Source organism: Bos grunniens, chromosome 13 (assembly GCF_055505025.1).
Source record: "Bos grunniens cultivar Pamir isolate PY7600 chromosome 13, Bosgru_T2T1.0, whole genome shotgun sequence".
In the NCBI taxonomy this organism is placed as follows: domain Eukaryota; kingdom Metazoa; phylum Chordata; class Mammalia; order Artiodactyla; family Bovidae; genus Bos; species Bos grunniens.
The window spans coordinates 21,063,417-21,125,368 of NC_141177.1; the positions used below are offsets into that span (position 1 = coordinate 21,063,417).

General features: G+C 47.1%; 1 protein-coding gene and 1 long non-coding RNA gene across 2 annotated transcripts; one reads left to right on the forward strand and one right to left on the reverse strand.

Annotated features, from left to right (window-relative positions):
- Window positions 1–30,612: 30,612 nt before the first annotated feature.
- LOC147360399 (uncharacterized) lies at window positions 30,613–51,381 on the reverse strand. Its single transcript, XM_086335178.1, has 7 exons — window positions 51,351–51,381; window positions 51,109–51,241; window positions 41,925–42,029; window positions 39,911–40,051; window positions 38,195–38,279; window positions 36,245–36,336; window positions 30,613–33,519 (listed from the first exon to the last, which is right to left on the reverse strand). The coding sequence occupies exons 1-7, from the start codon at window positions 51,379–51,381 to the stop codon at window positions 33,315–33,317; spliced, it is 792 nt and encodes a 263-aa protein (XP_086191304.1). The 3' UTR covers window positions 30,613–33,314.
- LOC147360400 (uncharacterized) lies at window positions 43,166–45,644 on the forward strand. Its single transcript, XR_015138652.1, has 2 exons — window positions 43,166–44,477; window positions 44,667–45,644. It is a non-coding gene; the product is annotated as an uncharacterized LOC147360400 (long non-coding RNA).
- Window positions 51,382–61,952: the final 10,571 nt, after the last annotated feature.

The following is a 61,952-nucleotide window of genomic DNA, read 5'->3' on the forward strand; positions in this document are numbered from 1 at the left end:
ACGATCTGATTGAATATAGGGATTGGATGGGGCTTTATGTTAAGAAGCCTGCAGGGTGGGAGACCTGGGTTCGATCCCTAGGTCGGGAAGATCTGCTGGAGAAGGAAATGGCAACCCACTCCGGTATTCTTGCCTGGAGAATCCCATGGACGGAGGAGCTTGGTGGGCTACAGTCCACAGGTCGCGAAGAGTCAGACACGACTGAGCGACTTCACTTTCACTTTATGTTAAGAAGCCCTCGTTGGCAGCTCCTGAACTTGGAGGGAAGGATTGATTAGTGATGTCTGCCACAAGTTCAGGAGGGGAGAGTGGAGGCATTGTGTGTCTGCCACTGTCATATGACCTGTGTTGGCCCAGGTCATATCCAAGAGGCCCTTTAGCCAGCAATGGGCACACAAACACCACACGTTCATGGAGGGTGGGACTCTGGGACCTGCCTGGTGCTGGGAGAAGGAGATGAAGACCCTTATCTAGGTTCCAGTCTTGGCCAGTAAATAACCTGCTTTGTGACTTTGAGTAACATGTTCATTTTCTCCAAAGGTCTTAGTTGCTTCTAACTACAAAATGAACAGAGGTTCCCTGCTACATGGCTGACTCCTTGGGGCTCTGAGAGGTGGTCAGGAACATCTAAGGGATACTTGCTACATACCCACTTGCCTGGGCACCCCACACTCTTGTTTTGAGCATGAATTCCACCAACTCCTTGGGCACAGTGATAACCGCCCCCTCTCTGAAGCCATAAGGGCCAAAACCACTGGCTTCATGCCCAGGCTCTGACACAGAGTGGATTTGCAATAAATATTTATTAGAGCTTGCATAAGCATTTTTAATGCTGATTAATTAAAATGTCCCCACCCAGTAATCCGTGCTTTTTATTTGTAATAGTACAATAAGCTTGCTCTTAGGTCATCCTTGGGTGTGCATCCCAGAAGTTTTCCTTGTTGGTGGTGTGACAGCAGATAAATGTCATAACCTCTCTGAGCCCTGTTTTTTTCCTTTCAACCATGAAAACGAGCACTAGAATATCCTCTACCTTAGAAGAGCTGCTGGGGGCACTAAATGAGGAAATGTCAGTGGAGAGCCCAACCCAGCCCTGGCTGAGGAAGTTGGTCCATGAATAACAGAGGTCATCGTAATTACTATTTCTGCAGTACATAGTAGTGAGTGGTGACCTAAGGCAGCATTCAGGAGCCCTGGAAAATAGGGAGGGAGACAAGGGGGAGTGTGCACAGTTCTTGAAAGTATGATGAGGCTGTAAGCAAAGCAGAGTGCTGCCACTTACTAGCCTTATGATCTTTCCCTCTTAGAGACTCAGTTTACTCACCTGTGAATAGGGCAAATGGGTGTACTACACCACTGAACTGGTCTGAAGGGTACACAGTTAACATGCATAAATCTGGACCGCGGTCCCTAAAGATTAGCTCTCTTCCTCATCCACCGGAGAGGGAGCCCCACTAGGCAGGGATCTCATCTGTTTTGTTCCCTGACATGTCCCCTGTGTCATAACAATGCCTTGTGATTGTAGCTGATGAACACATGCTCCCTGACGTGTGGTTGTCACTGTTATTATAACACACAGATCAGGGACTCTGCCCATGGGTGACCCTGAGGGAGAGCACGTTGCTCTGTTTCCAAGTACTTTCTATGCACGTCTGCCTCTCCCCAGATACGGGGCACTTCTGCTGCATTAGAACCACTCCCCCCTTCTCTCTGGCCCCACAGGTGACCACAGGTATGTGTATTGGCTAATGGTGTGGGCGGGCTGGCCCAAGATTTCTCTCCTACGTATGTTGCTCCAGCTGGTGGGAATGTAGCAAGTAGCCCCCAGACATTCCTGACCACCTCTCAGAACACCAAGGGGTCAGCTGTGTAGCAGGAGGCCTCTATTCATTTTGTAGTTAGAGGAAATGGAGACCCTAGAGAAAATGAATGTCTTTCTCAGAGTCACAAAACAGGTTATAAACTGAGCCAAGCCTGGAACCCAGATCAGGGTCCCTCCTTCAACCCACAGCACTAGGCAGGTCCCAGAGTCCCAACCTCCATGAACATGTGGTGTCCATGCCCCCATCACCGGCTGGAGGGGCCATTAGAGATGACCTGGTCCTGATCTGGCAAACATGCAGTTGTTCCACTCTCCCCTCTGAACTCGGGGCAGACATCACTAATAAACCCAGCCCTCCAAGCCCAGGAGTGCCTGGCAGGGCTTCTCTGCAGAAAGCTCCATCCAGTCCCTACAATTAATGAGGTGTACTTGATACCATAGTTCTTGGAATCTCTAACATGGTCCTGACAGGAAGCTGAGGCTTAGTGAGGAACTGCGCCTCCCAAAGCTTATACACCAGTCACCAGGGAGCCAGAATTTATAGACACAGGTGTACCGGAGTCTGAGCCCATCTAGGTCATGTGGTCTTTATAGTGCACAAAATAAGAAATCTGGTTTCCATTGATTGAGGATAAAGCATATTGGATGCTTGATCTCCTCCCTTCGTCCTCTCCATAACCCTGTGCAGTGGGGTCATGTACAGATGGGACACCTGAGGTGGAGGGGAGCGAAGTGACCGGACACCAGCAATAATTATAATATCATCATCACTGTTGTAACCATGGATTAGGAGCCTACACACATCATCCCTCCACATCCTGAAGGCACACCTGGGAGGAGAATCCTATACTTAGTCTCATTTTGTACACTAGGGACCTGAGGTTCAGGGAGATGAAGCCTCTTGTCCAGGCCATAAGCCAGCAACAGGAAAAGAGAGGATTAGAAAGCAGTCTGCCCGAATCCAGAACTGAGATCTGACCACCATCCCCTTCAGTTCAGTTCAGTGGCTCAGTCGTGTCCGACTCTTTGCGACCCCATGAATTGAAGCACGCCAGGCCTCCCTGTCCATCACCAACTCCCGGAGTTCAATCAAACTCATGTCCATCAAGTAGGTAATGCCATCCAGCCATCTCATCCTCTGTCGTCCCCTTCTCCTCCTGCCCCCAATCCCTCCCAGTATCAGAGTCTTTTTCAATGAGTCAACTCTTCGCACGAGGTGGCCAAAATATTGGAGTTTCAGCTTTAGCTTCAGTCCTTCCAATGAACATCCAGGACTGATCTCCTTTAGAATGGACTGGTTGGATCTCCCTGTAGTCCAAGGGACTCTCAAGAGTCTTCTCCAACACCACAGTTTAAAAGCATCAATTCTTCGGCACTCAGCCTTCTTCGCAGTCCAACTCTCACATCCATACATGACCACTGGAAAAACCATAGCCTTGACTAGATGGACCCTTGTTGGCAAAATAATGTCTCTGCTTTTGAATGTGCTATCTAAGTTGGTCATAACTTTCCTTCCAAGGAGTAAGCATCTTTTAATTTCATGGCTGCAATCACCATCTGCAGTGATTTTGGAGCCCAAAAAAATAAAGTCTGACACTGTTTACCCATCTATTTGCCATGAAATGATGGGACCAGATGCCATGATCTTCGTCTTCTGAATGTTGAGCTTTAAGCCAACTTTTTCACTCTCCTCTTTCATTTTCATCAAGAGGCTTTGTAATTCCTCTTCACTTTCTGCCATAGGGTGGTGTCATCTGCATATCTGAGGTTATTGATATTTCTCCCGGCAATCTTGATTCCAGCTTGTGCTTCTTCCAGCCCAGCGTTTCTCATGATGTACTCTGCATATAAGTTAAGTAAGCAGGGTGACCATATACAGCCTTGACGAACTCCTTTTCCTATTTGGAACCAGTCTGTTGTTCCATGTCCAGTTCTACCTGTTGCTTCCTGACCTGCATACAAATTTCTCAAGAGGCAGGTCAGGTGATCTGGTATTCCTATCTCTTTTAGAATTTTCCACAGTTTATTGTGATCCACACAGTCAAAGGCTTTGGCATAGTCAATAAAGCAGAAATAGATGTTTTTCTGGAACTCTCTTGCTTTTTCGATGATCCAGTGGATGTTGGCAATTTGATCTCTGGTTCCTCTGCCTTTTCTATAACCAGCTTGAACATCAGGAAGTTCACGGTTCACGTATTGCTGAAGCCTGGCTTGGAGAATTTTGAGCATCACTTTACTAGCGTGTGAGATGCGTGCAATTGTGAGGTAGTTTGAGCATTCTTTGGTATTGCCTTTCTTTGGGACTGGAATGAAAACTGACTTTTCTAGTCCTGTAGCCACTGCTGAGTTTTCCAAATTTGCTGGCATATTGAGTGCAGCACTTTCACAGCATAATCCTCAGAATTTGGAACAGCTCAACTGGAATTCCATCACCTCCACTAGCTTTGTTCATAGTGATGCTTTCTAAGGCCCACTTGACTTCACATTCCAGGATGTCTGGCTCTAGGTCAGTGATCACACCATCGTGATTATCTGGGTCATGAAGATCTTTTTTGTACAGTTCTTCTGTGTATTCTTGCCACCTCTTCTTAATATCTTCTGCTTCTGTTAGGTCCCTACCATTTCTGTCCTTTATCAAGCCCATCTTTGCATGAAATGTTCCATTGGTATCTCTTATTTTCTTGGAAAGATCTCTAGTCTTTCCCATTCTGTTGTTTTTCTCTATTTCTTTGCATTAATTGCTGAGGAAGGTTTTCTTATCTCTCCTTGCTATTCTTTGGAACTCTGCATTCAGATGCTTATATCTTTCCTTTTCTCCTTTGCTTTTCACTTCTTTTCACAGCTATTTGTAAGGCCTGCACAGACAGCCATTTTGCTTTTTTGCATTTCTTTTCCATGGGGATGGTCTTGATCCCTGCCTCCTGTACAATGTCACGAACCTCCATCCATAGTTCATCAGGCATTGTATCTAACAGATCTAGTCCCTTAAATCTATTTCTCACTTCCACTGTATAATCATAAGTGATTTGATTCAGGTCATACCTGAATGTTCTAGTGGTTTTCCCTACTTTCTTTGATTTAAATTTGAAGTTGGCAATAAGGAGTTCATGATCTGAGCCACAGTCAGCTCCTGGTCTTGTTTTTGCTGACTGTATAGAGCTTCTCCATCTTTGGCTGCAAATAATATAATCAATCTGATTTTGGTGTTGACCATCTGGTGATGTCCATGTGTAGAGTCTTCTCTTGTGTTGTTGGGAGACAGTGTTTGCTATGACCAGTGCATTTTCTTGGCAAAACTCTATTAGACTTTGCCCTGCTTCCTTCTGTATTCCCTTGGTACCCTTTTAATTTCCATTTTGCCACAGGGATCCAGGTACCAGGTCATTTATCCATTTTGCAATGAGGCAGCAGAAGCCTGGGGCCAACTCCAGGTCTGAGTTCATTACATCACTCTCCACCCCCTGGGTTGTAGTCTTGAGGTGAGAACAAGTCTCTCCACAAGATTTTCCTCACATCCCTCAGCTCTGTGCCCACAACCAGGGGAAGAGGGACCTCAGGTGTGTATAAACCAGGCTCAGATAGTGTAGAGGGTGGTCTGCTGATGGATCCAAGGCTCTGCTGGATGTGGTCCTCCATGTCCCAGCACCAGGCTTGGGCACCTGGGCTGCTACCTTCTCCCTACTCTGTGCTCTGATGGTGGGACCATAGTTACGGTGAGGAAGGCTAGCTCCTCAAGCCTCTAGCCCTACTTGTACTTTGTCCTAGCTGAGTTCATCAGGTTCCTACTGAGATGCAGGAGGGAGAACAGAGGATATGGCACAGGTGACCCAGAGGACTCTGCTGGTGCTATAAGCCTGTAGCCAAGTGGGCACCCATCTGGGCTTCCTGGACCAAGTGTTCCGGGTTGACATGGGCCCAATGCACCAGGCATAACAACCAACTCAAACAGCAGCAGTCGAGGAATAAGTAGATATTCAAGTCCAAGGTCTTACCCGCCGCACCAGCTGGCCTCAGTGTGACCTGACCTTCCCTGAGGATGCAAATACTGGGTTCCTGTCCTCATAAAGCCTAGGCTAGTCACCTCTCTTCCCTGAACCTCAGTATGCTCAACTGGAAAACGAGGTTTTCCATACCTACTAAGTGTGTTGTCATGAGCACCAATGCTGAAGTGCACCTGCAGCGCCAAGCCATTCGCGCGGGCCACAGTCTCCCTAGACTTTCCAGCAAAGAGGTGAAAATGACAACCTCTAAGCTCTCCTGTGGCTTTGATGTCTGTTATGTTTCCAATGTGGTTGTGTGATCCTCGAGTAGGCATCAGATTGGAGCAGGAAGACTTGAGTCTACAAATGTGTTTTCAGGACTTCTGGAGGATTTGAATGGCAGGAGCTGACTCACACTGGCTTCAATAAACATAAAAAATAAGAAGCGAGACACATATTTGAACTGGAATTTTTGTGGCAAGGAGGACTTCAGGCATACTTGGATCAAGGCACTATAACGATACATTGTTTTATCCCCTTTGTACAGCTTCTTTTTCTAGTGAGCTTTGCCAAAATATTTGTATATAAATAGTATCTTGAGGACAAAGCAGACCCAGGCAACATATGAAGACCTAAAGCCCCCTTGTGAGTCATGAGATCTAGCTAAGGGTTTTTCATTTCTTTTACATCATCAAAGCACCAATATTAGTTTGGTTAATATTTTCAATTATTTTTCTCTTCTTATTTAATTTATTCCTGCTGTAATCTTTATTGTAGTCCTTCAGTGGTTACTTAGGGCTTAGTTATTCTTCTTTTGCTAATCCTTTAAGGTGCAGAGGTAGATTGTTTATTGGGTTTTTCTTGTTTCTCTATGTAGGCATTTATTGCTATTCTTCCTCACATCTTAGTACTAGGGATATAATGTACAACATGGTAACTATAGCTAGCAGTGATGTATGATATACGGAAACTTTGTTAAGAGAGAAAATTCTAAGAGTTCTGATCACAAGGAAAAACTGTTGTTTTTTTTTATTGTTTCTATATGAGAACTTGAATGTTAACTTAACCTATTGCACAGAATCAAACTGCTGTCTTCAACTTATATAGTGATGAATGTCAAATTTTTCTGACCAAAAAATGGGGAAAAGATTACTAAAAAAAATGTAAACTGTTCTTACGAGAGCTGAAGCTTCCTAAACCCTCTGTCTGTATGGGACAATGATGACAAGATAGCTTGGGTAGAGCTACCAGTTGGAAAACATGGTCTCATTGTTGGGTCAACATTGAGGAGTGGCCCCCACTTACCAGGAGACAGGTCCTGAGCAGAATGTTAGGGCTGAGGAGGCTTGAGAAGCTGGAGGGAGAGAAGGAATAATGACCAGGTAGATGGAACAGCCTGGACAAAGGCTCAGCACTGACCCAAGTGGGCTACTGCTCAAAAGAAGTCCTGAATTGTGAGACCTCCTTGTGTACTATTGTGGGAGTTGGTATTGTCACAAAATATAGACAGAGAGGAAAATTTTCATCCCTTTGCTATGCGAGGAGGGAAAGCGCCAGCTCCGACTTTAAATGGAATCCAGCTTTGCCTCTGACAAGCTATGTGGTCCTAGAGAAGTCACTTCACCTCTCTGAGACTCAGTTGCCACACCTCCTCCAAGAACCATTCACTGCATCACTCAGTAGAAATCAGAATTGAGTGAGATACAGTGTATAAAGATTTAATACAGAATTTTTCAACACTGTTTGACAGTAATTCCAGTGTGTGGAGGCTGACATACATCTTGTGCTCACCAGAGTCAGACTCTGGTAAATCACTTTCCACTCATTGACTCATTTAATTCTCACGTCAACACAATGAGGGAGGCTTTACTGTTAACTCCGCTGGGCTGGATTGAGGACTGTGGTTCTGAGAGGGTAAGTAAATTGGCTGAGATCACACAGCTGGCAACAACAGAGGCCAGGTCATGCTCAGCTCTGTCCAACCTCTCACCTCACGTGTATCAGCAACCCCGGCACAGCCTAAACTGATGTCTCTTGGGAGAGCTGGTCCAAGGGTCCCCCAAGTTGCCCCAGGGGCTCAAGGGCCCCCTGTGGTGACTTGACCTTGTGGGGCATCCTTCAGACAGAAGGCCCTTGAGTGAAGCAGCGCTGGTTCAGGACTCCGTGTGTTCACGACTCTCCCTTGAGGACGACAGTGGTTCTTCCCTCACAGAATTGCACACAGCACTGAGATGGTTCACGGTAATATGGGCAAATGTTCCCCGGCCATCTTGGCAGGAAAATCAGATGGCCTCCTGGACAGGAGAGGCGGGGGTCCCTGAGGTGATAGCCTGGGTCAGTCCTCTGCAGAGGTGACACAGCTGTGAGTAAAGGGCTCTGTGCTCCAGATTCCAGGGCAAAGGGGAAACTGAGGGCTTGCAGTTGAGAAGGGCCACAAGAGAATCCTCATCAGTCCTTGGTGGGAGAGATCAAGGCCAGGAGAGCGGGACCTACTGGGGGCTGGGGAGAGGTGGCTGAATACTGGGAGATGGGACGTCTCCTCTCTGAGCAAGGGATCCCATACCTGTGGGTTTAAAACCTGGTCCTGCCAGTTGTTACCTTGTAACCTCAATATGTCACTTGTCCTTATGAGCCTCAGTTTCCTCATCTGTCCAATGGGGACGACATTGGTGTCTCCTGCAGAAGGGTCCTATGAGGAGGTCATGAGGTCAGGTGTGCTGGTGAAGGCAGCCCTCCAAGATGGCAGCGGTGTTAGCAGAAGCAGAGTGAGGCTGTCTCCACGTGACCTCGAGTCACCTTCTTGCCCATCCTGGGCCTCAGTGTTCCTATTTCTAAGACACGGAAGTGGGGCTGGATAATCCCAAAATTTCCTTCCACCTATGGATCCAGGTCTCCGCTGCCCTGATTGCCCATATCTCACCTTCCCTGAAATCCCAATGGAAGGAATGCAACAGGCCACACAGCAGGTGTAGAAATGGCTTTTTATTGCTGGGAGTGGAGGGTGACGAGCATAGGGTGTCCTGACTGCGAGGAGGAGTATCTGAGAGTGTCCTTTGACTGGGCTCAGTTGTCACTCCTGGGGGATGGTGGCAGCACCAACTCTCCCAGAGGGAGACGGGTCAGAGATTCACTCAGGTCTCTGGGAACCAAATCTGGAAGGAGACCCCAGTGTGAGGCATGGACATCCTGGGCCCTTACCTGCTTCTGCATTCACCAGGTACAGCTGCCACAGTGCTTCCCCCCAACACTGGGAGCTCTCAGGCTTGGGGGTGGGGGACTGACACCTGTGGTTTGGGGTCTTTCTCTGGCACCTGGCACTGACCCCTCCTCACCCCCTTACCCTCCCACTCCCTCACTAACAACAATGGCTGACGTGAAAAGACTGATCTGGGGCCATGATGAGTCAGGGTTTGGGGCTCAGTATATGATCATGATCATGGATCAGACAGATACAGGACAGGTCTCTATCCATGACCAACATCAGGACTCAGTCAACAACTCGAGTGAAAGCTGTGTCTGACTATGTTCTGGGCTGTCAGGGAGCAGAGTCAAGTGAAGTCTGAGTGTGTGATTAAGGGTCAGGACTTGGTCTGTGACTGAGATCAGGGCTCAGGCTGCTACTAGATAAAGAAGAGAAGCCAAGCTTTGCTTCTGCTTCTCCACAGGCCCGTGTGTGTGTGTGTGTGTGTGTGTGTGTGTGTGTGTGTATGGTGGGGGCGAGGGGGCTGTTCATCCTCCCTCAGCCCAGGGCCCAGAGCCCAGACCTCACCAGCAGGCAGGCTTCACAGCTGTTTTCCTCATCTGTTTTATGGGTTTTCCTGTTGGAGTTTATAAACTTCCTCTGAAAGAACAAATTAGTAGCAGTTCTCAGGCTCCAGCACTGGAAAGCTGAATAGAAATCAGACACAAGTGGCTGCCACCCTCCAGGGGGTCTGACTTGACAGTCATGGGACCTCTTGCATGTCACTCCATCTCTGAGCCTCAGTTAGTTCATCTGTAAAATGGGTATGATGGTACTGCCAATACCCACAGGGCCTTCAAGGATCTAATGACATAGCATGTAGGAAGCACAGAGAAATTGCCCAAGGAACTGAACCTGTGGCTATTTTTAGAAGGCCTGTTTCCAGGACCCTGACACTATTACTCACTCCATTTCTGTTGTCCTGCAGCCCCAGCAACCACAGTCTTGCCAGAGACCCAGGTCAAGGAAAGCCCCCAGAGGCTAGAGGTGAAGCCACATCTCCTCATTAGAAGGGAAGGGGAAGGGGTCATGCTTATAAACAGTGCATACTGTTGCAACAATGCAATCTTTCTGCTATTTCTTTAAATCCACTCATCAACTTGGCAGCATTTATAATCTCCTTTCACTTTAGAGGAAACTGAGGCTCAGAGAGGTGGAGGCAGTTGTTCCCCACCCACTCCTGTTAAGTAGCACATCCAGGATTTGAGCCCAGATCAGGCCCTTCTTTCTCACATCATTCTGAGCATCACTTTCTGCCAGCATGACAAAGGAGGGCAGTTGAAGCTCTCAGAGGGCCACAGAGGCCATCAGTCTGCAGGGACCCCTCTGGACATCCTCTCATGACTTCCTCAGGACAAAGGGTCCTCAGCTTCTCCAGGGTCCCCTGACCAGACCTGCCAGTGTTGCAGGCATAGAGCGGCTTGCGCCCTCCCCCCTCCCCCCGCCCCCGTGAGGCTGCAGAGGGAGCCCCCTCCCCGCTTCCCCAGGCTGTGACTTAACAATACGGTTCTTAACATACTCTGCATCCAGGCTTTCAAGGAGGCTGCGGACTAGTGGGCACACCTGAGGGTCACAAGGAGTGAAAGAGAGAAACACACAAAGAGAAATGGAGAGAGGGAAGGAAGGAAAGAGGTCAGAAGGTGAGGAGGGAGAGGAGAGATGGAGAAGGAAAGAGGACTGGTTATTATCCGCTGTGAGCATCCTGCCTGCCAACCACAGAGATGCTCAATACTGAGGCCTCAGGACTTCTGACCCTTAGGACTCTGGAACAGTGGAAATCTAGAAGGCCCAAATCTGAGAACTAGAAGACACTAGGATCCTAAAACCTCAGAAATTTAGAATCCTAGAACCTTGAAGAATCTAGACTTTTAACATTCCAGAACCCTATACCCTTAGAAACCTTGACCTCTGGATCCTGAAATTGTAGAGTAAAATAGGGCCCTGGGAATCATAAAGAAGTGTTTTGTGTTTTTCACAATTTTGTGTGCCTACAATTCCCTGAGGATGTTGTTAAAATACAAATTACTGAGCAGCTGGTCTGGGTATGATCTGAGTCTCCATTTCCAATGAATGTCCATGGAGGTCAGTGCTGCTGGCCTGAGGGCCACACTTTGAGCATGACTCAAGTTCAGTAAATCATAGAACAGCATGGAGGATTTTGCTTTAATAAAGCCAGATTCCCACCTTCCTTACAGAGTGACTAATATAGAATATTTGGATTTGGGGGCACACTTATATATGGTTTTTATGTGATGCACATGAATCTGAGCTATGGTGTGTATAGTTTTCATATTTAAATGAATTAAAATTGTGTTTAATGAAGAAAAATATTAGCTAAAAGGCCTCCTGGCAGTTCATGGGTATGCTAAATGGTTCAAGTGTGGGACCCAGTGATTTCAGCTCATGTCGGGCCCCTGCTCACCTCCTACCCAGGCCAGGCTGAGTGAACGGGGGAAGGTAGCAACTGACTGCCCCAAAGAAAGCTGTACCATCAGAAAGGAAGGTTCCAGAGTGTACAGCCCACCCAGGGAAAGTCTCATCTGCCCCACCAGGCCTGGCTGCAGCCCCAGGAATGGGTAACTCACCTTGTAGTGCGTTACGAGGGACAACACCTCATTCATGAGGTTGACTGTAGAGTTTACAACCCTGTTGAGCAAACTGGAGAAGAGAGGAAACTGATAAAAACTTGGTGAAATTGGCAGAGCAGCCAAGCAAGAGCAGTGGGAAGCGGGCAGAAGATGGTGGAGCACCGTAAAGCCAGGTGAGTTGAGCTTCTACTCAGGGTGATCATCACTTTGAACCCCATGGTTGACCAGCAGCTCATCCCAATAGCTCATGAGAGTCTTATCACAAACCTGAAACCTCATCCATCTATCCATCCATCCATCCATCCATCCTTCCATCCATCCATCCATCCAGTCATCCATTCATTCATCAACACATATTTAGAGAGCACCAACTACATGACCGGAACCAAGCCTGACTGCGGACGCAGTGATGAGCAAAGCACAAGCAGCTCCTAATGTGGTACCTAAATATAGGGTTGTCTAAAAGGTTCTTTTGGAGTTTTCTGTAACAACTTATGGAAAAACTGAAAAGACTTTTTGGCCAACCCGATGTTAAGCACGTTTCTAAGGCTGGCTCCTTCCCACCTTCAGCTCTCAACGTAACTGTCGCCTCCTTGGGGAAGCCCTCATGACTGCTTGCCTAAGGAAGGGCTTTGTGTCACAGCTCCCTGTTAGGTGTGTTGCTCTGCCCAGGGATGATTGCAGTCGAACATTTTCCTTGTGGGCTCTTTACTGTGGACTGAATGCATGTCTGCCTGCCTTGCCCTCCAGATACCAAGGTCCAGGAGTACCAGCTCCTTCTCTGCAGTCACCAGTAAATCCTCCAGGTTTAAGACTGGTGATTGCCTGTCATAGAGCAGCTGCTCCACACATTTTTGGCTGATGGAACAAATGAAGTAAACATATGATTGAATATATAATGACAACTTGTGACAGGTATACAGAAGGGAGAGAGTAGAATACTAAAAGAGAAAAGAGGAGGAAACTTATTTCAGACCCTAAATGATGAGACAAACATGGAAATGGGATGCAGGAAAGGTGTCCTAGGTGCCTGAGCAGCCCGTGCACAGGTCTTGAGTGGAAGGAGTTTGTCTGAGGCTCAGATAAAAGCTAGTGGGTCGAGGGCAGAGTGGGCAAGATGTGGATCCAGATCAGGTAGAGCCCAGATGGCTCCGGGAGGGCCTGAGATTGCACCCAAGTGGAGAGAAAAGCCCCCAGAAGGTTTGGAGCAGCAGAGTGGAATGCCATTTCACAGATACGGACACTGAGACCTGGAAGACAGAATGGTTTCCCTGGGGCTTTGGGCAAGGCAGGGTCCAGCAGGGCTCAGGCATTTGGACTTACAGCTCAGTCTTCTAAGTGATGGTAGGCTGAAGAGCCTATCTTTGGTTTTGGGGGTCTTTAGTTAACCTGTGGAGAAGGAAATGGCAACCCATTCCAGTGTTCTTGCCTGGAGAATCCCAGGGATAGGGGAACCTGGTGGGCTGCCGTCTATGGGGTCACACAGAGTCAGACACAACTGAAGTGACCTAGCAGCAGCAGCAGTTAACCTATGATCAGATTCCTTGTCGAGGCAGAATGGACTGACCTCTGCTCATGCCTCAAACTTGTACTCTGCCAAGGCCAACCTGCGCCAGCCTTCAGCTTCCAGACAGTTTCTCCTCTCCCATCCAGGTCAGGATCATCCTTTCTCCTTATACCCTCTTCCCTGGGCTAAACATGCTCTATCAAGCACACAGTTTAAGATGTAGATTTGGTGGGTTACCAGAGATCAGCCATTTAAATGGAAAGGATTCAGTTTTCAAGATCTCATTTTGGGAATTTCCAAGCAGGTTGAGTATGGTTTGGGAACAATCTGAAATTAGGGCCCTTGGTAGGCATTTAATGCTCCTCTTGCCATCTCCTAACTAGAAGCAAAAAGGTAAACACAATGAATTATTATTATTATCATTATTATTGTTTAGGGGCATTATGTAATATGCTGCTGCTAAGTCGCTTCAGTCGTGTCCGACTCTGTGGGACCCCATAGACGGAAGCCCACCAGGCTCCCCCATCCCTGGGATTCTCCAGGCAAGAACACTGGAGTGGGCTGCTATTTCCTTCTCCAATGCATGAAAGTGAAAAGTGAAAGGGAAGTCGCTCAGTTGTGTCTGACTCCTAGCAACTCCATGGACTGCAGCACGCCAGGCCTCCCTGTCCATCACCAGCTCCCGGAGTTCACCCAGACTCACGTCCATCCAGTCAGTGATGGATCCACTCCAGTCCACTGGATGCCATGGCAGGAGACAGCTATAATTCCCTCAAGACTCCAAGGTGAACATGTACCAGAGCCAGAATTTGGTTTCTTAAAAAATTGAACTATAGTTGCTTTACAATGTTGTGTTAGATACAGGTATACAGCAAAGTGGTTTAGATATAGATAGATAGATAGATATGTGTGGGTGCTAGTCATTTCAGTCGTGTCCGACTCTTTGCAACCCCATGGAATGTAACCCACCAGGCTCCTTGGTCTATGGGATTTTCCAATAGATAGATAAAGATACAGGTATACATAGGAAGAGATAGAGATACATTTCATTTCACATTTTTCCACTTATAGGTGGTTACAAAATATTGAGCATACTTCCCTGGGTTATATAGTAGGTCCTTGTTGGTTGTCTACTTCATATACAGCAGTGTATATATGTTAATGCAAAACCCCTAATTTATCTCCCAAACTGCTTTCCCTTTTGGTAGCCATAAGTTGTTTTTTATGTCCACCAGTCTATTTTGTATAAGTTCATTGCAATACATTTTAGATTTCACATGTAAGTGACATCATGTGATATTTGTCTTTCTCTGAATTCACTTAGTATGATTATCTCTACATCCTTCCATTTGTTGCTGCCAATGGCATTATTTCATTGTTTTTTAGCAGAGCCAGATTTTGAACCCATAACTGCTTGGCTCCCAGACTTCATGTATGGGGCCACCTATGTGATGTGAATTCTAGTTTTCTCTGTCCTGAGGTCATTCAAATTTTTACACTCAGCTATATTCAGGGAAGAAAAGTTTTATTCCTTGGAAAAGCGACTTTACACACCAGCAAATATGTAGAGACCAGATGAAGGGAACCTTCATCCTGAACCTGAAATCACATGAGAAGAAAGCCTAGACCTTTAATTCCCTTGATAGGTCCTGCAGCCCTGCCTCTAATTTTCCTAAACTCTAGAAGAGCTGGCCTCACACCAGTTCCACTCTCAGGGATGCACAAGGGGTTTTTTTGTTTTTGTTTTGTTTTGTTTTTAACTTTTCTGTCTTTGTTCTTAAACTTACCTCCCCAAAGATATGTATTCTCTTTTGGAACAAAGAACTCCAATATGAACTCAACATCAACTCACCATTAATACCTGACAAGTAGTTGAAGATTTTTGGTAATGTCCTTGTCCAACAAGATCTCATCTTCCTGGATCTTCTCAGTAACTACTTTCTCCAAACACGTGAAATCCTGGAGTGACTCAAAATCAGCCTTCACTTTCTCAAGGACAGCTGCAAAAGCAATCTCCGTTTAGTGTGATACACAACTTACGAAGCAGCTCCTGTGCACAGGCGCTAAATGAGACTGTTTGCCTCTGTTATTTCATTCAGTCTTTACAACAACTCCATAAAGTAGGTATTACTATTAAATGCACTTTCATATGAGGAAATAAAAGATCAAAACATTAAGAAATGGGCCTAAAGTCACACAGCTAGGAGACCTTGTTCCTGCTATGCTACCTTCATACTAATATATACTCAACATTCATCAACAAAACAACCAATCCACTTTGTAAGTAATAGACATGGATTGAACACCAGCTTCTCATTAGATCAAATCAGATCAGATTAGTCGCTCAGTCATGTCTGACTCTTTGCGACCCCATGAATTGTACCACACCAGGCCTCCCTGTCCATCACCAACTCCCGGAGTTCACCCAGACTCACGTCCATCGAGTCAGTGATGCCATCCAGCCATCTCATCTTCTGTCGTCCCCTTCTCCTCCTGCCCCCAATCCCTCCCAGCATCAGAGTCTTTTCCAATGAGTCAACTCTTCGCATGAGGGGGCCAAAGTACTGGAGTTTCAGCTTTAACATCATTCCTTCCAAAGAAATCCCAGGGCTGATCTCCTTCAGAATGGACTGGTTGGATCTCCTTGCAGTCCAAGGGACTCTCAAGAGTCTTCTCCAACACCACAGTTCAAAAGCATCAATTCTTCGGCGCTCAGCCTTCTTCACAGTCCGACTCTCACATCCATATATGATCACTGGAAAAACCATAGCCTTGACTAGATGGACCTTTGTTGGCAAAGTAATGTCTCTGCTTTTCAATATGCTATCTAGGCTGGTCATAACTTTCCTTCCAAGGAGTAAGCGTCTTTTAATTTCATGGCTGCAGTCACCGTCTGCAGTGATTTTGGAGCCCCCAAAAATAAATTCTGACACTTCAAAGGTACACTTTCCAATTTCATTGCTCATAAAACTGAGCTCAGAAACAGAGTGTCTGCATCAAGATCACCTAGTAAGTTATAGGACCAGATGTAGCTTCCATCTCTGTTTGAATCAATATAATTAGGTGATACTGTGTTGCAGAGCCAAGTAGCACTACTATGATTGCATATCTTTTCCTGTAGCCTTTCGCTTTTCCTTGAACTAGTTGTTGCCTTGTTTCTCATTTGAATTACTTTCAAAACATATATTCTTAATTCTTTCTAAATGTGCCATTCTACATCTACCATCACTTTATCAAATCCCTTTTTCTCTGAAGGGCCCCCATTAGGCTCCAAAATCACTGTAGATGGTGATTGCAGCCATGAAATTAAAATACGCTTACTCCTTGGAAGAAAAATTATGACCAACCTGGATAGTATATTAAAAGCAGAGATATTACTTTGCAAACAAAGGTCTGTCTAGTCAAGGCTATGGTTTTTCCTGTGGTCATGTATGGATGTGAGAGTTGGACTGTAAAGAAAGCTGAATGCTGAAGAATTGATGCTTTTGAACTGTGGTGTTGGAGAAGACTCTTGAGAGTCCCTTGGACTGCAAGGAGATCCAACTAGTCCATCCTAAAGGAGATTAGTCCTGGGTGTTCATTGGAAGGACTGATGCTGAAGCTGAAACTCCAGTACTTTGGCCACCTCATGTGAAGAGTTGACTCATGGGAAAAGACCCTGATGCTGGGAGGGATTGGAGGCAGGAGGAGAAGGGGACAACAGAGGATGAGATGGTTGGATGGCATCACCATCTCGATGGACATGAGTTTGAGTGAACTCCAGGAGTTGGTGATGGACAGGGAGGCCTGGCATGCTATGATTCATGGGGTCACAAAGAGTCGGACATGACTGAGTGACTAAACTGAACTGAAGTGAGATGAATTATATATCCTTACATCTGAGAGACTTGCAAATATTTCCATTGTCCATACCAGTGCTGTCAAGGGAGAGAAAGAAATGGTCCTCTCGCAGATGACTGGAGAAAATGTTAACATAGGGGATTATTTGTCAGTGTGTGTCATGCACACTCAGTTGTGTCTGACTCTTTGCAACAATATGGACTGTGGCCTGCCAGCCTCCTCTGTCCATGGAGTTTTCCAGATAAGTATACTGTAGTGGGTTGCCATTTTCTTCTCCAGGGGATCTTCCCAACCCAGGGACTGCACCCACATTTCTGTGTCTCCTGCATTGACAAATGGGTTCTTTACCAGCTAAGCCAACTGAGCCACCAGCACAATATCCCCTATAATTTAAAATGTGCATACCTTTTGATCAACCTAGATAGCATATTGAAAAGCAGAGACATTACTTTGCCAACAAGTCTGTCTAGTCAAGGCTATGGTTTTTCCTGTGGTCATGTATGGATGTGAGAGTTGGACTGTGAAGAAGGCTGAGCGCCGAAGAATTGATGCTTTTGAACTGTGGTGTTGGAGAAGACTCTTGAGAGTCCCTTGGACTGCAAGGAGATCCAACCAGTCCATTCTGAAGGAGATCAGCCCTGGGATTTCTTTGGAAGGAATGATGTTAAAGCTGAAACTCCAGTACTTTGGCCACCTCATGCAAAGAGTTGACTCACTGGAAAAGACTCTGATGCTGGGAGGGATTGGGGCCGGAGGAGAAGGGGACGACAGAGGATGAGATGGCTGGATGGCATCACTGACTCGATGGATGTGAGAGTGAGTGAACTCCAGAGTTGGTGATGGACAGGGAGGCCTGGTGTGCTGGGATTCATGGGGTCACTACGAGTCAGACACGACTGAGCGACTGAACTGACTGAATACCTTTTTAAAACAAAAGATTAAATAAAATTATCTAAAGTTTGTTTAAACTATAGATGCCTGAGCTCCTCCCTAGGTATTCAGGGTCAGGGGCTCCCGGACGGCTGGCCAGAAAAGGAAGCAACTGAACCAGGGTGGCTCATAGTTACTTTTGACCTTTAGTTCTAACTGCTGTGACCCCACACCATCCTCTGTAACCCAACTCTGCCTAGACATGACCCTCACCACCTTTCCCAGGTGGCTGTCATGGTAAAGAATCCACCAACAGTGCAGGAGACCCAGATCCTATCCCTGGGTTGGGAAGTTTCCCTGGAGAAGAGAATGGCAATCCACTCTGACATTCTTACTTGGAGAATTCCATGGACAGAGGAGTCTTCTGGGCTACAGCCCATGGCATCAAAAAGAGTCGGACATGACTGAGTGACTAACACAAGTGCACAAGTACAAGTACAGGTGGCCAGAAAAGGAAGCAACTGGACTAGGGTGGCTCAAAAGTACTTTTGACCTTGAGTTCTAACTGCTGTGACCCCCATGCCATCCTCTGGAACGCCACTGCTGCCTAGACATGACACAACCCTAGGTGCTTATCCTGTTTCATCTTGTTTCACCTCATCAGCAACCAGGCAGGGGTGTTACTGCACTCATTTCTTGACTGAGGAACATGAGACTCAGAAGAGGAAGATGACTTTCTCAGCAGGAAGGATCAGAGCTGGGGAGTTCACCCAGTTCTGCATCCTCTCCCACTGAGATTGGCTCTTCCCACTCTCAGCCTCTGGGGGCAGCAGCGAGTCACAGTCTTTGGCCCCAGAGTCCAGAACCCAGTAGGGGCAGGCCAGTGCCTGGCCCTGGGCTTGACACTCCAGGTCTACTTTCACCATTGGTGCTCATGACAACCCCCTAAGGAGGTTTGGAAGCCCCATTTTCCTGTTGAGGAAACTGAGGTTTAGGGAAAAGAGGTGACTGGCCCAGGTCTCACAAGGACAGGAACCTCGTATTTGCATTCTCAGGGAAGGACTTTCACTCAGACCACATCAAGGCCAGCTGGTGGGGCAGGAAAGTCACACTTGAATACCCTGTTTATTCCTTGATTCTGACTGAGTTGGTTGTAATGCCTGGTGCATTGAGCCTATGTCAACCCAGACCATCCAGTCCAGGAAGCACAGATGGGTGCCCACATAGCATTAGGCTGGGAGCACCAGTAGAGAGCTTCAGGTCACCCAGAGTCAGCCTCCTCCATTTACCCATCTGCACCTCAGCAGGGACCTGTAACCCTGTCCTTGACATGACTGTGGCCAGGACAAAGTAGGGATAGGGCCAGAGGCTTGGGGAGCTAGTGTTCCTCATACTGACTGAGGTCCCATCATCAGCGCACAGGGCAGGTGCCCAAGCCTGGACCTGGGACATAGTGGACCCCATCCAGCCGAGCCTTGGACTGGTCGGCAGACTCACAGCCTGTCTGTGCTCAGTTCTGCAAAGACTGGGTTCCTCTTTCGCTTGTTGTGGACACAGAGCTGAGGGCTGTGCTGAAATCTTGTGAAGAGAGAGTTCCGGACTCAGGAACACGGCCCAAGGGACCAAGTGTGATGTAGTGAGCTCGGACCTGGTGTTGGCCCCAGGCTTCAGCTGCCTCATTGTAAAATGGCAAAACAATTCCATGCCTAGTGGCAAAATGGAAATTCAGTTCAGTTCAGTGGCTCACTTGTGTCTGACTCTTTGCGACCGCATAGACTGCAGCACGCCAGGCTTCCCTGTTCATCACCAACTCCCAGAGCTTGCTCAAACTAATGTCCATCCAACTGCCTCATCCTCTGTTTCCCCTTCTCCTCCTGCCCTCAATCTTTCCCAGCATCAAGGTCTTTTCCAATGAGTCAATTCTTCACATCAGGTGGACAAAGTGTTGGAGCTTCAGCCTTAGCATCGGCCCTTCCAATGCATATTCAGGGTTGATTTCCTTTAGGATTGACTAGTTTGATCTCCTTGCAATCCAAGGAACTCTCAAGCATCTTCTCCAACATCACAGTTCAAAAGCAAAATGGAAATTACAGTACCCCAACTCTGGGGTTGGGCAGACTGGGTTCGAATCCTCTTTTTGACTGTTGCTGGCTGTGTGGCCTGGACAAGGAGCTTCATCTCCCTGAGCCTCAGGTCCCCTAAGTGTGAAATGGGACTAACTATGGGCCTCTCCTCCCAGGGGTGCTGCGAGAAGTGGTGGGGTAATATGTGTAGGCCCCTGGTACAAGATTACTACAGTGATGGTGATGATTACAATTGTTGCTGGTGTCTGGTCACCACACTCCCCTCCACCTCAGGTTTCTCATCTGTTTACGACCCCACTGCACAGGGTTATGGAGAGGCTGTAGTGGGTAGATTAAGTACGCATTATGCTTAATCAATTGCAACTGCTTTTCTTAATTTTGCATTCACTAAAGACTGCTGCTGCTGCTGCTAAGTCGCTTCAGTCGTGTCCGACTCTGTGGGACCCCATAGACGGCAGCCCACCAGGCTCCCCCGTCCCTGGGATTCTCCAGGCAAGAACACTGGAGTGGGTTACCATATCCTTCTCCAATGCGTGAAAGTGAAAAGTGAAAGTGAAGTCGCTCAGTCGTGTCTGACTCTTAGCGACCCCATGGACTGCAGCCCACCAGGCTCCTCTGTCCATGGGGTTTTCCAGGTAAGAGTACTGGAGTGGGATGCCATTGCCTTCTCCATCACTAAAGACTAAATGAGCTTAAATGGGCTCAGATCTACAGTATACCTGTGTCCGCAAATTCTGGCACCCTTGGGTGCTAATATATAGCCCTTGGCACAGTTGGTTTCTCACTCTTCCTGTTTCCCCTCTGGGGCCAAGTTAGGGAGTCTCAAGTAGGACCCTGATTGACTGTAGGGCCTGGAGGGAGCTTTCTGCCAAGATGCCTGGCCAGGAAGCTCCTGGGCTTGGAGGGGAGGATTGATTAGTGATGTCTTCCATAAATTCAGGAGGAGAGAGTGGAGACACTGCGTGTTTGCCCATGTGGGACCAGGTCATCTATAAGGTCCCACAGCCAGTGTCACCACATGCTCGTGGACTGTGGGACCCTGGGACTTGCCTGGTGCTGGAGGAAGAAGGAGACCCTGATCTGAGTTCCACTCTTGGTTCTGTTAATAACCTGCTCTGTGACTCTGACCAAGACGTTCATTTTCTCCCATGATCTCCCTTTCCTCTAACTGCAAAATGAATAGTGGTTCTGTGCTAGACAGCTGACACTTCAGGGCTCTGAGAGGTGATCAGGAACATCTGGGGCTACATTGCCACATTCCCACCAGATGGCGCACCTGGCACTCTTGCTTTGCAGGAATCCCATCCGCTCCTTGGGCACAGTGATAACTGCCCACTCTCTGAGGCCATGAGGACCAGGACCACAGGGTATCAGCCCCAGGACCTGACATGCACATGCTCAACAATTATCTATTACAGCCTGCAGAAGCATTTTTCTTTATTGCTGATTAAAGTGTACATATTTAGAAATGCATGCATTTTATTTATAACAGCACAATAAGCTTGCTTTTAGAGTCATCCATGGGTGTGCCTCCCAGTCTTTTCCCTTGCTGGCTGTGTGACAGAAGACAAGTGCCCTAACATCCCTGAGCTCTGTTTTTGTTGTTGGTGGTGGTGGTGGTAGATATAAACTATTATTCTTTTTAAAAAAATTTTACTGTAGGGAAAAGTCATATAATATCAGTTCAGTTTCGTTCAGTCGCTCAGCTGTGTCTGACTCTTTGTGACCCCATGGACTGCAACACGCCAGGCTTCCCTGTCCATCACCAACTCCCAGAATTCACTCAAACTCATGTTCATTGAGTCAGTGATGCCATCCAACCATCTCATCCTCTGTCGTCCCCTTCTCTTCTCGCCTTCAGTCTTTCCCACCATCAGGGTCTTTTCAAATGAGTCAGTTCTTCACATCAGGTGGCCAAAGTATTGGAGTTTCAGCTTCCTCATCAGTCCTTCCAATGAATATTCAGGACTGATTTCCTTTAGGAAGGATCTCCCTGATTTGATCTCCTTTCAGTCCAAGAGACTCTCAAGAGTCTTCTCCAACACCACAGCTCAAAAGCATCAACTGTTCGGTGCTCAGCTTTCTTCATAGTCTAACTCTCACATCCATACATGACTACTGGAAAAGCCATAGCTTTGACTAGAATATAAAACATACTATTTTAAACACATTTAACTGAACAGTTCAGTGGCACTAACTACATTCACATTATTGTACAACTCTCACCATCATTTGTCTCCTGAAATTTTCACCTTTCTAAACTGAAACTCTGTCCCCATTAAGCACTAACTCCCTATTCCTTCTCCCAGGCCCTCCTTTCAGTTCAGTCTTATCTGACTATTTGTGACTACAGCACACAACCTTCCCTATCCTTTGTCATCTCCCTCAAGTTTGCTCAAATTCATGTCCATTGAGTCAGTGATGCCATCCAACCATCTCATCCTCTGTTGCCTCTTTCTCCTCCTGCCCCCAATCTTACTCCTGGCATCTACCTATGTATTTTCTAACTCTATGAATTTGACTATTCTAGGTACCTTGTATAAGTGGAATCAAATGGTATCTGTCTGCACCTAACGTATATTGGAATGCCTTTTTCAGATTAGCTCAGTATATGTCTTCCAGGCAGATTGTACTTTCTTCTTTTTATCCCCTGTGCTATATGGTAGGTTCTCATTAGTTATCTATTTAATTTTATTTATTTATTTTTGCTGCAGTTTAGTTCCTGGATCAGGTATTGAACCCTCACCCCCTGCATTGGAAGCGTGGGGTCTTAACTCCTGGACCACCCGGGAAGTCCCTCGTTAGTTTCATATACCTAGTATTGTACATATGTCAATTCCAATCTCCTAGTCCATCCCACCCACCTCTTTCCCTCTTGGTAGCCACACGTTTGCCCTCTACATCTGTGTCTCTATTTCTGCTTTGCAAATAGGTTCATCTGCACCATTTTTCTAGAGTCCACAGGCATGCAGTAATATACAATGTTTGTTTTTCTCTTCCTGACTTACTTCACTCTGTATGACAATCTCTAAGTCCATCCAGGTCTCTGCAAATGGCACAATTTCCTTCCTTTTTGGCCTGAGTAATATTCCATTGTGTTTATATACCACATATTCTTTGTCCATTCCTCTGTTGATTGACACTGAGCTTGTTTCCATGTCCTGGTTATTGTAAATAGTGCTGCAGCGAACACTGGGGTGTATGTATCTTTTGGAATTGTGGTTTTATCCAGGTGTGTGCCCGAGAGTGGGGTTTCTGGGTCTTATGGTAACTCTATTTTTAGTTTTTTGAGGAACTGCCATACTGTACTCCATAGGGGCTGTACCAACTACCAACTTACATCCCACCAAGAGTGTAGGAGTATATCCTTTTCTGCACTCCCTCTCCAGCAATTATTGTTTGTAGATTTTTTGATGGTGTTCATCCTAACCAGTGTGAGGTGTTACCTCATTGCAATCTTGGTTTGTAGTTCTCTAATAATTAGTGATATCAAATACCTTTTCACATGCCTTGTGGCCATCCATATATCTTCTTTGGAGAAATGTCTATTTAGGTGCCCTGCCCATTTTTTGATTGGATTGTTTGTTGCTTTGATATTGAGTTGCATGAGCTATTGGTAGCTCTGGGGGGTTTTTTAACTGTAAAACAAGAATAGGAACATCCTCTACCTTAGTAGGGCTGCAGGGGGAGCTAAATGAGGACAGGTCAGTAGAGAACCCAGCCCCGTCCTGACTAGAGAAGATACTCCATGAATAATAGTGAAGGTCACCATTACTTTGGTGGTGTTTAGTTCCTAAGTCATGTCCAGTTCTTTTGCAGCCCCATGGACTGTAGCCTGTCAGGCTCCTCTGTCCAGAGGATTTCTGGAATACTGGAATGGGTTGCCATTTCCTTCTCCCAACCCAGGGATGGAATCCGCATCTCGTGCATTGTCGGGGGGATTCTTTACCACTCAGCAACCAGGGAAGCTCGTCATCATTACTATTACTGCAATTAACAGTAGTGAGTGACGAGTTGATGCAGCATTTAGGGCCCAAGAGAATAGTGAGGGCAGCAAGGGGCAGTGTGTGCAGTTCTTAAAAGTATGATAGGCCTGGGCTCAAATCCTGGCTCTGCTACTTACTAGCCTTATTATCTTTCTCTTTCAGGGACTTAACTTACTCACCTGTAAAGTGGGCACAATGGGTGTACCTACGTCATTGAACTGGTCTGAAAGATACACAGTTACCATGTATAAACCTGGACACACAGTCCCTAAAGATGTGCTTTCTTCTTTATCCACTGGAGTGGGAGCCCCACAAGGCAAGGATCTCATCTGTTTTGTTCCCTGATGTGTCCCCTTGTGATCACAATGCTTTTTGTTCATGGCTGATGAACACATGTTCCCTGATGTGTTGTTGTTGCTGTTGTTAAAACACAGAGATCATTGACCCTGCCCACAGGTGACTTCCCTGAGGGAGAGCACGTTGCTCTGTTTTCAAGGACTTTCCATGCTCATCTGCCTCTCCCCAGACACTGGGCACTTCTGCTGCATTAGAACCCACCCCTCCTTTCTCTCTGGTCCCTCCCTGTTCCAGGGACCACTGGTATGTATAGTGGCAAGAACATGGACTTGGCTGGCCGGGGGCTTCCTCCTCATTGATGGGCTCCTCTGAGCCTGTTGCATCTCTGCTCTGGGAGCTAATGCCAGGCTCAGTATTTCTCCAGGCAGCTGTGTCTGTGCAACAAGAAGATGTCAGTCCAGGGCCAGCACAATGCGGGGTGCATCGGTGCCCATTTCTGCCCACTCTCCATACCCTGGAAAGCAAAGGGCACAGGCAGTGGGCAAGGAGGCTGGTTCCCTCAGAGACCACCTGAAGTCCAGGCAGATTCATCCAGGCCATCCTGGAGACAGAAGTGATGACAGCTCCTCCCATGCATCCTGTCTCTTCGTCCCTCTCCGGGAACAAGGAATTTCCTTGCACAGAAGATATTTGCTTTTCAGGGCCAAAAGCGCCAGCCATGAGGGTCGTGAGATGAATTTCTCATTGAAATTTTCCAATGAAGCATGAAGGATTAGCTGTCCTAAGACTAGGACATCCTACCCCTGGCATGACAGCTAATCCTCAGCCAGGGCAGCTTCCTCGTCCCACTGACAGCCCTTAAGCTCTGAGCTGGTATCTTTTTCTGAACACAGCTCAGCTTCCTGGCAAGAAAGATTCTAGAAGGTCATCCAGGCTACCGAGACCAGAAAGGGCAAGTGTGGGATTGGGGCTGCTCAGAGGCAGGGGCAGGGCTGGCTGAGGCTCAGGGTTCCCACTCAGCTCCCAGGTTTCACCCCCAGGAACCCCCTCCCCAAACCCTGATTAACACAACGGTAGACTTACAGAGAAGCAATGGCACCCCACTCCAGTACTCTTGCCTGGAAAATCCCATGGATGGAGGAGCCTGGTAGGCTGCAGTCCATGGGGTCGCTAAGAGTCGGGCACGACTGAGCGACTTCACTTTCCCTTTCCACTTTCATGCATTGGAGAAGGAAATGGCAACCCACTCCAGTGTTCTTGTCTGGAGAATCCCAGGGATGGAGAAGCCTGGTGGGCTGCCGTCTATGGGGTTGCACAGAGTTGGACGCGACTGAAGCGACGCAGCAGCAGCAGCAGCAGCAGACTTACGGAAGGGTATTCTCCTCCCATCCACCTAATGTAATTTCTTCACTTTGCTATGAAAAAAAGCTGAAAGAACTGCCATTTTGCTCTTGAAATCAACCAGACAGGAACAATTCACCCAATTTATAAAAGACTCCCGTTTCTCACATTTGAATTGCCTCCGCAGGAATTCTTGGCAAATACGGAAATCAAAGTAACAACTGTTTTCAAATGTATTGTCATTTTCATGACTGCTAAATATAACAACTAATAAAGTTGTCATAATGGTACAGTCTGAAGACCTTTAATTTAAACTTCCAGCCTTTTTGACATTTTTCTGGTTTTGAAGCTAACACATTTTGTTTTTTCAGCTTGCAAACATTTTCCTAAGCCCTAGGCTCTGTGTCTGGACCACCTATCAGGTAAAACAGCTCTCCCAGGTGTCGGGCCCTAGAAAATGCATAACTGCTTCTCATGGACTGATGGATGGACAAGAGGGTCTCATCCCCCACCCCCAGGCTCTTCTTCCTCCTGCTCTGTGAAAAGCCCCTTGAGCACTTTGCCCAAACCTCCCAGAGAAGAGTCACTACACAGTTGAAAGGAAAGTTCAATGGGTCTGGCTCCTTCCCAAGTCCCCTGAAGCCCAGACACCTTATCTCTTCCGCCCTTGGGTCCCTCAGAGCTGGCATAGGATCTGACTTAGAGTAGGAATCAAATGATGTATGGGGGAGGAAAGAAGAAAGAGAGGATGGAAAGAGTGGAGAGGAAGGATAGGAAGAAAGAGCAAAGAAAAGAGAGAGGGTGTGGGAAAAGGGCATCAGCCATGCCCCATGTGACCAGATCACTGAGGGCAGGGACCACAGAGGACCTGGCTTGGCTAACTGGCATTGACTGTCTGAATGTGTGAATGAATGAATAGACAAGAGAATGAGGTCAACAGCCCACTGACCTCCCAGAATTTGACCTGTCTGTCTTCTCCCTGTGTCATCTTCTGGATGCCTCCTGCTAAAATGAACTGGATCCCGCACCCACCTATCTAGTCATTCATTCACTTAACAAATGTTAATAGTTCTGTGCTGGGACCACTCATCCACTCCATAATTGTTTATTGAGCACCTCCTGCATCAAGCCCTGTGTCAAAGATGAATGAATCTTGGTCCTTGTCCCAGAGATGGGCCAGCCTCCAGGGCAATAGATGAGTCATTGAGGTCAGCTCATAACTGGTAGGAAAGTGTGATCTCATTGTTTACTCCTCCAAACCACCAGAGGCAGGTAATAGTTTATCCTCATTTTATAGACAAGGAAACTGAGGCACAGAAAGGTAAAGTAAATTGCTCAAGGCCACCCACCTAGTAAGTGGCTGAGCTGGGGGATTTGAACCTAGGTAATCTGGTCTCAGAGTCCATGCTCTGAGACATTTACAACACAGTCATTTTCACCTTAATGATAGAGAGCACTCTGATTCATTCATTTTTTTTCTGTTTCCTTAGCATCACTCAGCCCAAGTTTTGTTCAGGGGAGGCACTCCATAAGAGTTCGTTGGTTGAAAGAATGTGTATTAGCCCTTTCCCCTCTGCTAGGCTGGGGCTCCTTCAGATCAGGGACCATAGTTCTGCCATCTTTGTGTCCCCAGCAGGCACCTAGGGCCTGGTTTGTGGTTGTTGTTGCTCAATCACTGAGTTGTGTCCAACTGTATGCAACCCTATGGACTGTAGCCTGCCAGGCTCCTGTGTCCTCCACTATCTCCCGGAGTTGGCTCAAATTCATGTCCATTGAATCGGTGATGCTATCTAACCATCTCATCTTCTGCCCCTGCTTCTCTTATTGCCTTCAGTCCAGGTCCCAATGAACATCACATTGAATTAAAATGAAAAGAGTAAGCTAATCAACAGACCAATTGGCTGAATAGAGAATGTAACGGATAAGATCCAGAATCCAGCAAGAAGAATCCAGAATTCCATCCATCCACCCTTCCTCCCACCCTTCCATCCATCCACTCATCCTGTCATCCATTCATTCATCATATATTTTTGAAACTTCTGTTCTGGCCCTGTCCCATGCCAGGCTCTGGGATCCCAAAGAGCACTCATGGGTGTCCCAACCCTCATCACCCATCAGCAGTCAGTCCGTTCAGTCACTCAGTCATATCTGACTCTCTGTGACCCCATGGACTGCAGCATGCCAGGCTTCCCTATCCTTCACCAACTCCCAAAGCTTGTTCAAACTCATGTCCATTGAGTCAGTGACACCATCCAACCATCTCATCCTTTGTTGTCCCCTTCTCTTCCTGCCTTCAATCTTTCCCAGCTTCAGGGTCTTTTCAAATGAGTCAGTTCTTCACATCAGGTGGCCAAAGAATTGGAGTTTCAGCTTCAGCATCAGTCCTTCCAATGAATATTCAGGACTGATTTCCTTTTAGGACTTCCCTGGTGGCTCAGACAGTAAAGCATCTGTCTACAATGCGGGAGACCTGGGTTCAATCCCTGGATCGGGAAGATTCCCTGGAGAAGGAAATGGATTTCCTTTAGGATTGACTGGCTTGTTCTCCTTGCTGTCCAAAGGACTCTCTAGAGTCTTCTTCAACACCACAGTTCAAAAGCATCAATTCTTCGGCACTCAGCTTTCTTCATAGTCCAACTCTCATCTTCATACATGACTACTGAAAAAAAATCATAGCTTTGACTACATGGATCTTTGTCGGCAAAGTAATATCTCTGTTTTTCAATATGCTGTCTAGGTTGGTCATGGTTTTTCTTCCAAGGAGCAAGCATCTTTTAATTTCATGGCTGCAGTCACCATCTGCAGTGGTTTTGGAGCCCAAGAAAATAAAGTCTGTCACTGTTTCCATTGTTTCCCCATCTATTTTCCATGAAGTGATGGGACCAGATGCCATGATCTGAATGCTGAGTTTTAAGCTGGCTGTCTCACTTTCCTCTTTCACCAGGTGCAGGCAAACATGCACACTGACAACTCTTTTCCCCCAAAGCAGGTACCATTCCTGAAAATATCTGTACATTGAAAACTTGATGCAAATGGTCAGAATTTTCCCTCTTGCTGCCTTAGCTGCTGTCCCTGGAAGAGCCTGGTCCTGAGGACAGCCTTTCAGAAACACTGAATTGAGTTTAACTGAGCATTTTTGGACTTGAAAGAAGAAACTATACAACATTATGATGTAGTTGGAGATAGCACAGATAATACAAAAGACCGATGTTGGCAGAATCCCCAAACTTGGGATCTGTGAGTATATTTGTCTCCCAGGGGCTTTTGACAATTAGCCAGACCTCAGCTGGAATCCTAACCCTGCTGCTGACTAGCTGTGTGACCTTGCACAAGTAACATGGACTTTCTGAGCATCCAGTCCTCATTTGCAAAGTAGAGCTCATGACAGTGCATTTGCTAAAACTGGTGTGAGGATTAGCTAAGACTTAAGCCTGAAAGCAGTGACTCCTGTGCCTGGCACATGGTGAGTGCTCAGAAAAGCTAACTCTGCCAAAGCGGGAGGGTTGAGGCTGGGAACCAGGACAGGGTCTCTTTTGTGACCCTGCTTCTTAGAGGTGGTGATTTTAGGCAGGTGGGCTCTCTGAACCTCCTCTCTAACATCAGATGCTGATCCTGGTTGGGAGGCACTGGAAATGCATTGAATTAAAAAGAGAGTACATCGTCCTGGAGCCTTATGTGGTGGCCCCTTCTGAATTAAAAGGGAGGAAAGTGCAGAGAAAATAGAACTCTTTGCCTTTCCTCACAGGACACACGTCTGTGGGGGTCTCTCCCATCTCTCTGGACCATCCCCCCTGACTCCTCTCTGACTTCCTGGACCTGCTTTCCATCAACTCCTCCTCATTCCCAGTGCCAGGTCTGAGGATGTCACACCCTGCAAATCTCCATCCTTCACGACACCTCCCCTATGAAATCCTCATTGATCCACCCAGATGGCCCTTCTTAATTTTCTACCTTATAGCTTTTGAATAGGTCTCTTCCTTTTCTACACACACACACACACACACACACACACACACACAGCTTTCAATTCCGGGAGGCCAAAGTCTGAGATTCATCTCTTGTTTCCCAGGACGGCTTACACAGAATGAGCTGAAATTTGCTTGTCAATGGCATCTGTCAGGATTATTTGGGTTGTTTGTAACGGAAAACACAACCCGAACTGACTTAAGTGTAAAAGGGAATCATTGGCTCATGTTAACTCAAAGGTCAATGGGTTTCAGACACAGCTGAATCCAAATGCTCAAAGGAAAGTTTCTGGACGGTTTCTCTCTGTGACTTGGATCTGCTTTCTTCTTCAGTGGCTTCATTCTCAAACTGACCCTCCCCAAAGGGTAGTAGAGAGGCCATCAGGCTCACTTTCTCTTAACAACCCTGGCAGATAGAGCACTCTTTCCTATTATCCCGTCTAAAGTCTAGGTCTGATCCCCATTGGTCCAACTGGGGTCACATGCCGAGCTCTGAGCCAATCACAGTGGCGGGGGTGAAGAAATACGCTGATTGGCCAATATGAAAACATTATCCCTGCAAAGGGGCAGAGGTAGAATGCTTAGCAGGGTGGGAGAACAGGCAAGGGAGCGTGGCCAAGGGAAGGACTGATTTCAAGGAGGAGGAAGTGATGTCTGTAGTGCGATCAAGTAAGATGAGGCTGACACGTGGTTTCCTCCACGTGGAGGTTGTTGAGGGCCTGATGAGCGCTGAGTTGGTAGGGTGACCAGAGAAAATGGGTGGGTGGAGGTGTGAATGTGTCCCAGACAAGTGTGCTGCTTGAGGGGTGACCTGTGGACTAGTAGTATCAGCTTCTCCAGGAAGTTTTGAGGAAACGTTGAATCTCAGGTCCCGGCCCAGACCAACTGACCAGACGCTGCATTTTAACAAGAGCCCGGGGCGGAGAAGGCTGTTTCAGGCTGAGAAACCCCGCTCTGGAGAAACTGGCTGTGAAGGGAGGGGAGGAGGAAACTGGAGGGACTGTGGCCTTGAGGGAGGGACCTTGATTTTTCCATAAAGGAGGGCCTGGAGCGTGTTCCATTGTGCGTTCTTAACAATGAGAAAAATTAACTTTCTGTTCACAACGTGAAACTTCATTCGTGTTTTGCAGGACACTGTTTCAGATTTGCATAAATTAGATTCACGTAGATGTGAGCTGAATCTATTCGCTGCCTGAAGGAAGGAAAGTCGTGGTGGAGTTCTCTCCTGAGAGCCTCCCACTCTGGGTCCTTTGGCACCTGGAGGCCTCCCCGGGATCATTGATTCTGGGCCAGGGGCGTCGGGTATTGAGGGCCCCGCAGAGACTTCCGCAGGAACCGAAGGCTGCTCTAATCCCTCGGCTCTTCATTCTTTGTCCCCCCATCTGGCTCCATGTGACTCTCCTCCGTGCCCACGGGGATTCTCGGGGTGTTCACAGAGATGTGCTGGCAAAAGGAGGTTGACAAAACAAAGGCTGTCACATGTGTCACTGGCCCAGAAGGGCCCTGTGAGCCACCACGGTCAGGGTGTCTTCAGGCCGGGGCCCCGGGGGCACGAAGGAGAGGAGAGAGGCCTGGGCTCGGTGTGCGGGGTGTGGGGAGACCCTTGAGGGCTTGGGACCCTCCCATCACTGCGGGTGTCAATGCCCCAGCCTGACACCTCCAGGATGTGGTCTGTTGGCTGCCACCCTATGAGTCCCTCCTCCCAGGAGGAGTTGTAGAACCAGGGGGTGGTGAAGGGGCCCAGCTTCATGAATCCCAATTCCCTTTAGCACCAGTGGGGAAAAGGCCAGAGTAACATGGGGGACTCAGCATGGACGTGGCAGGAAGGAGAACCCAGGGCACCTCTCCTCCCTGAGGCCCTAACACTCCTGTCCTCCAGCTCCTCTTGCTCTCACCGGAAGACCTGGGTTCGAACTCACTCTGCCTCCTTCTAGTTGTGTGGGAGTGGGCCAGGCAGTCTCTCTGAGACTCAGTTTCCTCATCTGCAAAACAGGGATACTAACAGCCACTTCCTAGGATGGTTGTGAGGAATACACAGAATGGTCCAGGTAAGGAGCACAGCACAGGACTGGGCATAAAATAAACAGCCAAGGTCTATCAGTAAAGAACCCACCTGCCAATGCAGGAAACAAGAGATACAGGTTCAATGCCTGGGTCAGGAAGATCACCTGGAGAGGGGATGGCAATCCACTCCAGTATGCTTGCCTGGAGAATCCTACGGACAGAGGAGCCTTGTGGGCTATGGTCCATAGGGTCGCAAAGGGTGGGACACATCTGAGAGACTTAGCACGCACACAAGGTCAATTAACTATCATAATGTTGCTATTCTTATCCTTGTCTTTCAAAGGGGGAGACTGAGGTTGTGTCCCCAAGGCTGAAGAAGTGGGATCTGAGCCCAAGATTTCTGACTCCCAGCCACACGTTTAGTTACATCACTTCTCTGAGACTCAGTTTCCCATCTTTAAGATGGAGCTAAGGATATTGAACTTGAAGTCAAGCTTTGAAAATTAAACAAGGTCAAAAAGACCAAGTGCCCAGAACAGTGCTGTGTTTAGTCTCTCAGTGCTGTCCAACTCTTAGCGAGCCCATGAACCACTATGAACCCCATGAACCCCATGAGCTGGCCAGGCTCCTCTGCCCAGAATAGAGCCCGGCATAAAAGAATATGCTGCTTTATACAAATTATCGTCCGTGTAAGAAACATGAATTTGCAGCATATGGCTCCACCTTGTGGTGTAATCTGGGAACTGCGCATTCATCACCCATCCTAGGCTTGCAGGGGCAGGTGGTGGAGGCAGGAGGTAGGGGTGTGGGGGGAACGGAGAGAAGGGTGACTGAAGCTCACTGGCTCTCTTGCCTCTGTGATTGTGGGGGCTCATTTATGGGGTGCAGGGGTGAAGTGGAGTGGGGACTGAAGTGGGGTAGGGGGTGACGGTGTGTTCTCACTACCCCTCCACATCTTTGCACAAGCTGTTTCCTCTGCCTCCCAGTTTTTGGACCACCCACTGGTGGAGGCAGTTTGTGGCACTGTCTAAGGCACTGCATCAAGGCTTTCTTGTTGCATTTTCTCAGGATTACCCTATAAAATAGGTGCTATTCTCACTCCCATTTTGCAGAAGAGGAAACTGAGGTTCAGAGTCAGTGGGGAGGATACATTTGAACCCGACTCCAAAGTTGTGCCCTTCACAGTCACGCCAAAGTGCCACATGAGGGCCACCCACTCGCTGAGACACAACCATCATAAAAGTCTCATGTGAAGAAAGGGTTCAGGGCTTCACTTTGTGGGACCAGCAGGCCTGACATTCCTACCCACTGGGAAGGCCCTAGCATTCCCAGGGCCTCTGAGGCCAGGATTCTGACCTTTTAAATGTGTGTTAGCTTATTCTTAAATTTTATCTTTTCCAGGAAGATCCTGAAGTGTACCTTATACACTGAAAAAGCAGCTTTGGGAAAAATGTCTTATACAGGAGAGGAAAGCAGAGCACAGAGGAGCAGGGACTGGGGATCAGGATTAGAAGGTACAGGTGGCTTCACCAGGAGCAGCTGTTGACTCTGAGTCCTAAACAGCCTGGGGCCAATCTTTCAGCCTGGCTCTTGCATCTCACTGGAATGTCATCACTATGCTAGCCTCAGGGGTCCTCAGAAATACTCAGACCCTAGGCCAGCTGCCCGAAGAGGGGGATGTTCAATCCAGTTCTTCCCTCATTAGAGCATCATTCCTTTGATTCAGTTCCTAGAGGCTTTTCTACCTCAATCAATAGCCACCCTGGAGAGATGTTTCATCCGGTCAGTTTCAAACAAATCCAAACCTATGCTCTAAGAAAAGGACTACTTTCTGTTTGGTTGCGAGATCGCTGATGGGTACATCAAGATGACAGTTGCTCAAGATGGGGTCGGAGAGTTCCACGGTGACTCTCCCAGGATTCACACCCTTACCATGTTCCTGGCAGGGGTCCCAAGCTGATCCTAGTAACAGGAGGTTGTCTGGATCCCTGCAACTGACAGCAAAGAGAGACATTAGAAGGTGCTACCATGAGAAGGATCAGTAGTGGCCACGGTTTTGCCAGGGACCTCTCTGGCCTCTGGTCTTGTCCCCCTCCCATTTCCCCAATACTCATCAATGACAAAAAGACCTGTAGAGACTGCTCATGTTTTCTAGCTGGGAGAAGAGAGGCCCAGAGAGGGGATGGGACTGGTATAAAGTCACCAGAGAGCTGGTAGCTGAACTGGGATTTGAACCCGGGTGTCAGGATGCCCAGGCCAGAACTATCTTTCTGGTCATCTTCTCTGGCTTTTGCCATCATCATGGAGAATTCCACGGAAGCAGCAAGGGGGCTCATGGATGAGTCAGGCCCTCCTTGGCTCCCCAGGGGGACAACAGCCTGCCCCTCCTGCTTGACGGGGGTCCCATCTCCTTCCTGCCTCCTGCCTGAGACCCAGTCTTGGTGAGAAACCCAGAAGGAGGCAGAGGTGGCCCCAAAAGAGGCTATGATGACAGTCTGAAAACTCGACCAGGACAGTGCTTCTTCTCTGTCCAGCCCAGGCTCCCCACAGAAGACTTGAGGGTTTGGGGATGAAATGGAAGCACAGTGACTAGACAAATTCTTCTTAAAAAATATTTTGGCTCCCCTGGGTCTTTGTTGTGGTGCACAGGCTTTCTCTAGTCGTAGAGCACGGGCTCTATAGCCCGTGAACTCGTAGTTGTGGTGCCAGGGCCCTCTAGTTTGGACACATGAGCTTAGTTGTCCTGGGACATGTGAGCTCTTAGTTCTCCCACCAGGGATCGAACCCATGTCCCCCGCTTTGGAAGGCGGATTCTTAACCTCTGGACCACCAGAGAAGTCCAACAAATTCCTTTAAAACTCAGAAATCAGTTGGCTCTACTGGAAAGCTTCTCACAATACATGAGTGAAATGTCCTAAGAGTCTCAGCTCAGTGCCCTTTACCATAAAGTGGGATAGGGTGGGGACTGCACCACAATGCAAAGAACAGCCTCCAAGGAGAGGGTCTGGCCTAGAAACCTAGTGGAATGAGATATTTCAATGAACTGACCACCGGAGAGAAATATTTTAGGAATCCATCATAGTAGTCTTCCCTATTTGGTGACATAGCCTAGGAATCCCATAATACTGATCATCATGGAGTTAAAAAAAATCAGCAATTTCACTAAAAGATTTATCATTATGGAGTAGGTAACTCCAGGAATCTCATGACAAATCTCTTCACCATGGAGTTAAGGAGCCCCAGCTTGACACTGGTGACTCTGATGTGGGCTGCCCCCACAACCCACTCACACTCACCACTATAGCATGGGCTGCTCCACACATCTGTCTCTAGCAAGAGTCACTATGGCATACGGCAGCCTGGACTCCCACCACCATCATCGCCCTATGCAGTGGACGATCTCGGGATCCCTACTGTGACACTGGTCCCTGGGGATTTGCCATCCAGGAGCCAGCTTTAGTGCTCACTGTTGATCAAAGCACAGAATCAATGCCCAGTGGGCTGTCCGTGGTCCCAAGATTTTACACTTGCTTTCAGGATTCTTGAGAAAGAACAGTTCAACATGAAGATGGAGGAGGGGTGGGGGGATTGGGAGATAGTAGTAGGGCTAGATATGAGAAGAAAAAGAGTTAGGTTCAATCAGCAAGCTAATGTAAGAGGCCGGGAAGTGTTTGCCCTGGGAAAAACCAGAAAGCCCACGTTAACTGAGCACCTACTATGCCAAAGATCTGCATCTCTCATTTAATTCTTGTAATAAAACAACCTTGTAATATAAGGACCACAGATAGAGAAGAGAAGACTCAGTGGTGTGAATGGATTTGCCCAGGTTAGACAGGGTGGCAGAACTGTTCCTAAAATCTGGACTTTTGACTCTTCTCCTGAACAGCTGAGCGCTGGCAGGCACAGGGGCTATTGATCCCAAGACCCCTGAAATTTCTACTTGTGAAACAAAGCACATTTCCCATAATTCAGGACTTCCCATTAGTGGGGGGCGGGGAGTTGGCAATATCATGTTAATGCTTAAAAGAAGCTCGGAGGGGAGGAATGCATTTGAGGCCCCCATGGACCACGTCTCCATTCTCGGGTCCCCATGTATTGTCATGCCAAGTAACTAACCTGATTGTTTTAAATCGTTAACTCAAGGGCAAAGAGGAGTAAACCACTAGTGTTTTAGCTCCTCCTGCACTGGACAAGTCACAGATATCCTCTCACCTAGTCACTGTACTATATTTCGTGCACACCAGAATATCACTGATGATTATTCAATGTGCCAGCAAGAAAATTTTTTAATTGACTGTGGCATACCATTGAATATGGGACACACGCCAATTTTAGAAATGTTACAATGTGGGGAAAATGTGTGTCTTGGAAGTGATATTTATGATAACTTTATGTTGTACATGCTAAGTCACATCAGTCGTGTCTAACTCTTGGCGAACCTATGGACTGCAGCCCATCAGGTTCCCTGTCCATGGGATTGTCCAGGCAAGAATACTGAGTGGGTTGCCATGCCCTCCTCCAGGGGATCTTCCCGACCCAGGGACTGAACCCCGGTCTCCTACATCTCCTGCATTGGCAGGTGGTTCTTTACCACTAGCGCCCCCTGGGAAGACCCTAGGATAACTTTATATGGGTATGATAATCACCCTGATCTGACAGATGAGAGAACAAATGTGGAGAGGTAAGGGGACATGTGGGGCCACCATTCGATGCTCATACCTGAAAGTCCAGGCAGTAATACGGCTCAGATGATGTGGGCACCCTGCAGAAAGGAGGGTGGAGGTTCCTAAACAACTCAAAGGAGTGGACATCTGATAAAGAGAGAGGGAGAGTGGTGGCAATGAGAAGGGAGGACAAGAGATTGAGTTGACTGAAACACAGACTTATAAAACTCACTCATTTGTCCCTGTCATACATAGACTTATTTGGAAGAAGATTATTCAAAAAACTGCTGGAAAATACATTGTAACCCCAATGTCCTACCATCTTCTAGCACAAGAGAGTACAGCATTCTCACCTTGGCAGGTAGTCATCCATCCATACATCCATTCATTCATATGTCCTTCTTATCTCCCTTACCATTATCTTTCCCTTCATCTTTCCATCTACCCACCTATCCATCCACTTAATGTTCCCCTCTCCCTTCCTTTTATCCATTCATCCTCCATCCATATTTATAGTTTTCTTTTTCTTTCCTTCTCCCATTCTGTTATCTATATATTACCTATACACACCTCTCTACCATTCATCTTCCCACACAATAGTAAAGGCCCTTCTTTCCTTCCATTCATCCACTCACCCTCCTGTCCACACATGAACCCTCTCACTCATTCATCCTTTTATCCAACCATCCTGTCTTCCTTCTTTCATTATTTTATCCATTTTTCTTTCCATCCATTCATTCATCTATCCCTCCATCCCTCCATTATCTTTCATCTTTCCGGTTTCTCTTATATCCATCAATGATTTTATCTCTTTCCTTCTATTTCCTTTCCATCTATTCATCTATCCACTTATATTCCCCTCTTTCCATTTTCCTTCCATCGTATTCTGTCCACATTTCCTTACATTTATCTGTCCACCGATCCATCCATCTCTCCACTTATTCTTCCATACATGTTTCCACTTATTTATACTTTTGTCCTTTGTTCCATTCATCAATGTTCTTCCCTTTCATTTCCAGTTCATATTCCAACAAAGTGTCAGTAAATACAGAGTGCCTCCTCTGTGCCTAACCAGGAACTATGAAACAACACCAGAAAGAATATAATGCAGAGGTCCCTGATCTCAAGGATCTACTGTTCTAGTGGAAGCAAAGAAGCAGACGATCACTAAACACTCTGGCACAAGTGATGGATAGGTGAGCCTGGGAGCCCTGAGGAGGGAGTCGTTCTACCTGGAGAACAAAACATCGGAGTCACACCTTGAAGGGGCGCAGGAATTTTCCAGGTGTAGAAGAAGGTGTGGGAAGTCATTGGGAGCAAAGCTATAACATCTCAAAAGGGCATGGAGTGTATGGGATGGCTGAGATCTATAGGCTGAGGCAGCCTGAGGGGCACAGAGGAGAATAAGGAAAGCCTTGACTACCAGCCTTAGGGGTTTGAACTTGATCCTCCTACAGAAGACTTTGAGCAGGTGTGATTCAGAAAAACCTCTCTGGAAGCCACAAAAAGGAGAAAACAGGAGTGAGTAGGTGGCTACTGCAATAGTCTAAGCCAGAGAGCAGGTCTCAGGCCCATAACACAACTTACGTTTTAGGAAGCTCAACTGTTGATTGATGAGGTACATCCAGAATCGGACCACTGGGCACAGCTGGAATACAGATGAGCAGAGGCCTGTGTGACAGGACTCTTGGGCCTCCTTCCAGCCCAGCACAGCCCAGCCTCTGACTGGTTGTGTAGAAGTGAGTGGTTCTATTAGAGTTTTTATAAACACAAAACAAATCTTCCTCTTCTGCAGGTGTAAACTGCTTAGCACACGTCAATCCTAGAGTAAATGTCCCTTCCCCAGCCACAGGGGCCTGGACAAAGGGCAGGACAAGAAAGCTTGGAGAGGCTGGAGAGGCTGAAGATAAAACTGCCTGCCCTGGCTGCCTCTCTGTGCCTCCAGCTGCAAAGCCTCTCCAGGGAATCTCTAGGGTCTGCCCGGGGCCCACTTGGTCAAACTCACCATGTTGGGTAGACAGTTGTGCAGGATCTGTCTGAGCATGACTTCTGTGACTGCAGAGAGCTGGCTAGGGAGGGGAACAGGGCATCTGAAATAACAGCAGTTATAGCTTACTGGTTACAAATGTTTCCTCCACTCCAGGGACTTGGAGTACTTGTAATATGAGTACTTAATATATAAGTAATATAAGTACTTGGCATATATTAACTCAATTTTGTTGTTGTTCAGTCACTCAGTCGTGTCCAACTCTTTCGACCCCATGGACTGCAGCACACCAGGTTCCACTGTCCTCCACTATCTCTCAGAGTTTGTTAAACTCATGTCCATTGAATCAGTGATGTCATCTAACAGTCTCAACCTTTGCCATCTCCCTTCTTTTGCCTTCAATCTTTCCCAGCATCAGGATCTTTTCTAACAAATCAGCTATTCACATCAGGTGGCCAAAGTATTGGAGCTTCAGCTTCAGCATCAGTCCTTCCAATGAATATTAAGGGCTGATTCCTTTTAGGATTGACTGGTTTGATCTTGCAGTCTAAGGGGCTCTCCAGAGGCTTCTCCAACACCACAGTTCAAAAGCATCAGTTCTTTTGCTCTCAGCTTTCTCTGTGGTCCACTTCTCACATCCATACATGAGTACTGGAAAAACCACAGCTTTGACTCTATGGACCTTTGTCAGCAACATGATATCTCTGCTTTTTAAAACACTGTCTAGGTTTGTCATAGCTTTCCTTCCAAGGAGCAAGTGTCTTTTAATTTCATGGCTGCAGTCACCATCCGCAGTGATTCTAACTCAAATCACGATAATATTAAAAACACAAGATCATTTGACTCCCTGTACCGCTATTTCCTGGCTGTGTGACCTTGTCTAACTTACATAACATCTCTGTGCCTCTCTTGTATAATATATAAAATGGAGTCGCTATGCAGTAAGTGAAAGAAAGGTGGGCCAGAGGACATTCAACCACCTCACCAGCAGGGCTCCTGCCACCTCATAAACAGGTGGTGTCTTTTGCATTGTTCATTTTTTTTTTATGTTTGCTCATTTTTTTAATTGGAGGTTAATTGCTTTACAATATTGTGGTGGTCTCTGCCATACATCAACATGAATCAGTGACAATTATATACATACATACATACATACATCCACTCATCATCCATCCATCCATCCATTCATCTGTGTATCCATCCTTCCAGCTACCCATCCTCCCACCCCTCCTCCCATTCATCTATCCATCCAACCATCTATGCCTCTTTTTCAGTCCTGTTCTCCAATGTATCTCCAGGTACAACTCTGTAGTGGCGGGCTCAATGTTTGTTGAATAAACAAAAGAACAAATGAATGATAATTACAAAGCAGCTTGTGTTCCCACACAACTCATACACTCTCAATTACAGCGTAGTATGAGAAGTGATATACCAGAGATTCCACCCAGGATCTCTCATGTGAGCACAGACAAGGGACCATGTAATGTTCTCTACAGGCAGGACCACTTTTAGGGAAGACATGTGCTTCTAGCAAGAAGCTACTCTCTTCTGTTTAGAAGCCTAAATTCTGTGGGGGAGACATCTGAGCAGAAGCTGAGATGAGAGCAGATGCTCTAGTGGCTTGCTGGGATCCAGACCATGGCCCCCAAAGAAAGCTTGGTAACCACCACTGAGCCTGGTATAATCCCCAACTGCACCCTGCACAGTGCCCAGCCCTCCTGGCACAGCACTTACCCTGCTCGCATGAGCATCCTGGTGAAGATGAGCTTGCAGTTCTGTGGAGTGAACAGGACTTGGTTCAACCTGATCTGGGGCATCTCTAAGGGAACCTCAATGGTCACATCCACCTTGGAGCCGCCGAGGAAGCTGAATATCCTGGACAACACACACACAGTCAACGGGAGGGAGAGGGCTGTGTGAGCTGAGATCCCAGGGAACCTCCAGAGGGAAGACCAAGCAAGAGGCATAAGAAGTCATGGCCAGAGCACACCCTGGGTCCCAGGCCAGTTCAGTTCAGTTCAGTTGCTCAGTCGTGTCCGACTTTTTGTGACCCCATGGACCGCAGGACGCCAGGCCTCCCTGTCCATCACCAACTCCCAGAGTTTACCCAAACTCATGTCCATTCAGTCGGTGATGCCATCCAACCATCTTATCCTCTGCCATTCCCTTCTGCCTTTGATCTTTCCCAGCATCAGGATCTTTTCAAATGAGTTAGCTCTTTGCATCAGGTCTGGGGGCAAATCATGGCTCCCCTTCTCTACCTCTGCAGCTCAGGCAACCCTCTCCTCCCAGAACGAATGTTTAGGGATGCTCTAAAGGTTTCCCTGAGGCTTGGAAACAAGCACTGGCATTTGTGGGTGAGAGACGTGGTCCAAATGCATATTTTTTAGTGATGCCTGCTGTTCCATGTGTGGGCTTCCTGAGTGGCACAGTGATAATCCACCTGCCAATGCAGGAGATGCAAGAGATGCAGGTTTGATCCCTGGGTTGGGAAGATCCTCTGGAGTAGGAAATGGCAACCCACTCCAGTATTCTTGCCTGGAAAATTCCATGGACAGGGGAGCCTGGAGCACTACAGTCCATGGGGTCACACAGAGCCAGACATGACTGAGCAACTGAGCACAGCACACGGCACAGCTTTTCCGTGTGTATTTTTACTTAATTTTGTTTTTGAATATATATTTAAAAGTAAGTTAAATGCTTTCACTTTACTTTTGCATAGGTAATACATTTTTATGGCTCAAGAGTCAAAATAGAAAGTGTACGGTGCCTCCCACCATATACATCTGCACTCCCACACGTGCAATTTAATTTAATCTCTCTGAGGTTTTGTTTCCTGTTCTGTAAAATGCTCATGATAGCAATACACCCCTTCTGAGATTATGGTGAAGAATTTATGAGATAATTCACGGATGCCCTTAGCATTGGAATATATTGCCCTGGAATATATCAACATCGAAAATGAAAGTTGCTCAGTCATGTCCGACTCTTTGCAACCCCATGGACTATACAGTCCAAGGAATTCTACAGGCCAAAATACCAGAGTGGGTAGCCTTTCTCTTCTCCAGGGGAATCTTCCCAACCCAGGATTCGAACCAGGGTCTCCTGCATTGCAGGTGGATTCTTTACCAACTGAGCTATCAAGGAAGCCCAATATCAATATTAGGTACTCAATAACAGTTATGCTGTCATCATCTCATCATCTCTTTGGCAGGCAATTTGGCAATACTTGCCAAAATCTATAAATTATACTTCTGAGACTTTCTAAGTAAATAATTGAGGCTATGAACAAAGATTTGTTAGTCAAGATATTAATCACAGAGTTCTTTATAAGAGTGAAATTGGAAACAGCTCAAGCATCTGACAATAGAAAGACGGTTTAAATGTATCATTGTACAATGATGTGATGGAATAGTTACTGACATTCAAAATGATATTGAAAGAATTCTGGGAAGAACAGCCATTGCGTCTGTGTTGTAAATTTGGGTTTATGCTTTAACTTTCCCTTCCCCCAAGTTTGTTATAATAAAGAATGCAAAAATGGCAGAAAATAATAGATCTACTCTCACAGCTGTCTTACTGTTAACAGTCATCCCTACAGAGCTGGTGTGTTTAGGCAGATACTGTGAAGATTTCCTGGCCAAGGCTAAACATAGCCAAGGGACATTGTGCTGATGTTGAAAAACTGTCTACTACCTCCAGGAATTCGCTTCCATGCCCCACTTCTCTAGCTATGAACATTACTCACCTTGGGAAACTGATTGTCAGTCTGGTCTGAAATTGCAGTTGGAAGTGGTTTAAAGGATAGACCTTCCATGATACCTGGATGACATCAAAGTTGATGATGTTGAGCCTACAGAATGGGAAGGGTGAGAGAAAGTGAAAAAGATGTTCCCAGGCCTCTCAGCTCAACACTCAAACTGCAGTGTGGCCTTTCTTCCATCCTGAGCCCTCCCATCCTTAATCTAGATTTCCATTCTAAGTCCCATTCCTACTAGCTCTAGATAAGGAAAGCATAAGCCAGTAACAGATTGTTTCAGTTAACTGGGGTACTAAAGGAGACTTAGGACATCAAATCCAAAGCATCAGTTGGTAACTAAGGTATTAGCTTATAATAAAGATGCTGTTTTGATCACTGGGTATTAAATAAGAACTAAGATTTCAGTAGGAAGGGCTTCTGTTGTACCCCTTTCCAGGGCTATTTGTAATTCAGTAGGGGCTCAGACAAGACTATATAAATCCAAAGTATGACATCATAACGGGGGGATACTGGGTGCTAGGTTGACAGTTTGGAGAAGAAAGAGATATCTAATGTTGCCTTCTCGATGTCAACTTTCTACACAGGTAAGTGAGATCTGAACTCACAGCAGAGAGTGATATCTTTCAAATACCTTGAACCTCTACTAACCAATGCTTTGGGGGAACTACTTTATAGCTTAAGGACTCAAACTCACCAGCTGTTGAGTTTCCCAAAAGGAACCACGCTCTTTAGAACATCATTGATGTTGTCAAGACTCCCATAGCTACAGACGCCCCCTAGAGAACCCTTGCAGAACAAGCCTTCCAGAGCCAAGGACCCAACTGCCCCCAGGAGGTGATCTTTGCCAGCAGGTAAGGTCTTGCTGCCCAGGAGGATCTTAAGTAGCCTTTCACGCTCCCTGATCAGATGCTTGTTGTTGAGAAGGTTGGCTCCCAGCAGCCCTTCCTGAGCCAAGATGTCTTTGCTGAGAGCATTTGTTTGGCTGGGAGGGTTTCCAGATCCCATTCCAGTGCCTCCTCCTAGATTGTTGTGAGCCAGTGGAAGCAACGCATTGCTGTTGACTGGTCTCCCATGTTGGGGAGTCTTGCCATCCACTGGGGTTCCCATGTGGCCAATGTTTCCCAATTTTACTTCTCCAGTGGAGCCAGAGTGGTCAGAGTTGCCATGTCCTGACTGTCCATGACCTAAGAATGTCCCAGCCTCAGACCTGCCATGATAATTATGTGACCTGCTTCCAAAGTGACTGTGGCCAACAGTTATTCCCGCCCCCAGGCTGGCCATTCTCTCCAGATGACCCTGTCCCAATTTGACTATATGCAGTAGATGACCTATTCCTAGTCATTAACCCTGTCCCCAACTGATCCAAACCACCAGATTTCCCTGACTCAGGATGATCATCCACTGGCTCTGTTACAGGTTGACTGTAGTCACTAGATAACCAAGCTCCAGATTGTCCATTTATTGACCCTGTCCCAGGCAGACCTTAACCCCTAGCAGACCCATCCCCAGCTGGATCATTCATTAACCCTGCCACAGGTTGATCCAAACCACAAGATGATTTAGCCCCAGACTGACCATAATCATTAGATGACCTACCACTAGTCTGACCCCTCACTAAACCTGTCCCCAACTGACCCCAAACCCTCAATAATTCAGACTCAGACTGCCCACTCACTGACTCTGTCCTGGACTGACCATACTCTCCAGATGACCCTCTCCCCACTTGATCACGGACACTGTGTGACCCAGTCCAAGTTTGAACACTTATTAACCCTGACCCTGAGTGACCAAAACTACCAGTTTTCCTTGACCCAAGTTCACCATTTATTGACCCTTCCTCAGGTTGACTAAAACCAAAACCACTAGATGACCCAGCCATAGAATGACCGTAACTTCCAGGCATGGCTGCCCCAGATGTGAGACCGCTTCCTCGAGGAACACCTGCATGATGGTCTGTCTCTGCCTGAGACGCCCATACCACCCGTGTTCTTAGTGCCAGGGTGGGTGGGCAACGTGTGGTCAGAGTAGCCATGGCTCATCCTACCCTCTCGATCAGACTGTCTGGAGGGCTTCCCTCCTTCGTGGCCTGAGGATCCTTGGTTGATCACAGGACTTTTGTCAGCAGAGTCTCGGCCACTCATTTCACTTTGACCAGGGTTATGTGTGGTGGCCTGACTTGTCACGTGCATTCTCATGGGTGGAACTGGAGTAGGCGCAGCTGTTCTCACTGGGGGTGTGGTCAGCAGGTTGGGGTTCTGGGGCCAATCTGGTTGCATACTGACTTTCTTAGACTGGGCACTGTATTCCCCAATGTCTTCAGTGTTAGTGTCCTTCAGATACACGAACTTCTGGTCACACTCAGGGAAGCTTTGGTCTTAGAAGTGGATGGCTCCTCTGCTACTTGAAGGACTCCTGATGGCTCCAGCCTGCCAGTTGCTCCCACTGAGAAAGCCGGGGCTAACCACACCATCACTGCCAAGCACCTGGCCAGGCTTGAGAAGGAGACCCCCACTTCTACTGCCTGCTGGGACAGACACATGGGTGAGTCCAAGACCTCCCCTTCCCCCATAGAGACGTAGGACTATGGCGCTCAGCTCAGAACCCATTCTGTGGCCACAACTAGGAACCAGGATAAGGATCACCCTCGCAAGTTCGGAACAGAGATTCAACTTCTTGCTAGTTTCTTTTTTTTGTTTTTTTCCTGCACGACACTGCTTGGGGGATCATCAGTGATGGAACCCATGCCCTTGGCAGTGAGAGCACGGAATCCTACCAACTGGACCACCAGGGAATTCCCTCACGAGGTATTTTTGAGCACTTGACCCAGGAGGCAATGACAACTGAGATACAAGGTGACCACATTTGGGCCACCTATGGTGGAAGCGAGAAAGTGATGAGACTGAGGATAAGTGCTGCGGCCTCATAGGGTGTAGCTATTTAGTGGTTGACAGCTGCCTAGATCTTAGTGTTAGGATCCCGGGAGATCCAAGGGACTTCTAAACTCTGAAATCAGCGGATGCCATCTCTCCCCTTTTTATAAATCAATTTTCTTTTTGCTAACTACTGTGTAGGGGAGGTTGCTGTTTCTTGCAGCCTAACAGTGTGCTGTGCTGTACTCGGTCGCTTCAGTCATGTCCAACTCTTTGCAACCCTATGGACTGTAGCCTGCCAGGCTCCTCTGCCCATGGGATTCTCAGGCAAGAATACTGGAGTGGGTTGCCATGCCCTCCTTCAGGGGACCTTCCCGACCCAGGGATTGAACCCATGTCTCCTGCTCTCTTGCATTGCAGTGGGTTCTTTACCCACCAAGCCACCCAGGAAGCCCACAACCAAACAATCCCTAAAGACAAAACTTGGCACAAGAAGTGAGGTTCCGGATAAGAAGACTTCAGAGACAACATGGACCAGGCTGTGGTCTTGAGGCATACGAGGGATTTCCAAAGAGCCCTTCGCTAAAGATTGGGAACTACAAGCCCATGAGGTGTGGTTTCAAAGCAACTGTTAAACTTTCACTTGCAATCTCATGGGACTTAGATCATCAGAGATTAAAGCTAGAAAGATTTACTTGGGAACTAAGTATAAGAATAGGAGATTATGGTGGGAAGGGTGAATTAGGAGTTTGGGATTAAAAGATACACTCTAAATAAAATAAACAACAAGGACCTACTGTATAGCACAGGGAACTGTAATCAATACCTTATGATAACACAATGGAAAAGAACCTGAAAATATACATATACATAACTGAACCACTTTGCAGTACTCTTGAAACATTGTCACTCAACTATAATTTTAAAAACAAAAGAAGACTATGTGAGACAGCAGACAGGTGACATGTGGTTTGTATTAAATATATATTCTAGACCCCCAAAGGTGATCTGAAAGGGATTAGGCACCTCTGGGGAAGGCAGTGGGCTTCCAAGTGCCTCCTGTATCACTTTGCAAATCTAAGAACCTCTAAGGAACTGACTTGGTGGCAGGTGCTAGCTTGTCCAACAGAGGTGAGTTTGTTTCTTCTGGAATCTCCTTGGAAGGAGCTCCGAGGAAGGATGGGATGACTTACCTGTTTGGGAACTGGAGCCTCCAAACTGAGCAAGATTGGTACTAAGCAGGTAGCAAGGGGGGAGGAGAGCCTGCAGAAACATTCCCATGATCGCTCTAGGCTCCTATGGAAGCAATGGTTGGTCAATAGGACACCACTGATCTGGGATCCAGGAGCCTGGCCATCTCATCCAATCTTCACCATCACTTTCATTTGGGGCTTAATCAAGCCACTCAATTTCTCTGAGCCTCCATTTCTTTATTTGTAAAGCTGAACTTTTACTTGCCCTACCTCTTGAGAGGGAAACATGACCTTAGAGAAGCACTTTTGAATGTGCAGTAAATTCTTCGGCACACGTGAATCTAATAACAGTTGGCATTTACCAAGCTTGTTATGTGCAAAATATTGTGCTAAGGACTTTGTCTGCATCACCGTATTCATCTTCACGAGAACCTTATAAGTTCTATTATTATGCCTTTTTTTATGGTTGATAGTTCTATTTTATTTACCTGATTAATAGCTAGTTCTTCCACTGAGCAGACATGCACACATAATGTCTCATATTTGCCTGTTTAATGCAGGGTGGGGTAAATGAGGTGCAGAGAAGTAAAATGACTTGCTCTGGACCACACAGCTGGTAGATGGCAGTCAGAGTTCAGAGTCTGGCGGGCTGGCCCGGAGCCCACACTATGGCGTGATGCTTCAGCTGGTCAACGTGGTGGAGGCAGTCACCGTTTACATTTACATGTGCCAGGCCCCATGCTGGGTGATTTCCATTCACCATTTCGCATAATCGGATCCTCAGAACAATACTGAGAGGCACACAGTATTAACTCCAATTTGCAGATGAAGAAATGGAAGGGAAAGGATTTGCTCAAAATCACTTGGTTGGTAATGATAGCAAGAATTGTGAGAGATGGTTATTGCTTGAATCCACTCTCTAATACTTGGGCTAGGGGATGAGGAAGACAGCATTTTCCAAAGATAGCCACAACTATACATTTATCTCATCTTACGTGTTATTACAATACTCTGGCCAACTGATGTGAAGAGCTGACTCACTGGAAAAAACCCTGATGCCGGGAAAGATTGAAGGTAGAAGGAGAAGGGGACGGCAGAGGATGAGATAGTTGGATAGTATCACCGACTCAATGGACATGAGTTTGAGCAAACTGCGGGAGATAGTGACAGACCAGGAAGCCTGGGGTGCTGCAGTCCCTGGGGTCACAAAGAGCTGGACGCAACTTAGCAACTGAACAGCAACGTATTATTACACCTGGGCTTCCAGGTGGCACCAGTGGTAAAGAATCTACCTGACAATGCAGGAGATGTAAGAGATAAAGGTCCAATCTCTGGGTGGGGAAGATCCCCTGGAGAAAGAAATGACAACCCATTCCAGTATTCTTGCCTGGAGAAGCCCATGGACAGAGGAGCCTGGTGGGCTACAGTCCATGGGGTCGAAAAGATTCGGACATGACTGAGCGACAGTATACACATGCTATTACAATATTACTGATACTCTCCCCACTGAGAGGTGGAGTTATCTTTCCTCTCCTTGGATGGAGGGTGGGGGCTGCGATAGGGAGAGGCTGGTGACTGCTAAAATGAATGCAGCACTACTGAAGTGATGCCCTGTGACTTCTGAGTGAGTGAAAGTCGATAAGTCATGTCTGAATCTTTGGGACTACATGGATTGTACAGTCCATGGAATTCTCCAGGCCCAAATACTAGAGTGGGTAGCCCTTCCCTTCTCCAGCGGATCTTCCCAACCGAGGGATCAAACCCAGGTCTCCCGCATTGCAGGCAGATTCTTTGCCAGCTGAGCCACAAGGGAAGCCCCTGTGACTTCTGAAGCTAAGTCATTAAAGAGACAGAACTACTCACTCTCTGCAGGCACTTGCCCTCGAACCTAAGTCCCTGTATTGTGAGGAAGCCCAGGCCAAACACAGAGCCCATGTATAGGAGCTCCAGCTGATGGCAGCAACTCCCTCACTGGAGTTGCCTGCCTGGCTCCCAAAGGCATTTAGATATTTTTCAAAATAGACTTTGTGGAACACACACACTGTGGATCCATCCTCAGGACTGCCGGTTGAGAAGTCAAGGCCAGACCTGTGACTAAACTGAGCTGGATGGAGGGGAAAGGGACACAGGGTCAGTATCAGAGGGCAGTGGGCGAGGGCGGACCTCGTTTACCCTGGGGGAGGGGGGAAACAGATATGGGATGGTGGGCCTGAGCTCTCCCATGATGGTTGCTCATGACGTCTGGAACATCAGTGAAGGATTCCAGAAAGAATGGGCTGCTGCGCTTCTCCAGGCCTTGGGCTGATCCTGGTGGAGGCACAAGTAGGTCCCCCTGGAGCCATGCCACAGGGCGGCATGCACAGCCATTGCCCAGGAAAGGGGACTTGTTTGGGGGCTGAGTGCACTCCGGGGGGAGGGGAGGCAGATGAGAGGAGAAGCTTGGGTTCCTGGGGGATTTAATTTGATTTAGAGAAATAGAGAAAGCTGATAAATATAACATGGGTGGATCTCACAAACACTACTTTCAGTAAAAGAAGGCAGTCTGATTCTGCTTACATGAAGTTCAAAAGCAGATGAGACTTACCTAAGGTGACAGAGGTCAGAAGACTGGTCACCTCTGGAGGGCAGTACTGAGCAGGGTAGGGCATAAGGGAAACTTTTGGGTGGAAATATCTTGTCTCTGAGCTGGGTGTGGTTACAGGTAGATACACATACGTAAAGAATCATCAAGCTGCATTCTTTACTGCATGTAACGTAAACCTCAATTAAAAACATGAAATTAGAACTTTCCTGGCAGTTTAGTGGTTGGGACTCTGCACTTCTAATGCAGGGTTCAATCCCTGGTCACGGAACTAAGAATCCACATGCCATGTGGTGGGGCCAAAAAATAATAAAATAAATTAAAAAAAATTTTTTTTAATATGTGAAGTAAAGAAAGATGGTGGGTAGGCAGGAGGGGTGATCTTTGCTCCCTGAGGGCTTTGCTGCGATGCTTCCTGGGCTCTGGGGCATTAGTTTGTCCCTCTGACTCTCTCTGAAGTCAGGGCACATCTGACATTGTGTTTTCTTTCTTGGTAGCGCCTAGGAGGGGGTTGTCTCATACAGCCAATGCACCTTCACTAGCAGGCCGCAGGTGAAGGAGGCAGGAATTATTCCTCATAAGTAGAACAAATGGAATAAGACAGCTAGGACTATCGTTGCTGTTTGCAGACACTCAGTGTAACAATCCTCACCCAGCCCCTCCCCTCGGCATCCAGCTGGCAGGAGCTCCATCCTCCTTCTCACCTGGGACAGGTATGAAGCAGCCCAAGCAGCCCTGGGAGGTGGAGCACCTGTTCTCTTTGGGGCAAACAGTGGGGTCCATGGAACAGCTGCGCCACGTACTGGGCACCTCCTGAGAGCCAGGCCCTGCTCAGCACCCACCTCAAGTCATTTCCAGTGTCCCCTCCTCCCAGGTGGAGGATGTTCTGTGTCCTTAATATTTACCACACATGAGCAAAACAAACACAGAATGTCCATAAGCTGACAGATCTTTGGTCTCTGGACAAGTGGGCTTTGAGTTCCCTCAGGCATGATGTTGGCTGTTTCACAGGCATGATATATTAAAGGTTGAAGGAAAACATCTAAGGAAAAATGTCTATTCAGGTCTTCTCAGTTTTTAATTGGATTACTTCTTTTTTGGTAATAAATTGTGTGAGCTGTTGTATATTTTGGATATTAACCCCTTATCAGTCATATGATTTGCAAATATTTTCTCCCATTCGGTAGATCGTCTTTTTGTTTTGTTAATGGTTTCCTTTGCTGTGTAAAAGCTTTTAGTTTGGTTTGGCCTCATTTGCTTATTTTTGCTTTTATCTTTTTTGTCTAAGGGGATAGATCCAAAAAGTTACTGCTATGATTTATGTCAAAGAGAGGTCTCCCTATGTAAGTTATGAAGGCAACCTAAGTGTCCATAAATAAGTGAATAGATAGAGGATGTCACACACCCACACATACACACACACACACACACGTATATATGAATATTACTCAGCCTTAAAAAGAATGGAATAATGCCATTCTTAGTGAAACAGACTGGAGAAGGCAATGGCACCCCACTCCAGTACTCTTGCCTGGAAAATCCCATGGATGGAGAAGCCTGGTGGGCTACAGTCCCTGGGGTTGCTAAGAGTCAGACACAACTGAGTGACTTCACTTTCACTTTTCACTTTCCTGCACTGGAGAAGGAAATGGCAACCCACTCCAGTATTCTTACCTGGAGAATCCCAGGGACGGGGGAGCCTGGTGGGCTGCCGTCTATGGGGTCGCACAGAGTCAGACAGGACTGAAGCGACTTAGCAGCAGCAGCAGTGAAATAGACAGAGAAAGACAGATGCTCTGTTATCCCTTGTATGTGGAATCTAAAAAAATAAAACAAAGGCATGTGTATAACAAAAGGGAAACAGATTCGCAGACACAAAGAACACACTAGTGGTCACCAGTGGGAAGCAGCAAGAGAGGGGTAAGGTAAGGATATGAGATTAAGGATTAAGATATACAAACCACTATGCATAAAATAGATAAGCAACAAAGATATATTGTACAGAGAAGAGAAATAGCCATTATTCCGTAATAACTTTACATGGAATACAACCTATGAAGTTCTGAATCACTACGTTGTACACCTGAAACTAATATTATAAATCAACTATACTTCAATTAAAAAAAAAAAAAGGTTGAGGGTTCCCATTTTGCAGACCTAGAAACTGAGGCAGAGAAGGCAATGGCACCCCACTCCAGTACTCTTGCCTGGAAAATCCCATGGATGGAGGAGCCTGGTAGGCTGCAGTCCATGGGGTCGCTAAAAGTCGGACACGACTGAGCGACTTCACTTTCACTTTTCACTTTCATGCATTGGAGAAGGAAATGGCAACCCACTCCAGTGTTCTTGCCTGGAGAATCCCAGGGACAGGGGAACCTGTTGGGCTGCCGTCTATGGGGTCACATAGAGTCAGACACGACTGAAGCGACTTAGCAGCAGCAGCAGCAGCAGAAACTGAGGCCTTAGGGTCGCCTGGCAGGTCAGTGATGGAACCAAGACCTGAAGCTGGGTTCCAGCTCCTTCCTTACCTCCACCTGGCTGCTCTCCGGGCTTCTGAGTGTGGGGACTGCAGCACCCTTAGCTGGGAAGTGGCTCCGGTCACCCAGGACCTGTGGGCCTCCTCTGCTTGATCATAAAGTGAGAGCCAGGAGTGGAGATGAGCTTAAGTAGTACGAGGGCCAAGGGGTGGGCCAGGGATGGAGGGGGTGGGCAGATGGCCTGAGGAACCTGGGCAGGGCTCTGGGGAGGACTGGCCACTTCTGGTTAATACCAGAATAGGGAGGGAGATGGTGCAGAGCCATGGCTCTACCCTGGAGGCCTGAGGAGGATAAGGCCAGGAGACTGTCCACACCAGCAACCTGGATGGGAGTTGTGACTTCCTGAAAACACCACAAACCCATACGTGTATGTGCCTACACACCTGTGTGTGTGCTCTGGGTGTGTGTACACTGTGTGTGTATGTGTCTACAGAGTTGTCTGTGTGTGCACTGTGTCTGAGTATGTGAACACGTGTGTGCACCTCTGTGTGTGTGTATGTGTGGTGGGGCTCTCTGGTGTGCTCATGTCTCCAAGGGCACATCCACTAAGTTCTGGGAAGAAACCACAGCTTTCACCTGATTCCCCAAGGCAACCTTCGCCCCCTGGGAATTTGCTCCTTACTCCAAGGCCACTCTCATGAAGTCTCAGTTTTCTTGGAGAGAAAAAATCGCTGACTTGGGGAATACTATCAGCCCTTCTGTGAGTGTCCCATGGTTCCTCAGAGAAATCTCAGAATTCCTAATGGGAACTGAGGGGACACTCCAAATTCTTGAGGGATGCTAACCTCTCCATGTGAAATCTCCCTATTTCTATAAAATAGAGGTCTTTTATTTCCTTCTAAACAGAATTCTCGGTATTTCCTGACAACTGGGTGTTTCCTCAGAAATACTATTGTTCCATAAGCATGTCAGAAATAACAAACGCTAGAGAGGGTGTGGAGGAAAGGAAATCCTCCTACACTGTTTGTGGGAGTGTAAATTGGTGCAGCTACTATGGAGAACAGTATGGAGGTTCCTCAGAAAACTAAAAATAGAGTTGCCATATGATCCAGCAACCCCACTCCTGGGCATATATGTGGACAAAAGGTACACATACTCCAATGTTCACAGTAGCACTGTTTACAATAGCCAAGGTGTGGAAGCATCCCCAATGTCCACTGACAGACGAGTGGATAAAGAAGACATGCGCCACTTCTTTGCAACACCACTGACTGTAGCCCGCCAGGCTCCTCTGTCCATGGGATTCTCCAGGCAAGTACATTGGGGCGGGTTGCCATGCCCTCCTCCAGGGGAGCATTCCTGAACCAGGAACTGAAACCTGCATCTCTTACATCTCCTGTATTAGCAGGTAGGTTCTTTACCACTAGCGATACCTGGGCAGCCCCCACAATGGAATATTACTCAGCCATAAAGAAGAATGATGGACCTAGAGATTATCATACTAAGTGAAGTCAGTCAGAAATAGATGAATACCATGTGGTATCACTTTTATATGGGATGTAAAATATGATGCAAATGAACTTGTGTACAAAACAGAAACAGACTCACGGACGTAGAAAGCAAGTTTATGGTCACCAGTGGGGGAGGGGTAAACTAGGAGCTGGGGACTAACAGATACACAGGACTGTATATGAAATAAACAACATGGACCTACTGGATAACACAGCACAGGGAGCTATATCAATATCCTGGAATAAGCCTTAATGGAAAAGAAGATGAAAATGAATATATATTTTATATATAAAACTGAATTACTTTGCTGTTCACCAGAAAGTTAACACAACATTGTAAATCGACTATACTTCAGTTTAGGAAAAGATGCATGGGCGAAAAGAAAGAAAAAGAATGTCAGTGTCTCTGAAGAAGCCATACAAATCCTGTGGGAATTCCAGGGAACTTGTCAATGTTCTAAGGAATCTAGATGTACCTGGGAAATTCTGGTTCTAGCTGAGGTAAGAACTACAATTTCTCTGGACATAGTAGTCATGCCAGCTCCCAAGGGGGCACTGAGGGAATCTGGGAGCCCACAGGCTGCACCTGGCGTCTACACCAGGATCTGAGGGTCCTCTGGGCTAGGAGCAGGACCTTGAGTGTATCCCTTTCTCATTTCTGGGTCTCAGGTTCCCACTAGGTACTGGCTTTAGTGGTGCCTCCCTGATGGACAGGGTGGGTAACTTGCGAACTGCAAAGGGTGGTACCCCCTGAAGGGGCTGTTGTGACCACGAGGATGGATGTCTCTGTTACTGTTCACTCCTCTTCACTGGGGGTCTCCCGGGGCCCATGCCCGGTGGAGAGGAATCAGAGGCAAGGCAAGTCAGAGGCCCCTGACCCCCATGGGCCTCTCCTCAGCCCATTTTCTTATCCCTCCCAGGCATCCAGGCTGTCCCCAGCGCTCTCAGGTGCCACTGCTGTGGGAGCCTGGAGTCGGTCACAAGGACACGTGGGCTAGGCGGGCTGCCAGGAGAGGACTGGCTGATCTGCGAGCTGCCTGCAGGCTCTTGGCCCATTTCACACCTCATGCAGCAGAAGGAAGACAAACAGCCCCACCAGGGTGGAATGATGCCAGGCCTGAGGGGTGAGACAGCGTGACCAGGATGAGTCAGGGGTGAGTGCACACAGAGGAGCTAGGCAGGCCCCTGGCTGAGCCCCTTCCACCTTGGACGCTGCAGTTTGCACCGTCTGTAAGAGACGCATCAGGGGCTGGAGACGGCCATCTGGGAGGGTTATCCACTGACAGTGGAGCAAAGCAGCCTGGCCACCTGCCACCCCCACCTGCAGTCTGTTCATGCCCAGGGTCCAGATGCACCACTGGGAAGAGGAGGGGGGCTCCCTTTCCCTTTCTGGGGGACTTATGTGGGGCATCACTCTACAGCCTTGGAAGACACACTGTGCTTTTTAATCAGACCAAGAGTAAACTCCACAATTCTTTTTGTTTGTACTGAGTCATAGAATTTTTAAAAACCGTGTACTTCTCACACCCTTGAAGCAGAGCATACAGATAAGTGCACACAGAGAAGCAGAGAGCTGCGGGACTTGGTGTAAAGTGAACCTTCCCACGTGCTGTGGACTGAATTGTGACCACACCACCCCTCAACTGATATGGTGATGTCTTTGCTCCTGTGCTCAGAACATGACTGTATTTGCAAGCAGGGTCTTTAAAGAGATGATTAAGTTCAATGATGTCATGAGGATCGGCCCTAACCCAGTAAGAGGGGCATCCTTGTGGAGCCAGGGTGCTCCATTCAGTACTCTGCGATGACCTGTATGGGAAAAGAATCTAAAGCCAAAGTGGATATGTATACATCCAACTGGTTCACTCTGCCTTACAGCAGAACATAAAACAGCATTGTAAATCGACTATGCTCCAATAAAAATTAAGGAGAAAAAAAGACTGGTGTCCTTGTAAGAAGAAGAGGTTGGTGCTAAGAGAAAGTCAAGGCAGGGAACATGAAGGGTTGACAGGAAGGGAGAGAAATTTTAGACACAGAAGTCAGAGAAGGCCTCACTGAGAAACTGACTTAGACAAGACAGCACAGGGTAAGAGAAGCAGCTATAGTTATATCTAGAAGGATGAACAATCTGGGCAGAGGGACAGCAGTTGCAAAGGTCCTGGGGTGGGAAAGGTGCTGGTGTGTTCGAGGGATAGTTGGGAGGCCAGCAAAGCTGTCTTGATGCTGACAAGTGGGAAAAGAACAGAGGATGAGGTCGAATAGTCAAGGAGAGAGACGTACTTCTTTGCATCCACAATATGATCCACAATGAGAAAAAAATTTTCAAATCTCCCTTGAATTTAAGGCACTAAATATTTAAAATAATCTTTTAGGGACTTCCCTGAAGGTCCAATGCACGGGTGCTGGTTCAATCCCTGGTCAGGGAGCCAAGACTCCACATGCCTGGCAGCCAAAAAATCAAAATATATAACAGAAGCAATATAGCAATATTGTAACAAATTTAATAAAGACTTTAAAATGGTCCACATCAAAAAGTAAAATAATCTTTTAGATTATTATTGTAGAAGAGGAAAACATTTTTCTCTACACTTCTAGATTCTTTTGATTGGTCTATTAATTAAACTGAAATAAAGTAGATTAACAGAAGAAAAATGAATTTAATTATGTCTGTGTGGGAGTTCCATAAAAATATGAGAAGGAAAAGGTGAAAGTCGCTCAGTCATGTCTGACTCTTTGCAACCCCATGGAATACAGTGGAATTCTCCAGGCCAGGATTCTGGAGTGGGTAGCTGTTCCCTTCTCCAGGGAATCTTCCCAACCCAGGTCTCCCTCATTACAGGCGGATTCTTGACCAGCTGAGCCACCAGGCAAGTCCAATACTGGAATGGGTAATCTATCCCTTCTCCAGCGGATCTTCCCAACCCAGGAATCGAACCGGGGTCTCCTGCATTGCAGGCAGATTCTTTACCAGCTGAGCTACCAGGGAAGCCCAAAAATATGAGAATCAAGGCCAAATACAGCAGCTGACACCTCTGTGCCATCCTGAACTAAGGAACTGGATACTGGCCTGGGGTCCAAAGTGGAGGAGAGTAATTCGCAGGACAATAAGGAGAGGAGATGTTTGCTAGTTAGATGTATACCCTGCCATAGAGTTAGGTCATTCGGATAGAAGTTATCTCTGTGGGACTTCCCTGGTTGATCTAGTGGCTAGGACTTTGTGCTCCCAATGCAGTGGGCCCGGGTTCGATCCCTAATCAGGGAACTGAATGCCACACACCACAACTAAAAGTTTGCATGCTGCAACTAAGAAAAAAATAGATCCCGTTTGCTGCAATGAAAATCAAAGATCCTGTGTGCAGCAACTAAGACTTGGCATAGCCAAACAAATAAATTAATTAATTAAAAAAATAATAGTAGATACTATTTTTTTTTTTATTTATCTCTGATAATAGCTCTCTCCTTGAGCCAGGCCCCCTATTTAAAATAATTAAGGGAGAGGTGAAAGTTTTTCTTGAGTCTGTCTGGTGGGCTTGATTGTCTTCAGCTCAAAATAATCTACACGCCAAAATGGGTTATTTGAGGGTCACATATTCTGCTCCCCTTTGAGCTTCGCTGGTGGCTCAGTGGTAAAGAATCTGCCTGCAGTGCAGGAGACCTGGGTTCAATCCCTGGGTTGGGAAGATCCTCTATAAGAGGAAATGGCAACCCACTCCAGTATTCTTGCCTGGAGAATCCCATGGACAGAGGAGCCTGGCAGGTTACAGTCCATAAGTTTGCAGAATTGGACATGACTGAGTGACTAAAATACTATAATCTGTTAAATTTTTAAATGACAATTTAACACAAAGTAATATTGATTGAGAAATGGATGTTTTAATGAAGTGGATGGCTTTTTCCCAATTAGCTGTTTTACTTGTGAATTAATTTACTCATTGCTAGAAAGCAAGGTTCAGCACCCATCAAAGACCCAATTTGCATCTTCAGAGAGCTAAGTGCCACGAACAATTCTGTATACTTTTTCAGCAAATAAACAGAGAGGCATGAAAGGAGTTTTATTAAAATTGTGTTGCTCAATTCTTTGAACTGCTTTCAATGTATATGACAAAAATCATGAGGGGATGTATTATCAAAAAATGTTTCTCAATAACTCCAAGTAGGTTAAGACTAGGAGCAATAATAACACTCCTCTTTTGTTAAAAGCAAATTGAAAACCACTTGGCTTGTTACCTGGACATTCCAGGATCACTCACAGCCCATTTATTCCAAGCCCTGGAGGTGATGTTCCAAGGCAAAGCTCTTGAGTAGGAACTGGGGCAAAGAGAAAAATGTTTTATAATGAAGTTCCAAAGAGTCTGGGCCAGGACTCAGCCTGGGCAAGGGTTTCCAGGCTCCAACTTGGCTCCCCAAGCAGTAGAGCTGCCTAAATTCAAGGGATGGGAGGGAGGGGAGGCTGTCCTACTCATGCACCCTGGAATATAGCAACTGCTTGGAAAATGATTGTTATATAAAGGATCAGATGTGTGGCTCCATACAGGGTTCAGCTCAGTTCAATTCAGTCGTTCAGTCGTGTCCGACTCTTTGCAACCCCATGAATCACAGCACGCCAGGCCTCCCTGTCCATCACCATCTCCCAGAGTTCACTCAAACTCACATCCATTGAGTCAATGAGGGTAGGGAAACCATTTACCACAGATTGGGACTTGAATCCACATGCTGGCATTTGAACTCAGTCAAAACCCTGCTTGGGACTTGAACCCACATGGATGGGACTCAAACCCAGCCAAAACCCACAGTACCCAGTTTCAGAACCTAATGAAGCTCAGGTTTTTGATGTCTCATCACAGAAAGAATTCAGTGAGCGACAAAGTGGTAGATAAGAAGTGGATTTATTCAGATACAGAGAGAAGCACACTCCACAGACAGTGTGAGCCATTACAGAAGGCGAGTGCAGCAGCTGCGAAATGTGGCATGGTTAGTTTTTTTTATAGGCTGGATAATTTCATATGCTAATGAGTGGGAGGACTATTCCAACTATTTTGGGGGAGGGGCGGAGATTTCCAGGATTTGGGCCACAGCCCACTCCTTGGTCTTAACAGTGCCTTGTAACTGTCATGGGACTTGAACCCACGTGCTGGCACTCGAGCCCAGCCAAAACCTCCGAGTGTGTCATTTCACGTGCTGATTCAGGATCAAGGTCTAATCTTGGCTGCCATCTTCGTCCCATTTGCTTCTAATCAGTTTATGTTGTGCCCTCAGGCTATGTCTTTCAAAGTTGTGCCCTGCCCCTTTCTCTCCTGTTATGGTAGTGTCAGGAGCTGGGAGACTTTTCTTGGTCCAGAAACCAGGGAACAAAGACTGAACTTGCGTAGGGACAACAGAACAGTTTGAATGATCCCAGCAACTCGGAGGGGGTGGGTGGAGCGAGACTGAGATGGAGGAAGAAGGCAAGTAAAGGAAGAAGAGAGAGCTCTGACAATGGTGCAGTCTGAGCAACTAGGGGAAAGATGCAGAATTCCCCAGAGGAAGATAAATGGTCAGCCAACAGCAGAGATGGCAGCATTCAGGTTGGAGGTAGGGTGGGGCGTGGGGTCAGCTCAGGGCTCAGAGCAAAAGCTCTTTATCACTGACCCCACAGATACCTAAGGCAACTGCCTGGTTTGTTCTTATCAAGCCCAGGCCATGCCAGCTTCTGTATTTGCTCTTTGCAGAGTCACCTCTTGCCTGGAAAGTGACTGGGGCTGGGAGTTGAAGGCTGGCCAACTCTATCATATTTGGTTCATTCCTTGATGCAGGAGAGAGGGACAGACTTAATGCCTTGGGGGGGGATCTCTTGGAACACCCTACAAAGAGGTCAAGCCCAACCGAGTCCAAGCCTAACCCTGGCACCTGCTTGCTCTTTCCCGCCTCAGTGTCCCTGACTGCCCAATGGGGATGATAAACGAAAGCAATATTCCTCAAAGTCTTTCTGGCAGCCTGTCTGAAGCGTGTTATATTCAGACTCCAGTCCCCCATCCCGAAGCTACTGAGTCAGAAGCTCTGGGGAGTGGGAGGCCTGGGAGCCTGCATCTGTACACACTGCCAGGGTATTCTGTGCTCACCAGGATTTGAGCTGCAGTGATGATAGAGAAATAGCTTTGACATGGACTCAGAAGACGTGGTCCCAACCCTGCCACGCTACTCCCAGCGTGTGGCCCTGGGCTAGTCCCTTTGCCTCTCTGGGCCTCAGTTTCCCCAGATCCAAAGTAGCATCTCTTAAAATCTGCCAGAGGGGTGGGGTTGCATTTCTTGAGCACCTGCACCCACACCTGGGTTTTTAAGTTGACTGTGACATTGAATCACAGACATTGAGTCTACTCCAGAAATCATCTTCAAAATGGGAAGTTTAATCATTTGAGAGGGAGACTGGACAACACTGGTGGAGTGCCTACATCCAGTCAGGGAGCCTCGGGGCCTGGCAGGAAGGAGGTGGTGACTGAGAGCACCGGTTGGCGTTCTGTGCCTAAGCTTAGACCTCGGGGCTCAGTATTGGGAAACCTCAGGAGATCAGATTGGGTGGACATCCTCTTCACAGAGGGAAGTCCTGGGAAAAAGAAATGCCAATATCCAGGTGACCAGGCCTCTCTGAGTGGCCTCCTCTCTTTCTCCAAGCCCCTGATTGAGGCTCCAGCCTTTCCTACTGTGGCCTGCCTTGTCCGCTTCGGTGTGTCCAACACCAGCACCAGGTTCCTCCCCTTCCTCAAGAACCTTCTACAGCTCCCCACCTGCCAAACTCTTTGGCCAGCCTTCCACGCCCCCATCTCCTGCTGCTTACCTGCTTCTATCAGACCTTTTTCTCTTCTCCAAACCCTCTGGGCTTCCTTACTTCTGTGCCTCTGCTCACTGCGGTGCAATGGAAGAGAGCCAGTGAATTTCAGAGGTGGTAGGGCCACTTTCAAGGCTCTGTGACACTGTGACATTTTGATGAAACTGGAAGGACTCTTGTGAGTGATTTGACTAAATGAGTCGAACAGAAATGACACCATGTGACTTCCAAAACTGGATAATAAAAACATTACTCAGTTTCCATTCTGTGCCTTTGAATCCGGAACGGGGACAGGCTGTCCACATGCAGGTGTTCTGGCCAACAGCCACTGTCAACTGCCAGACAGGTGAATGAAGAACACTTCAGGTGAGTCCATCCCCCAGATATCAAGTCACCCAGCCATTATTCCCAGTTGAGGGCTCACACCTTGGAACAGAGATGAGCTGCCCTGATCCACAGAATTTATGTGGTAACTAAAACTCTAATATCACTTTGCTGACTTGTAGTCAAAGCTATGGTTTTTCCAGTAGTCATATATGGATGTGAGAGCTGGACCATAAAGAAGGCTGAGTGCTGAAGAATTGAAGCTTTCGAACCATGGTGCTGGAGAAGACTCTTGAGAGCCCCTTGGACAGCAAGGAGATCAAACCAGTCCATCTTAAAGGCAATCAACCCTGAATATTCATTGGAAGGACTGATGTTAAAGCTGAAGCTCCAATACTTTGGCCACCTGATTCGAAGAGCCAACTCACTGGAAAAGACCCTGGTGCTGGGAAAGATTGAGGGCAAGAAGAGAAGGGGGTAACAGAGAATGAGATGGTTGGATGGCATCACTAGCTAAATGGTCGTGAGTTTGAACAAGCAACAGAGAGATAGTGAAGGACAGGGAAGCCTGGTGCTGCAGTTCATGGGGTCACAAAGAGCTGGACACAACTTAGCAACTGTACAACAACAACAACTAAAATTGTGCTTTATGACACAAAGTTTTGATGTGGTTTGTTACTCAAGATTAGTAGCAGAAACATCTATTAAGCAAGCTCTTTGAGCGGGACACCTCATGGAGTTAACTGAGAAGTCTCATTGCATGTCCTGCCATGAAATCTTCTGCCTGCTCCCCAGTGCTTCAGGGAGCCTTCTCACTCCCATGCATAAAGCTGGAATCCCTGTAATTTTGAGGAGCATCCTCGGTTTATCAGGGAACCCTCAGAATCATCCCAAACTGGTGAAGATGCTTAATAAAGCCTCTTCACACTTTTAAATTTAAAATAACAGTTTATTTGGCTTTTGCCATTGTCAACTCAGGATGCATTGATGGTTTGGTCCATCTACCGTGAGCAGAAGGAAGGGGCAATGTGATCTGAGGCCTGAACAGTCAGGCCAGGTGTTGAAGATCCTCTCTTGAGTCAGCAGGGCTAAGCCCACCAAGCCTCACTCCTCTGTTATATACCTGTCACTGACCCAGAAGTCCCAGTGTTCTAGACCACCCATTATCATTTGGACGATCCACCCCAAGCTTCTCTGCCCAAATTCTCATCTGATCCAACCTTATCTCCTTTTCCTTCCCTCATCTTCCAAACCTTTCCAACTTCTCACTTTGAAAGAATGTCTGAGCATATCCTTTGACTTCTGAGAAATCACAGCCAATAGGAAATGAAATGAGTTGCTTATGACCCCCAAATGTACCCACCTACAAACAGTTCAATTCTTCCAAAAATTAAATAGCAGAAAAACAAACTTGTTGAAGGATGTGGGTGTTCTAATGTCTGAGAAAGATGTGAGGGACATATGGACGGCTTCACTGCCCCTTCACCTGCACAGGACCAGCTGTGGGGCTGGAGAAGGGGGTTGGGGGCAGACCCTGCAGGACCTTGTGAGCAGTGGTGAGGGGTCTGTATTTCGCTCTGGGTAGTACAAAAAGTCCATAGATGAGCTTGAAGCAGAGAAGGTAGGTGATTGGCCGTGCAATTTAAAAGACCCAACCCTCTGGCGGCTGAGTGGAGAATGGTGCAAGATTGGAAGGAGGGAGACCAGTGAGGAGGCCAGAGCAGGGGTTCATAGGAAAGATAATGGGAGGGGAACCAAGGTGGAGGTAGAACTAGAAACAATGGATGAATTCATAAGGATTTATAGGAGGTGGTTCTAACACTGGAAGTAGGAACAGAGCAGCCTTAGCCACTGGCCTGGGAACCAACTTCTGGTCACCCTCTTGAGGCACTGCCCTTTAAGGTGGGACTTCCTCCCCTCTAACCCTTCCCAAGGCAGGCTGGACAGGAAGTTCCACCCTACTTCTTTCTGAGCGCACCTCCCAGGAGCTAAGGTTTGGGTGTTTCCAAGAGACCAGGAGAGAAAGAGACCCTGGATCCTGGGGAAGGTAATAGATTGTGAAGGTCCCTAGAGGGGTCTCTGATGATGCTTCCTCCTCAGACAGGCCTTCTCTGACCACGCAAAGGTGCGTCACCCTCTCTCTTCCCTCCTTGATATGTATCCATGTTTATCTTTTTAACCCTCAAGACCATCTCAAAATAGCCTTTTTGTTTGTTAATTTACTTATTCTTGTTTTCTTAGAATTTATTGTTAAAGAT

Excerpts from the sequence above, each read along its gene's own strand:
- LOC147360399 (XM_086335178.1), bottom strand. The coding sequence starts at position 51,381 with ATGGCTCTGCACCATCTCCCTCCCTATTCTG. Across the intron at positions 51,242-51,350 it reads CCATCTCCCTCCCTATTCTG|CTCATCTCCACTCCTGGCTC; the intron begins GTATTAACCAGA and ends GTACTACTTAAG. Across the intron at positions 40,052-41,924 it reads CTGACAATCAGTTTCCCAAG|GATATTCAGCTTCCTCGGCG; the intron begins GTGAGTAATGTT and ends TGTGTTGTCCAG.